Genomic DNA, 72,089 nt, shown 5'->3' on the forward strand with positions numbered 1-72,089 from the left:
CATGCAGTGATTCCCCCAAAGACTTTGGAGAAAAGGTTTTCTTGTCTCCCTCTGCCAGCTGAAGCAAATGGGAGTCTGGATTGTTAAAATAGCAACTTAAAAGGGGTAAGTAAAACTGCAGAATGAAAAAGAAAAGCTATTTGCAGATCCCAAGCCCAAACAACAGTTTCAATTCTGTAAATTTTCAAGCTAGGACCCAAAGCTCCACCTTCCTTTTTAAAGAAGGAAAGGGATACTTACTCTTTCCCTAATTTCCCTTTAACAGCAGCCATCTTCCAGCAAGAATTCTTTTGATTCACTCATTTACTCTATAGCTCACCTCATCCCCAAAGGTATTTTGGTATTTTGAGGCAACAAACAAAAGTACATGCAATGTTGGGGGGCGGGGATGGAAAAAAATCGAAGTCATCAGCAAATGAGTGTCAAATAGGAAGATGAGCCAGGGAACATGAGTAAACGGCAATGAACAGCTGTTATAATGAGCTTCCTTGTAGCCAACTCAAGGAGGAAATCACAATCAACATACCTGCTGTAGAGCACAGGGAGCTCAGCTTGGTGCTCTGTGATAACTTAGATGGGTGGGATGGGGGGGTGGGAGGGAGGTCCAAGAGGGAGGGGATATATGTATACACATAGCTGATTCACTTCATTGTACAGCAGAAACTAACACACCATTGTAAAGCAACTATACTCCAATAAAAAATAAAATAAAGTAAAATAAAATTTTTTTTAAAAACATACCTGCTTGGAAAGAATGGGAAACATACAAGAGTCACAGATCCGGAGCGGTTCTGAAATCCTGCTGGGCAGACTTCAGGAAGCCTCCTGCTCTGGGTAACGGGGAATAAATGTCCTCTCGGAGCAACCAATACTAATCCACTGTTCTCATGACCCCAGCCAGGGTCCCCCTTTTGGGAGCCATGACCTTCCTTAGACACTTATGAAGTATTAGGGATTTACGCCCTCCTGGGTGTTGTATCTTTTTCTTAGTCTACTTTCTGTTCGTGGAAGGTTGGGATCCCAAGGGCTGTTTTAAGCCTCAAAGGTTTTCTAGACTAGGCTCATGGTTTCTTTGGCATTGCATTTCACCCAGTAATATAATAGGGTTCTGATCTATTTCCACTGACCACAACCAAAGTTCTTTTTAAGATATAGTTCTCAAATCTGTCCTTTTCCTTGCTTTCTCATGCCTTGCTTCTCTGTCTCTCTTAAGCCAATGGCAGCTATCTTGAGACTATATGGGAAAATCAATGAGAAGTCTGCTCTTTTCATTTGATCTATGCCCTGCATCATTTTTCCAACTGACAGGTTTTGCTGGGCCTTTGCCACTTAAATCCTTATTGAATCCCATCTCTTATTGTGTGATGTCTAAAGCAGCATGCTATTCCACCCTCAAGGCCTCACATTTCTGGACTCTCTCTCCTTAATTTCTGCTTGCAATCCACCTTAGAATTTTCTGAGCTCATCTCATACTTATAATACCTCGCCAAATGCAGCCACGCTACCATCATTCTATTTTCCTACATCTTCCCTGGAATGACAAGTACACTAAGTGCAAGCTCTGCATTTTCAAGTCACCACAAGCAACAACTTTACAAATACCTTGTCACTGAATACTCTTACCTCCATCTTTCCAGTCTCCAATTCACCTTCCCATTACCTGTCCCCGATCACTAAGATATCATATATTTTATGTTTTTGTTATGGAGCACTCCACTTCTTACCAATTTCTGCATTAAAATAATTAACAGTAGCTGTCAAAACAGATAAATCCTAAAATTTCAGTGGATTAAAACAATAAAGGTTTATTTCTCATTCATTCAAAGCCCAAAGAAGATGCCCTTTTCCATCTTGGAGCTACAGAAGAGCCAATTGCTTCTAGACCCCAAGTGATGAGATTTTTAAAAGGCACTGAATGGTAAAGCCCAGTAGAACTTAGGTAGAACGATCAGATTAAAGGTGCGCTTCCTCTGGCGGTCAGCACACAGCAGCGCCTGGCGTGGGGCCGGGGACGACCCGGAGGGCGTCCGCGTGCTGAGTCACATCGCGGACGGAAGGCAACGCGCATGCTCCGCTGTCCTTTGCACCCAGCCTCCTCTCCTAGGTGTACTCCCCACGCGCTCAGAGAGAGGCTGCTTGAGCAGCCTGGGTCCTGGAATGAATATGACTTGGAGCAGTTGTTCTGGCCCACAGTGAACATAGAGCATGAGCAAATGACAAAGATTCTCTCCTCGGCCAACTCTATTCAGGCTCCTGGGAACTGTCTTCTCAAGTGGACTCTGACTTGAGCTTCAGTGTTCATCTTTGCATTGTCCAGTTTTTGCAAGAATCCTGCCAAGTCAGTTTAGCCAGAATCCTCCATCCTGCATATCTGATGGCTCTCAATATTTATTCAGGTCTTCATCCTCCACCACCACCCCCAGGTGAGGTGTGGTCACCCTGGCCTGCCTTCAGTGAGACTCCTGTTAGGTCCTGTCAGCCAGAATCCCCCTTACTCCTGATATTTCTCCTTAGCAATTTTCCATCCACTGATCCCCACCCTGCTCCTTGGCTATAAATTCCCACTTGCCCATGCTGTATTTGGAGTTGAGTCCAGTCTCTGCAAGGCCTTGTTGTGGTGGTCCCTACACCCATCGAAATACCACCACCCTCCTTGAATAAAGTCTCCTTACTATTCTTTTTTTTTTTTTTTTTTTGCGGTATGCAGGCCTCTCACTGTTGTGGCCTCTCCCGTTGCAGAGCACAGGCTCCGGACGCGCAGGCTCAGCGGCCATGGCTCACGGGCCCAGCTGCTCCACGGCATGTGGGATCTTCCCAGACCAGGGCACGAACCCGTGTCCCCTGCATCGGCAGGCAGACTCTCAGCCACTGCGCCACCAGGGAAGCCCTCCTTACTATTCTTTAACAAGGGTCATGAATAATTTTTTTTTCTTTAACAGTAAGAACAGTATTTTTTCTTTTCTATAAGAAATAACCATTTGTTCCTGAGAACGCCGGAGATCTTGGGATTGTTTATTACTACAGCGTAACTTAGCCTGTCCTGACTGGTAACACCAGTGAAGGAACTGAAGATCATGGTCCTGAAGAAGAGAGACCATATGGGAACACCGTCATTGTCATCAACAACCTGAAGAGCCAAGTGGAAAAGCAGCACCAGATTTGCTCATGTGATGCTCCCAAACTGAAAGTCGCGGGGAGGTGGCTCAGCCTAAAGAATAACATTCTGAGAGTTAGTACCAAGTGGTTGGTCTTTGCAGTTCACTGGAGGGTTGTAAGCAGAGGTGTGAGACGGGAGGATAGGAGACAGCACTGAGGCCTCTTCCGGGACTGAGGTGCTGTGGTTACAGGGAAAGTCTATATTGTAGGTGGCCTTATACCCCAGCATTTCCACCTGTCAGTGAGCAAAGCACAGAGACTTAGGACTATCCAGCACCTCAGGTAAGCCAAAGAACCCCTCCTCCCGGGAAGCCCAAAGAGCCAGGATGCAGTCCTTCTCAGGAAGTTTATATGGTTTTTTTTTCCATTAAACTATCCATTGGGTGTTTGTGTCACTCTTCCCCTTTCTCTCTTTGTCTCTGTCCCTATCTCTCTGCTTCTCTGATTCTCTCTCTCACTGCCCTGGTTTCTATGTGCATCTGGATCTCCAGGGTGTGTTGTCTCTGTGTCTCTGTGTTTTTCTTTTACCTTTGTATGTTCCTGCCTCCACCTCAGTCTCCCTCTCGATTCCTGTGAATCTTTTCTCCTCTCTCCCAATCTTCACCCTATCTCTCCCCCACATACACTGTCTCCATCAATATACCACTCAGACGTTTTCTGATGACCCCTTGAAGTTAGTCCTTGGGCTTCTCTCCCAGCAGAACTGGGACTAAAACCATTTACTTGTTCAGACACATCTTCTGCCTTTGCTTCTCTTTTTATCACTTCCTTTTCATCCCTAGGTTGTAGCTCCTCCCCCAACCAGACATTACTCATCTCCAGCCCCAAAGGCTGAAAACTTGTGCTCAACCTGTCCCTTCTAAATTCCAAAATCATCTCTGGCCCTGGTTCCAGGGCAGTGCCTTGCCCTCCTTCCCTGCCCGAGCTCTCTGTCCAGTTCCAGAAACATTCCCCAGAAAGCCCATGACGAGGGTGTGGCCACTGCGGACTTTCTTGGGGATGAAGGGTGGAGGTTTACAGACTCTGCAGAGAACGTCCCTGACCACGGACACCCACCCCGGCCTCAGGAGCGGCCCAGCCCTCTGCTGTGGCCGCATTCCTGCCCCTCCTCCACACAGTCCTCTGGATGTGTCTCATGGCTCCTGCTTCATGCCTTGGGGCTCACCCTGACCTCCACTGGCCACACCCTCCACACGTGGCAGTGTGACAGGATGGCAGAGGGAGCAGGGCACGTGCTAGGACCTTGGGGGTCTGGGTTCAACGTCAGCTCCAGCTTTACTGCTCACTTCTTGGGTTAATTCTGAGCAAGCTGCATCACCCCTCCACTGCCTCTTTCCTACTTTTAAACATTGGAGTCCTAGTGCCTACCTGCCAGAGTTGTGTGAGAATCAAGTAAGATCATGTATAGGAAGTTCCTGATGCAGAGCTGGAATAAAGAAGGTGATGGGGAAAGATTTACTCCTGTTCTGCCTCGTCACCACCCAAGCCCAGGTCCCTCCTCGTCCCCCTGGCTGACCTGCCGCTGGTAGACCCCGGGACAGCAGTACTATTGATATCTGCCACCGGTATCTACTCTGATGGATCAGCAGGCACGCAGTTCCAGCTGTTATTTACTTTGCATGTCCCCCCCCCACGATCACCACCACTCCTCCCCATTTTCCCCTTCCATCTCCACCCATGAAATCCACTTCAAAGGCCAAACCAAACCACTCCCCACTTATCTCTGAGCTTCCCTGGACTCCTCCAAACAGTGATAATCTGTCCCCACTTGGAGGTCCCAGTCACTGGGCGCTGATGGCAAGGTGAAATGCATGATGCTCCCTCAACATTCATGTAGCATCTACACTCTGTCCTGAATTTGGGAGACTTGGCAAGGAAAAACACATAGTCTCTACCCTTAAGACATTCACAGGCTAGTGGGCGGGAGAGCTGTGTAGATGAACCATGACAATGCGGTGTAAGACTTCAGTAACTGAGGTGTGGGCTAGACATACTGAGAGGAGGGAGCTCTAACTTTGCCTGGGGCTACCACTGTGAATGCAGCTGCATGGCTGAGCCCGCTGCTCCTCTACTGCAAGATCCACGTGACGCAGTGCTGCACGAAGAGCCAGTGCTGTCCGTGTTGAGAGAGAGTAAGCCAAGGACAAAATAGTAATGGTGGTCAACCTCAGCTCTGGGTCACATCTGTGTATCCAGTTTCTGGTTGAGTTTGGGCCACAGAGTAGGTATCCGAGGAATCAGAGAATGCCCACAGCCACAGCCAGGCCTCACAACTTAGCAACATTCTTGATTGAATACTATAAAAGCCAGAGAAGGAAGAAAGAGTTCAAGGAAATAGTCTAGTTGTTTGGTCAAGACAACTCAGTTTCCATCTTGCCCGCTCCAAATTTGCTCCAACCCTCTCTTCACCCAAGCACTCTCCTCCCAACCAGAACATGTCATCTGTCCAGAGACAGCTCTCCACCATTTTCTTACCATAATCAAATGGTCAGCAAATACACAGTCATAACTCCAGGCCCTTTTAAAGGAATGCTGATTTAAGGAAAGACTTAACAATGGGACCAGGTTCAACAAGACTTCATTTATCTAGCAACACCAGCTGCTGGACCAGAATCAAGAACTAAGAAGAAATAAAAACATTCCTCTGTGACGCCAAAACAGATACCCTGAAATCTATGTACTAACACCCATCCACATGATTCGTTGGAAAGTCTATTAGGACCACACGCAGCACCCACTGATTCTTATTTCTTGTCTATTTTTGCATCTCAAAAAGACAGAATTGGAATTGTCATAATCCCTGGATCATGTCACACACATCATGGTCCATGCTTGGACTGCCTTTTAATTAGTTAATTAATTAGTTATAACGTTGTAAATACCAATTAACCAATGATGTAAAATGAAAGCCAGGACCTTGAGGGGTATCATATGACACTATATGAAACCTCTTGCAGCCACCCATTAACTGCCCCAGCTCAGGTATCCATCATCCTGGGTCCTGTGTTCATCATTGCTTTATTCTCCTTTTTAATTAGTCGTATTGTATGTATTTCTGTGTGTGTACAGGCACATGCATGGTTTTTAACTTTATATAATCTTGCTGAATATAACCTCTTTATATAACCTTGCTGTATATAACCTTTCACTTTATATCATTTTGCTAAGATTCATCCATTTTGAGGCATGTTGCATTGTTCCTCCATTTGGAAGGCTGTATAATGCCCCACTGGGTGGCTTTGCCATACTTTATTCACCACCTTTCCTGGGGACATCCAGGTTTTTTCTACCGTGGTGACTGTTACGACAAAGGTCATTGTACGCACCTCCTGCTGAATGTGTGCAAGAGTTTCTCTTGAGCAGGTGCCTAGGAGTGGACCAGTTGGCTCTAACCTGCTTGAGAATTTTGATAAGTCTAAAGGGCATAAAGATGTAAATGTAAGACTGGAAACCATACAATTCCTAGAGGAAAACATAGGCAGAACACTCTTTGACATAAAATAGTATCAATATTTTTTTGGATCTGTCTCCTAAAGCAAAGGAAATAAAAGCAAAAATAAACAAATGGGACCTAATTAGACTTAAATCTTTTGCACAGCAAAGGAAACCACTGACTAAATGAAAGACAGTCTACTGAATGGGAGAAAATATTTGCAAATGATATGACCAATAAAGGGTTAATATTCAAAATATATAAGTAGCTCATACAACTCAACATCAAAAAAAACAAACAACCCAATTTAAAAATGGGCGGAAGGGACCTCCCTGGTGGTCCAGTGGTAAAGAATCTGCCTTCCAATGCAGGGGACGCGGGTTCGATCCCTGATCGTGGAACTAAGATCCCACATGCTGTGGGGCAACTAAGCCCGTGAGCCATGACTACTGAGCTCATGCGCCCTCAGTGAGAGAGAGAAAACCCGCACGCCACAACTAGAGAGAAGCCCGTGTGCCGCAACGAAAGATCCCACGTGCTGCAACTAAGACCCAACACAGCCAAGAAAATTAATTAATTAAATAAAATTTTTTTTTTAATGGGCAGAAGACCTGAATAGACATTTCTCCAAAGAGGACATGCAGATGGCCAACAGGCACGTGAAAAGATGCTCAGCATCACTGATCATGAGGAAAATGCAAATCAAAACCACAATGAGATAGCACCTCTTACCTGTCACAAAGGCTGTCATCAAAAAGAACACAAATAACAAACGTTGGCGAGGAGTTAGAGAAAAGGGAACCTCGTACAGGGTTGGTGGAATGTAAACTGGTACAGCCACTGTGGAAAACAGTATGGAGGGCTTGCAAAAACCTAAAAATAGAACGACCATATGACCCATATGATATATACTCCTGGGTATATATCTGAAAAAACCAAAAACACTAATTTGAAAAGATACATGCACCCCAATGTTCAGAGCAGCATTATTTACAATTGCCAAGATATGAAAGCAACCCAAGAGTACATCAACAGATGAATGGATAAAGAAGATGTGGTATATATATATATACACACACACATACATACACGCACACACACAGTGGAATAGTACTCAGCCAAAACAAACTAAAAAGAATGAAATTTTGCCACTTGTAACAACATGGATAGGCTTGGAGGGTATTACACTAAGTGAAATAAGTAAGACAGAAAGACAAGTACTGCATGATATCACTTATATGTGGATCTTAAAAATACAACAAACTAGTGAACATAACAGAAAAGAAACAGACTCACAGATATAGAGAACAAACTCATGGCTACCAGTGAGGAGAGGGAAAGGGGGAGGGGCAATATAGGGATGGGAAATTAAAAGCTACAAACTTATGTATAAAATAAACTACAAGGATATATTGTACAACACAGGGAAGATAGCCAATATTTTGTAATGACTATAAACTTTTAAAAACTGTGAATCACTATATTGTACATCAACTCTACTTCAATATAACTAACTAACTAAATAAATAATTTTTTTAAAAGAAGAAAAATTATTTCATCAAATGACTCATTTCCCAACAGAACTGGAAAGGGGAGGCCCTGCAACCAGGAACACCATTCCAGGAAGGTGGAGCTGTGCTCTGGATTAGCAATCTCCCAGGAAGACTGTGGATGTTGCACAAGTCAAAACACACTTAGAGGTCAAGAAGTAATTCCTGAAAAATGACTTTTTCCCAATTTAGGAAGCAACAGGGGAACCTCGGCCTCCCTTTCCCAGCTGCCCATGCTGATCCCTCATTGCACATCGTGGGGAAATTGCCATGGTACAGTATGGACAAGGGTTACTTAGCAGACAAGGATGTGTAGAGATAGATGGGTGGGGGGAACAACCAGTGAGAAGATACAGAGAATCAGAGAGACCCTGAAAACGTTAATGCCAAAAGCACCTCAGCAATCACGAAGTTCAACTCCCTGTCCCCATTTTACAGCTGCAGAGAACGAGGCCTGAAGAGTAGAAATGATTTAGTCATCCTGTCTCAATGAGATCAAGAACTGTAAAAGACATCAACTCCAATCATCTCTCTAATGATTGAATTTCTCCTAAAATATCCCCCAATAAGTGGTTATTCAGGTCTTGTATTTACTCATAAGACAGAGAGCTCCCACCTTTGGAAGCACCATGATTTATCATTGAAGAGTATTGACATAGGCTTAAAATTGAGCTGAAATATGCCTCTCAGTACCTTCCACTCATTCAACTCTGTGGATGCCACATAGAATGGTAAAATAAAAATAACAACAATGATAATAATACAAGTTCACAATCCAAAATCTAAAACTGTGAGACACAAATGTAAAACACTGTTATGATGCCTTTGGCAGCAAAGCTGACCTGAAAGGGTGAGTGTGTGTGTGTAGATAAATCCCACTCAGTATGAGTATGTTGGACTTACAGAAATACCTCCATGTTTGATTATAGAGTACTTTTCCAGACCTCACTGGGAGTGTTACATAATATAAGGCATTTGGAATGTACTATTACAGTGAACCATATAAAATTATTATTATTGTAGGTCAAGAATAGTCAGATAACGGCAATTTCATATTCAACTTAATGCTTTTCTAAAACCTGGTCCTGAGGATTTTGCATTAAGGACTTGAGGACCTGTGATTTAAAAAGGAGCCTCGGGCTTCCCTGGTGGCACAGTGGTTGAGAGTCCGCCTGCTGATGCAGGGGACACGGGTTCATGCCCGGTCCGGGAAGATCCCACATGCCGCGGAGTGGCTGGGCCCGTGAGCCACGGCTGCTGGGCCTGTGCGTTCGGAGCCTGTGCTCTGCAACGGAAGAGGCCGCAACAGTGAGAGGCCCGCGTACAGTCAATCAATCAATCAATCAATCAATAGGAGCCTCCATTTTAAAGCACTAACTATGTGATAGGTACTGCCTCAGAAGTGACTCCAAATTTAGTATCTCCACCCAAGCCTCTCCCCAGGACCCCAGGCATCCAACTGCCTCCTCATCATGTCCTCTCCACTTGGTGTCTAAGTCACCTTCAAGGATGCACATCTTGATCCGAGATCTTGAACTCCCTCCCCCAGTCTTCCTTGTCTCCATGAAAGGCATCTCCCTCCTTCCCATGTTCCAGCCAAGAACTTGGACTCAGACTTTTCTCTTCTCTTTCCCGCTCATTCACATTTAGCTCGATAAGAAATTACATCTGCTCTACTCGAAAATATATCCTGAATCTGCCATTTCTTGCGATCCTCCCTGCCACCACCCTATCCAATCCACCATCACTCCTCACCTAGGAAACTACAGTAGTTTCCAACATGGTCTCCCTGATGCCACCCTCCTGTCTTCAGGCCACTCTCAACAGAGCAACCAGGATCATCCTTCTGAATCTGAAATCGGAACCCGCCACCCTTCTGCACCACACCTTCCAAAGACTCCCCAACTCACTGAAGGAGAAGCCAAGTCCTACCCAACTCTCACCCCAGAAGCCCTGTGTGGTCACCCTCCTCCAACACTGCTCCAGCCATCCTGGCCACCTTGATGCTCCTTGAACACGCCTGCTTCAAGGCCAGGAGAAATCTTCTACCAGACACCCACAGGGCTTCCCCTCACTCCAGGTCTTCACTCAAATGTCCACTCTCAGGAAAGGTTGCCTCTTCTGACCACCCTATTTTAAATTGCAACTAAGGTAACTCCCTGGCTCTCTTTTCTGTTTTTTAATTTTTTTCTAAAGCACTAAGGCCATCTACCATACTATAAATGTAACTTATTTTTGCTGTCTACTGGCCATCTCTGCCCACTAGAATACGAGCTTCATGAAACCAGGGATTTTTATCTGTTTTCATCACTGCTTTATCCCATCACCTAGAACACTATCTTGTACCCAATAGTAAGCACTCAAGTACAAGAGCTCATTATTTATCTGTAAGCTATTTACCTCTGCCTTAGAATCCACTGAGAATCAAGAAGGAAGGGAGAAGTACCTTGTAGCAGCCAAAACAGATGTCTGTATCACAAAAAAGGTTATACAGATGGCAAATCAGTGCATGAAAAGACGTTCAATGTTGTTAGCCACTAGGGAAATGCAAATTAAAACCACAGTGAGATATCACTATACACTTAACAAAATAGCTAAAATAAAAAATAGTAGTGGGCCTCCCTGGTGGCGCAGTGGTTGAGAGTCCGCCTGCCGATGCAGGGGATACGGGTTCGTGCCCCGGTCTGGGAGGATCCCATATGCCGCGGAGCGGCTGGGCCCGTGAGCCATGGCCGCTGGGCCTGCACATCCGGAGCCTGTGCTCCGCAACGGGAGAGGCCACAGCAGTGAGAGGCCCGCATACCGCAAAAAAAAAAAAAAAAAAAAATAGTAGTAACCCCAAATTCTGGAGAGAGGATGCAGAGAGGATGTTGGTCCTTTCCCACATTGCTGCTGGGAAATAAAATGAGACAACCACACTGGAAAAGAGTCTGGCAGTTACCTACAAACTAAATATGTGCCAACTGTATGACCCAGCAATTTCACTCTTGGGCATTTACACTAGAGAAATAAAAACATGTTCACACAAGAACCTGTACACCAGTATTCATAGCAGCTTTATTCATAGTAACTCTAAACTGGGAATAACCCAAATGTTTATCAGTGGGTAACTAGTTAAACAAACTGTGGTCCATCCATACCATGGAACACCATTCAGCAATTAAAAGATACGAAGTATTAATCATACAATAATTTGGATAGACCTCAAGGAAATGATGCTGAGCAGGGAAAAAAAGCCAGTCCCCAAAAGACACAGACCACATGATTCTTTTATATTACACTGGCAAATAACGTAATTCCAAGTTGGAAAGCAGATTTGTGGTTGCCAGGAATTAAGGAAGGAAGAGGGGGAGGATAGCAGCTGCAACCATAAAATGCAGCACGAGGGATCTTTCTGATGTGGGAGATTTTCCGTATCTTGACTGTAGTGATGGTCACAGGATTCTACACATGTGATAAACATCACAGGACTAAATACATATACACCAAAAAGTGCATATAAAGCTGGTAGAATCTGAATATCAGTGTCAACTTCCTGGTTGTGGTATTATATCAATATTATAATTATGCAAGATGTTGTCTTTGGGGAAAGCAGAGTCAAGGGTATATAGAATCTCTCTGTATTTTTTCTTACAACTATATGTAAACCTACCTCTACAGTTATCTGAAATAAATGTCTGTAGGTCCATGCCCTAAAACTCTTACCGTCTTCCCATAGGAAGTTCCCCAGGCACAAACTCAGAATCCATTGACCCTTACTTTAAACAGAATTATAACAAGCTTAGTTACCACATTTTGCAGATAGCTAGATACATTATAATGAGGAGAGTCTGCTAGAGTTCTCAAGGTCACACAATAAAGGGACTAAAGCCCAGGTCTCCAAATCCCCAGTCTGGTGTTTTTAGTATTCACCATCTTTTAAGGCCTTCTTATATTATGGATGATAATACATACCTCTTCATTTGAACCCATACATTTACCACTTTTAAGACCCTGGTTTGATCAAGCACACCAACTTTCTCAAAAAGAAATACAAGGGTAAGAACACATTTGTAAATCCCTTCAAGATGATTTGATGTTAAGTGTGATTTTGTGTTTAAAAGATACAACAGCAAAGAGTTAGGTTAGTTTCAAGGAAAAGTTTCTTATTTGATTTGTTAAACCAAGAAAGGGTAACCACGGAACACACAAAAAAATCATCCTTTGCTGGAATTCTTTGAAAATATGTTAGATGCTTATTTCAACAGATGTTGGTTAAGAGTCTTCTGTGTGACAGTTACTATGTTAGAAGCTACAGGGAAGGGTTGTGACTGCCCTCTTAGATTTGCTACCTTAATAAGGGTGATGAAAAACAACCAATCGCAGTCTAGTATGAAGTAGCCAATCACAGAGGAAGAATGGGAAGCTATAAGAACACAGATGAGCATCTCATCCCATCTTGGAGGCAGGGAGATGCAGGAAAGTTTTCTACATGAAGTTGAAAAAAATATGGGAGCTTGGTGATATGAAAGGAAAGGAATGGAAGATTTCCCAGTGAAGGGAACAGCAGATATAACAGTGCAGCTAGCCCACAGTGCATCTGGAGAAACTGCAGCTTGGAACATAGTAAGAGAAGAGCTGGTTGCTGAGGAGGGATGATGGTGGGCAGGTCATGAAAGGCTTTTCCAAGTAGCCTGAAGGGTTTAGGCTATGATATAAGCAGAAATAGCCACTGAATGGAGGCACTAGTCAGACTGGTTTCCACCACATGCCGCAGGACATCCTTAAGCTTTCCTCTTTCTGTAACCCATCTTTTTGCAGGGCCCTCTATTCTTGTCCACTATCACCCTCCCTAAGTTTCAAGACCTTGTTCCAATACCACCTCTTTCTCCAGGAAGCCTCCCAACCCCTAACTGGAAGGGATGACCTATTCCGGGTAGACTGGGTATGGGTATCTGTGTAGGTGCACTGTATAGCATCACATACAGTAGAGCATAATAATCAGGATGCTCTGGAACCAGCTTGCCCCAGTTCCAAGCCTGGCTTTACTGCATACTCTCTACGCTCCAGTTTCCTGCTCCATTTTCCTTATCTGTCAGGTGGAAATAATAACATTCCTATGTCAAAAGATTATCTCAGGGTGGAATAATTTCATGGATACATTTAACTCACTCAGAAGAGTGACTGGCCCAAAGCCAGCGTTTAATCAGTCTTAGCCTTTGTTACATGTTGTAGCCCCCATACACACCCAACTGTAGGCTCAGTCAACTTTGGACTCATCGGAGAGTAGAAGTCAATGTCCTCCCCTTATGGACAGTCACCTCTATGACCTCATACTCCTTCCTCAGGCAATTGGTCAACACAGGCTAGAAATACGCTTTCCTTTCACAGGCAACCGTGTAGTAGAAGCAAGAACCTTAAACCATGATTTGGAAAAACTAGATCCTCTTCCTGGCTCCTCTGTCTTAATCCCTGGCTGACCTAGGGCAAGTGCCTTCTCCTTTCCAGAACATCCGTAGTCCCATCTGTGCAATGGGAACGAGCTCCTAGGAGACTCAAAAAGACAGAGGGCTTGGCAGCACTTAGCAAACTGGTGATGCAAACGTGGTTTCCATCTCCCAGTCTGCAAGCCACACCACCCATACTCACTTTCACTTCCAGAAGAAGCACACTCCCCAGACTGGCACACTGGCAGGCCTCCAGCTCAGGGAGCAGGTATATTTTCACTGGCCCCTCCCACTGACTTGATGAATTCATTTTCTCCTCCTCCAGGGACTTTCCTAACTTCCTTCTGTAAAGGAAGGCCGGTGCACATGAGCACACTGTATATATAAATATGCTTGGGAAAGCTTTCCTCTTCTTCTCTCCTTCTCTTTTTTTTTTTTTCTTAAACCAAACTTGGTTTCTGTTGTAGGCGGTGCATTCCCTAGCAGGGTAGGGCGGGGCACAGTGCGCTGTGGAAAGTGGAGGGGGGAGGGCAGGGGGAGGAGTAGGCAGTGATTAATTCACCCACTGTGAGAGCTGGGCTTCTATTTAATGGCGGGTCTCTCTGTCCTGAAGGAGTTAGAGGCAACTCTAAGACCATCAGGGGCATGGCAGTGGATCTAGGGCCGGGCTTTGGGGACACAGCCAGCGTTGAAATGCTGCCCGAGGACGGCGGCTGCGGGCCCAAGGCCAGAGCTGGGCTCGCATCCAGGAGCAACAGTGCACGCTGGGCTCTGACCTGCTGCCTTGTGTTGCTCCCCATCCTGGCAGGACTCACCGCCTACCTGCTCATTGGCCAGCTCCGGGCCCAAGGAGAGGACTGTGTGTTCCAGGTAAGCAAGACTCCGCAGTGTCCTGGGGGATCAGCAGACCCCCCTGGGGCCACCTGGCCGCTATCGCAGCTCTGGACAGAGCTTCTTGGCCCATCATGGTCCCTGCTTCCATATGCAAAGGAAAGGTACAATGTGAAAAGTGGAGAACTCCAATTTGGTTTTTATTCTCAGTATTTCTGGGGGATGAATTGTGCCTTTTTAGATTTATAGGAAAACAACCACAAGCCACTTATTTTAATTAATTATTATCATAGTGCACTGATAATTTGGGAACATTTTCTTTTAAAAAAATGAAAAACTAGGGCCTCCCTGGTGGCGCAAGTGGTTGAGAGTCCGCCTGCCGATGCAGGGGATACGGGTTCGTGCCCCGGTCTGGGAGGATCCCATATGCCGCGGAGCGGCTGGGCCCTTGAGCCATGGCCGCTGAGCCTGCGCGTCCGGAGCCTGCGCGTCCGGAGCCTGTGCTCCACAACGGGGGAGGCCACAACAGTGAGAGGCCCGCATACCGCAAAAAAAAAAAAAAAAAAAAAAAAATGAAAAACTAAAAAAAAACACTAAATTACAAAACTAATACATAGTCATTGAAAAAAAGGTAGAAAACACAGATAAGGAAAAGAAGATAATTATCATTACCCATAACAGCATAGAGTGACCATTATTAACATTTGGCAATATATAATTCCATATTTTTTAATAAGATAGGATTATTTTGAGTCTCCTGTTATGATTTTGTTTATTGTTAGTAAATTCATAGCAGCATGATGATATAGATGGTTGTACTGTGTTCCTATGTACGTATGTGCTATAATTTAATCAACTCCCCTTTCTTGGGTTTAGAAATATTCTTTTTCGAAGCTCAAGAAAGAATCTCCTACCTGATCATTTATCTCTCTCGTCTTGGTAGGGGTGGGGTGTCAGGGAGCTTAGTCAAAAAAGAATACAGAGTCTAGGGAAAACAATGGTGCAATGGTGGGCAGGTGCTGACAGGTGATGGGGAAAACATAGTTCTAGACTAGGAACTTCAAAAACCTTAAAACCTGAAGAATATGTCATTCAAGGGATACCCTTTAAAAACAAAAACAAAAACAAAAACAACTCTCCTACGTAATCTCTGGTAGCCAATTTAACCTCGGTCCAAAGTATTAAATTCCAGAGGGGCAAACAGGTTTTTCAGCTGGTTTAATTGGAAACCTGTTTTCTAAGCACTGCTGGCAACTTCAAAGCAGAGACCACAAGCAAGCCATGGTTAATGTGTAACTTTCACCACCCATGAGGGTCAGCAAACAGACTGAGATTCAGACAGCAACATCCATGGCCACATGCCATCATTCAGGAAATGTAGAAATATGCAGACGACCGGAAATGCTGTTCATGTTACAGGAGAATGGGAGGGCATGGGGATTCAGGCTGTGACGCCTAGACCGCCATGGGGCTGGTTCCAACAAAGTCAAACTGCAGCGTGCAGTCAGCATTCTGGACTCAGTCCCTCTTTAGCCAGAAAGAGATGGCTGTTCTTGAATGAGGCATTAAGTGGCTTCCAGTAACCTGAGCTCTCCTGCGTTCTGATGAAAAACACTCCCTCTGCCCCAAACGATGTCTGAGATTGCCCATGTTGTGTTGATCTAAAAGTCCATCAGGTGGGATGTCACGGTACAGCAGAGGCCAGTGATGTGCTTAGGAAGAGAGTGTGAAGCACAAGCTGGCACTGCCCAGGAAGCCCCTTGAGGGAAGGAGCTGCACACCTGCCCTGTTGCAGGCACTCAAGAGATGCAAAGGCTGGGCTTCCCTGGTGGCGCAGTGGTTGAGAGTCCGCCTGCCGATGCAGGGGACACGGGTTTGTGCCCCGGTCCGGGAAGATCCCACATGCCGCGGAGCAGCGCGTCCAGAGCCTGTGCTCCGCAATGGGAGAGGCCACAACAGTGAGAGGCCCGCATACCGCAAAAAAAAAAAAAAAAAAAAAAAAAAAAGAGAGAGAGAGATGCAAAGGCCAATACCCCATTCTGTCATGGGGACCTTTGGAGCTGTGGTTTGGCCAGGCTATATAACTTACGTCAGAAGAAAAAGAAAGGGAAATGCGGCTAAGGCTGGGGCACATACAGCAATCCGAGTACTGAAAAGAAATACCTGGCCCATTCAAAGAAGAGATTTAAGTAAGAATGCTTAAAGAGTTCAAAGAAAGGTCAATTTACTGAGTTGCAGACAGATGAGAACAGCAGGGCCGGAAGCATCCTGGGGTTACCAACAGTATGAAGCTGGTCACCACCCCTTGGCCTGAAGAGGCAAATAGAGGGAAAAGTTTTAGAGGAACCCAAGGAGACCTAAAACGTAGGAGAGGGCCTGCCTGGAGGAGCTGAGAGCTGAGTTGAGGAAGGCCATCTGCCAAAGCAGCAGGGAGGGAACAGAAAGCAGGGAGGGAAAACTCTGACCAGTCTGCCCCCAGCCACTCATCCCCTTGGCCAGACTCAACTGGAAGCCGGGCTCAAAAGAGCCAAGGAGCAAGTGTGCCAGGAGGTCAGTGAGGGCTCAGGGCATAGAGTGGATCCGGAGGGGCTAAGAGACAATAACCAGCTCAAAAGAGATGCAAGAAGATGGGATTCAAGTAGGAAAACCAGGTCACCGGGACAGCTTGAGGACATAACAATGAAATGTCAGGACTCTTAGTCACAGGAGTTTGACTCCCAGCTCCGTAACCTCCAGCTGTGTAAATAAGCACATGGTTTCTTTTCTTTTTTTTTCTTTTTTTTTGGAGTCTGTTTCTCTTTCTACCAAAAAAAGATACTAATATCAGTACTCTGGCAGCACTAATAAGGTACGTGCAGGAGCAGTTTATATGTTGGGAATGTGGAGAGAGCTACAAGTACGCGGTAACAGGACCCTACGGCACCATTTGTCATGCAGAGTTCATCCAAACTTCTCCTTGTAATTGAAGTGGCCATCTGTGTTAGGTAATTGGCTTTCTCCAGGGGAAAAACCAACTTCTAATTTCCTTATGGTAGTTTGGCAAATTGGAGCAAGGTGCCCACCTAAATTAGGCACCTGTCTTCCTACAGAAACTAGGAGATGGGGGCATTACCTCTCCTGATGTTCACATTTCAGAGAGATGTTCCCAGGTCACGGGGGCGGGGGCGGGGGGGAAGAAAAGGCCTATCTGTTCTTCAAAAGGATTTATATACATTTCAAAGCAAGAAGAAAGTACTTACAAGTTTTCTAACCAAAATGCTCTAGGAAAAAGGAAGGGAAAGAAATCTCATCCCTTATTTTCAACAGGGGGAACTAAGCCTCTTATTTTTCATTTGCACTTGTCCTTATGATCTAGATCCCACCGTTAGTAAGACCTAGATCCAGAACTCAAACTCAGATCTGTCTCCCTCAAAGCCTGGAACATTCCACAAGCCCTGCAAATACAAAGCCCCACTGTGATCTGCCCGAGTGGACCCCCCCAGACTCACCCAGGGGCCAATAACCACCTTCGCCGCCGCCTACACCCGCTTCCCCTGTGTCCCAGCCTCGCTCCCTCCTCCTCTTCCCCTCCCGCATGCAGCCCCACAGTCCTCCTCCTCTGCCCACAGCCTTCAGGAGATCCATGGAATCTGAGATTGTTTATGGGATGAGTTTTCCACTCCCGCAGTGGCCAGGCAAAAGGCAATTCAATCCTAACACAAGTGAAATTGAGAGAGGAGGGTCACACAGACCTTCAGATACATTCACAGGCCTGGAGAGCAGGCTCGGCAGCAGCAGAGGATAAGCTGCGGATAATAATGACAATAAAAACGACATGATATGAGCTCGCACCTCAGACCTGTAGGGAGCTCTCACAAGCAGGATCCTGCTGGATACTCACACCAACCCAGAGATGCAGCAAGAGGGTGAGCAGTGGCATGTGGCAGACGAGGAATTTGGAGAGAGGGTGTCTGCGTGAGCACCCAAGGTCCCAGCCGGGGAGGGATGGGGCCAAGCCTCAGAGCTGGCAAATCCAGTTTCTCTTGGTTTCCCTGTTGCCTCCCTTCCACCTCCTCCCCAACCACAGTCAAGCTCTTGATCAACGAAAGTACGTTCCATCTGCCCTTTCTGTGGATGAACGAGGGGATCACCCTCACGTGTTGAGGAGGATAGGGAACAGGAGTATTCTGTAAAACAAGAAATTCTGTAAAGATGGGCCTGGCCTTGATTCTCCACATAGGAGCCCAAATTATTCTCTGGAAGCTTTCGCTGCATTGTGTCACCTCTGTGGCTTCATCTTCTACCCCTTTGCCTTCTCTCCTGCCTCTGGCCTCTCAGCCACCCCGGCTTCCCTCAGTTCCCTCAGGACTCCAGTGCTCTCCTGTTCCCGGTCCTCACCGGGGCTGTTCCCTCTGCCGGGGCTGCCCTAAGGGACTTCCTCATTCCATCCTTGTAGCAACCAGAGGAGGCCAGCATCCCTGAGAATCTTTTCTACTCTAATTTAGAAGGGAGTTGAGGCTTGAGAAGAGAAGGCTCAAAAGGACTTGAAAGGAAGAGAGTGAGCAAAGTACAGAAGCTCCCCGAGTTTCAGTCTTCCCATAATACCCACCCTACTGAAGTGCAGTGAGGATTCTAAGGAATCTCTATAAAGCCCCTCACAAGTGCTTGCAATATGGGCACCAGCTGGGTATTTGTCCCTTTCTTTCCCCTAAGTGGAAAAGCTCTTCACAGATTTATAGAAATTAAGAGATGGAAGTGCCCTTAGTCCCAGGGTCAGCAACTATGACCCACAGGCCAAATCTCACTCACTGCATGTTTTATAAATAAAGCTTTATTGAAACACAGCCACACCCATTTGCTTACGTACTGCCTTGGCTGTTTTCACACTGAACAGTGGAGTTAAGTATTTGTGACAGAGGCCATATGACTTGTAAAGTTAATATTTACTAGGTGGCCCTTTACAGGAAAAGTTTGCTGACCCTTGATCTAGTCTAATCTCCTCGTTTTATAGTTGAAGAAACCAAGGATCAGAGACGGGAAGGAAAAGTTCAGGGTCACAGAGCAGCTTGGGGGCAGACCTAGAACTAGATACTACTTCTATGTTGCCTGGCCTCGTTCTACCAGAAAACAGGACCAACTCCTTTCTTGCTGGGTCCCTAGACCAGACTGTGGAAAAGCAACAGCAACTTGTGAGTAATGTTCCAGGTTTTTATTAGCAGCAACAAAAACGGTCACCAGGACTGTTAAAAAATATTTTAAACTGGACTCTTCCTTCAGGGGGTGTGTAAGGAAAAAAGATTCAACACGACAAACTTATTATCCAGTAAGTTGCAGAGCAGAAATCAAAATTAGATTTGAGAAGGTTGGGTTAACTGCCTTTAGGTGAAGTGACCATAAATATAGCATCAATTAAATATATCATGGTCCTTTCATGCAATGGAAAATTAAAATGAAGCATCTCTATGTGTAAGGATGGGGAATTTCTTGAAGATGTATATTAAGTGAAAAAATCAAAGTACATAACAGCATATAGAATGTGAAACACTTCATTTTCTGAAAAAATAATGCACATTAATATGTATGAATGTATTTATAAATGCATAGACTATCTCAGGAAGATGAACAAAGAGTCTGGTAACTCTGTTAGCATCCAGATGGGGAAACTGGGTGGCTGGGTAACAAGGGAAGTGGGGACACATTTTCAAACCTATATCCTTTTGTACAAAATGTATATGTTACCTATACAAAAAAATACATATATATATATATAATATAGAGAGAGAGAGACACAGTAAAATGTTTTAGGATCTTTAGACTCCTGGAGAATGTTAGATAGATTTGCAATGTGGAAAAACCATGGGTCAAAAGTTCAAACCCAGTTTGATTTCTGGCTTAGCCACTTCTTAGCCATGTTACCTAACCTTCCTGGCCTCAGCTTTTTAATGTATGAAATAGAGATAATTAGAAATAAAACCCTTAAAGTATCTGGCAGGGGGTGGAGGATTAGCAATTGTAACAGTTAAGTCCTCGGAACTTCCCTGCTCATGGAAATTACATCAAAGAGAACAAATTCTGCAGCTGCCCTGGAATCTGCCATCACCAGTCCAGAGAGCAGGTTCTGGCACTGGAGGGCTTTTCTTGGCCTCTGATATTTGTGAGCTATCTTCGTGCCTCCTCCTCCACCCTGGTCTTGTACCCTCAACCCACGCTTCAATCCATCCCTTACCGGCTGCACCTGACATGGCCTGGGCCTTCTTTTGGTCCTTAGTGGCATCCATTGCCTTCAGGACAGGCCCACCGCCCCTGCTCTGGCCCACAGGTCCCCAGAGGCCAGGCCTTTGTCTTCCCCGAGCACTACTCCAGAACACAGGACTCTATGCTCCAGGCATAACTGAATGCACCACACTGGCTCAGCCCACAGAACGGGCACTCAGCACTGTGCAATGAAGAGTCAGGGATGCCAAGGGAGGCACTGCTTCCCAGGGCTGTACCACTGTCAGTCTGTCCTTCCCTCCAGGTCCTATTTCTAGAATCATCTGCACACATTTTCCTCACCTCTCTTTGGTCCCCTCCAATCTCACTTTCGACCCTTCCTGAAAATCCACGCAAGGCTCCTAGCCCTTGTTCCCTGCACTTCCTTTCTCCTACACATTCCCCTGAGACGCCCTGGTTTCCATCCAGACCAGCAGGACCCTATAGTGATGCCGGCTCAGGCTTCAGAGGTACACAGATTAGAAGGAAAGCCATGGCCCCACCACATCACAACTGTGACCTTATAATAATTTATTATATAATCAGACTCCATTCTAAGTTTTTTCATATTTAGCCCTTTGAGAAGAGTACATGAGATCATGCTATACAGTTCTTAATGTGAGGTCTGGCATATAACACGCGTACTACATGTTTACCGTGGGTACCTCATGCATCATCTCAGTTAATCCTTGAAACTGCACAAGGAAGAAAGTGCTACTGTTATCTCCACTTTAAAGAAGATGAATCTGAGGCTTAGAAAATCGAAACCACATGTCCAAAGTCACACGGAGTGTGACACTGGGATTCAAACCCACGTGTATGTTCCTCCTAACCACTAGGCTAGTGTGCCTCTGAGTATAAACCCAGCAAACTATTCACTTTCTGGCGGTGGCCAGGTGGATTTAAAAATGATACCCTAGAAAATGCCTTTCACATAGTAAGTGCTCATAAATGCTAGTTCCCTTCCTCCCCTGGCGACGCCTAGCTATCCCTGGCATACAGAGGGCACTCACTAAGCATTCCCCCCTTGGAGAGAAGGCTGGAGAGATGCACGAGGTCCCTGACCTCCCTAAGTCTTACACTCCCTGTCTACAAAATGGGGAGTGTAACACACTTTCTTCATAGCATTTTGCTGAGGATTCTGCAAGAAGTCCGGAAAGCTACTGCCACAAGGTAGATGCTCCACAGACATTACTTCTCTACTGACTCCACATCTGAGCCTTTCATTTCACTCGAGCTATTCCCTCTGTTGGACGAGGACAGGAACGATAAGCCCCTTTGCAAAACACTGAGCACGCAGTGGCCGCCTCCGCTGTAGCCTCAGGGAGCCCTGGCACAACTGGAGGAGAAGCCCAGCTCACTCCCAAGGTCAGGCCAGGGGCAAAGGGCAGAGAATCCAGAGAAGGTGAGGGTGCGCTGTCGAAATGAAAGGAAGGGAGGGCAAGCGAGCAGGGAGTGTGAATCCCACACCTCCGCTGCAGCTCCCGGCTGGTGATTCCACGATCCATTCATTCCCCCTTTAAAATCAACACGCACATTGCTCAACCCCAGCTTCCTCATCTAACAGACCACAGGCAGCCCAGCAGCCGCAGCACCGTGGCTGTAAGAGGTCAGCTCCCAGCCTGGTGTCCTTAATGAGGCCCAGGAGCTGACAGCAGCAACAAGCGTGGAGCATGAACGGGGGCAGGGATATCCCATTCCCTAAACTCCTGTAGATGCTGAAACGGCAGGAGTCCAGAAGCAAACTGTGGACTGAGGAAGCCCCTCCTGTTGGGAGAAGGGGGAAGCCGTCCAGAGCTCCGAAATGATCTCTGTGCCGCTGGTCATAAAGAGACACACAGGTGGCGTGGTGGGACCAAGGGGAAGGTAAATGGAACCAAAAACACATACCACAGGATGGATTGAGCACAAACACAGAAGGAAAATGAACTGGCTATCCACTCTATGTGTCTGGTCTTTCTTAGCCATCACAACAGTCCTGGGAGGAAAGAATCATTGTTTACTTTTATTGATGAGGAAACCTGAGTCTTACTGAGGTTAAGTGACAACTAGGAAATAATAGAGCTGGGATTTCCACATGTGCTGGGCTGCAAACACCACATTCTTTGCTCTGTACCGCTCTAAGTGTTGCATGTAAAGCCCCGTCCAGTTAAAGACCTAAACGTAAGGCCAGACACTATAAAACTCTTCGATGAAAACGTAGGCAAAACACTCTATGACATAAATCACAGCAAGTTCCTTTTTGACCCACCTCCTAGAGTAATGGAAATAAAAAGAAAAATAAACAAATGGGACCTTATAAAACAAAAGCTTTTGCTCAGCAAAGGAAACCATAAGCAAGACGAAAAGACAACCCTCAGAATGGGAGAAAATATTTGCAAACGAAGCAACTGACAAAGAATTAATCCCCAAAATATACAAGCAGCTCATGCAGCTCAATATCAAAAAACAAACAACCCAATCCAAAATGGGCAGAAGACCTAAATAGACATTTCTCCAAAGAAGATATACAGATTGCCAACAAACACATGAAAGGATGCTCAACATCACTAATCATTAGAGAAATGCAAACCAAAACCACAATGAGGTATCACCTCACACCAGTCAGAATGGACATAAAGGAAAAATCTACAAACAGTAAATGCTGGAGACGGTGTGGAGAAAAGGGAACCCTCTTGCACTGTTGGTGGGAATGTAAATTGATACAGCCACTGTGGAGAACAGTATGGAGGTTCCTTAGAAAACTAAAAATAGAACTACCACACGACCCAGAAATCCCACTACTGGGCATATACCCTGAGAAAACCATAATTCAAAAACAGTCATGTACCACAATGTTCATTGCAGCACTATTTACAATAGCCAAGACATGGAAGCAACCTAAGTGTCCATCGACAGATGAATGGATAAAGAAGATGTGGCACATATATATAATGGAATATTACTCAGCCATAAAAAGAAACGAAATTGAGCTATTTGTAGTGAGGTGGATGGGCCTAGAGTCTGTCATACAGAGTCAAGTCAGAAAGAAAAACAAATACCGTATGCTAATGCATATATGTGGAATCTATAAAAACGGTACTGATGAACCTAGTGGCAGGGCAGGAATAAAGACAGATGTAGAGAATGGACTTGAGGACATGGTGGGGAAGGGGAAGCTGGGATGAAGTGAGAGAGTAGCATTGACATGAATACACTACCAAATGTAAAATGGACGGCTAGTGGAAGCTGCTGCATAGCACAGGGAGATCAACTAGATACTTTTTGGTTTTTGTTTTTTTGCGGTACGTGGGCCTTTCACCATTGTGGCCTCTCCCGTTGTGGAGCATAGGCTCCGGACGCGCAGGCTCAGCGGCCATGGCTCACGGGCCCAGCCGCTCCACAGCATGTGGGATCCTCCCGGACCGGGGCACGAACCCACGTCCCCTGCATCGGCAGGCAGACTCTCAACCACTGCGCCACCAGGGAAGCCCCTCAACTAGATACTTTGTGATGACCTAGAGGGGTGGGAGGGAGGCTCAAGAGGGAGGGGATATGGGGATATATGTAGACGTATAGCTGATTCACTTTGTTGTACAGCAGAAACTAATACAACATTGTAAAGCAATTATACTCCAATAAAGATGTGGAGGGAAAAAAACAACACCGTCCAGTGTACCTTAGAGGAGGATGAAATGAAACAACCTTGGAATCAAACATGTCCAGGCTGGATTTATCCTTGTGCAAGCACAAACAGGAAATTGCAAGAGGAAAAGGCAAAGGCACATGTCTGCGTATTTCTCCTAGAAGTGCTGGGAGGATGTTATGGATCATAAAACATTTATGCCTTTGCAATTGTGGCATTTATGATGGCAAGAAATAGATATCTCTTCCTGTTTATGAATATACTAGAGAGTGAGTACAGAATATGGGAGAAAGGCTAAATGGGTCATTAGTTAAAATACACTCAGGGGATTTTTCTGGGGAAATGCCAATAAGAGAATCTCAAAGACCACATCGTTTCAGGCTCATCCATTATGTAGTCAGCTAATGTTTATGGGGCTCCTCATATGTGCCAGTCTGTACTTGGTCTAAAGGTTTAGCTCCCAGGCCTTTCATGTACTCTTTGCCTTTGGCTTACAAAGACTATAATCAGGTGATAACCCCTTCTGAGAGCAGCTGGAGTACTTACTAGATGAGGAGCACACATAAACATCAGTAGGGCCTGGCACAGGGAAACCCTCAGCTAGACAGTAGTCTCCTCCTTCCCTCCTTCCTTCTTTGTTCCCTGTTGGAAGTATTAGAGAATTCTGAAAATGCTTAAAGTAATAGGTCATGGTTAGTTTGAGTTGGGGTTTACCAATCTATATGCAGCCCCCCTGCCCAAAAAAGAAGCAAGAAGAAAAAAGGAAATAAAATCAAGTGAGAGTGAAAATTCCCTGACCTATAAGAACTAAGGGGTGAAAAGCACCAGCTTACTTTGCTCAGGCTAATAAATACCAGGGTGGCAGGCAACCCACTCTCCCACTAATATGTATGCCCATCGGCAGACACATTTGCCTTTTCTGGCTCTGGTCCCGGCCAACTGTCACAACTCTCAACAAACATTTCTAGAGCCATGGCTATGCTCCAAGCAGAGCCTGATGAAAAACTTTGGAGGCCCCAGTACTAAAAGATTATGGCTACCCACCTCTACATAATCAAGTTTTTTAATTTAAACAAAAACTCAAAACTCTGCATGTATTCTAAAATTAAAGGGGCTCTTTCCTAGTTTTTTTAATTGTAAAACTCTGGATAAAGTCACTGAAGCTGAATCTTACTCCATCTTCTGCTCTGTTTTCTGCCTGCCTTACTGGTGCCTGAGCATCAGTGTATTTTACCAAATGGATAATCCAGTGGGAGTGCCAGGCACTGTCTGAGGTGCTACAAATACAGTGGTGAGCAAGACAGGCATAATTCTACAGGCAGCTGGAATTCTGCTAGAGAGAGAAAATCAATAGCATACAAATAAGTCATATCACTTGAGGGAGTAATAAATGCTCCGAAGGGGAAATAAAATTGGACCGTGGTTCTCAGCCAGTGATTTGAGAAGGTATTTAAGGGGAAATAAATCACATTCTTCAGGGGTGTTCTTGGACTCCATGTCTATTCAGATTTGGACGCTAATGTTGCAGTGACCAGCATCTCTCGGGAGACGTCATCTCCTTGGTATCCCAGAATAATCAGAAGTGATGGAGATGAGTCAGAGTTGGAAGACAGTAAGCCATTTATTGACTTTTTTTTATAAGCAACCATCTTGAGAGCAGGCATTGAGCCAGCTCACATGCATAAACCTTTCCTCAAAGACCTACTAGTTCATCCTCTCAAATCTCCTCTTCATTCATTCCTGCTTCTTATCACAATAATCTTCCTCCCATAATAAACAGAGTGATTATTAAGAGAAACAGCAATGGAAGGCTTTAGACGTTGTTCTTGGAGAGAGAGTCCCAGCTGATGTTCTTCTTGGAGACTCTTGGAATGTTGCGTTCTTCAAACCTACCAACAGGCACTATCGTAGCCTCCAGGTGTTTAGTAGTATTCTGGGTGGGCCACTCAAAACCCACACACATCCATCCATATATGAAAATAAAATGTGTGTCCAAGTTACAGAAATCCAGCAGAGCAAATAAGGAAATGTGTTCACTCCCGAATTCTTGCTAATGACAATGGGACGCTGAGCCAAAAGAAATGCTCCGGACTCTTAGCTGAGGGTCTGCTTAGACAAAAATAAGTAGGATGTTCAAGAAGGTTTCTCAGCAGAGAACTAAATGAAGTAGAAGGTGGCCAACCAAGGCAGCCATTTCCTACACAAGGGGATGCAACCAGGCTCTCCCAAATTCTTTCTGAGAGTTCACCTTCAGTTTTCTGCCTTGCCAAAGGATCGAGTCCTTTGTCAGTTCTGTCAATAGCAAGTAAGGAAACAGCCTACAGAATAAGGCCATTTCTAGGCTGCTTCTCCACCTCCCAAGCTCATCAAAGTTATTGATGCTGGATAAGTAGTCATGTCAATTGGGTTTACGTTTTCAAAGACTATGGTACTCATGACCCTGTGCTAAAAGCGTATAATATATTCACTTGGCAGCAGAAATGCTTGCAGTTTCCCAACTGCTCCTGTGCTCTGTTGGGCCTCCTCACTCTTGCACAAGCTTTTAGCCTTGTCTGAAATGGTCATTATCTTTATTACCTGGTTAATACCTGTGAGTATTATATACCTGAGAGTATATATAAGACGCAGTTCAGGTGTAATTCCCCGATTCTCCCACTTCTGGGCCAGGTTCCTGTTTTCTGGTTTCTGTGTTTCCCCCACTGTCACGGTGCATGGAACCCCTAGTACTTATCCATTCACCTCAGCAGATGAGGGGCTTGCCTGGAAGTTATAAGGAGCAATGGCTGAGGGCTTGGGATTCTGGAGTCAGTTGACCTGGGCTAAAATCCTGCTCCTCCACTTTCCAGGTATAAGACACTGGGCCAGTTTCTTAATGTCCTAAGCCTAATTTTCAGTATGAGGATATAAATACCACCCACCGTAGAGAGTCACTGCCAGGCTGAAGGAAATAATGCATGTGAAGGGCTTATCACAGCCCAGTGCCACTACTCAGCGAATAAACGGTAGCTACATTTACTGCCTTTTTCATGTCCCTTAAATCATTCACTGCGGTTGCCTCTTATGGCTGGAGTACAGAGAATTTGGAGAAGGATAAATAGTAGGTAACAAGACTGGGATGGCAGTTGGCACTTTGAATGCCAACATAAGTATTTGGGACTGTGTTAAAGGTTATGGGGAGCCATTGAAGGTTTATGAACAGAGACGTGTCTCCAAGTGATGCTTTAGAAAAAGCCCTCTGAAGGCAGGCTAAGAGATGGGTTCAAGAAAAGGAGGAACCAGGTGGAGGAAGCTCTGTTAGGAGCCTATGGGAAGAATCCAGGAGAGCAGCGTGCTGAGGCCTGGAGTAGAGACATGAATGAGAAAAACTCCAAAATATAAATGACAGCTTGGGTTTGTGGAAGAAGAAAGAAAGAAATTTCAGGCTTGGTAACTGAGGAGAGGCAATAGTGTTGCCATCAACAGAATTGGGAAGTGGAAAAAAGAGCACTGGAAAGGGGAGAAAGTCAGTTAGTCATTCAAAGACAAGATCTCTGCCTTCAAGAGGGCTTCCAATAGAGGTTGGGTAACATGTCTTGGAGTAAAAAGAGCCTGGTGGTCTGGGCTCTAATAAGATCCCTGTTATCACAGGACTGCTCGCAGACCTAGACTCACCAATGACACAGCTGCAGCCACACAAGCACACATGCATGTAGAGAATCCATGCACACACCAGACCATAGAGACACGTAAACACACAGATGCAAAAACACATTGACTCATACCCTCTTCCACTGATGAAGCTGTCTTCTCTCATACTCACATGGACGTACAATTTCTCATTCACAAGTACACACACACACACACACACTCACACAAACACACATGAATTTTAAGTTGTAAAATTGACAAGTGTTCATGGTGACATGAGGATCAGTGGTCTTGGGGACTGTGTAGTTATGAGGATCAAATCAGAGGACTCTGGGCTGAGTCAAAATTGTATCAGAGAAGAGAACATTGGAAAATGTAAGAGAGTGATGTCATTCCTAAACTAAGAGCTTAGTTTTGCTCCTGAGTTTATATGCAGGTCTTGTGAATGGTGGTTCTTCATTTTCCATGCATTCTTTTTATTGACTCATACATTTTCTTCATCTCAAATCTGGGAGTTATCTATCGCTGGGGTTGTTATTATTCCCATTCTTCAAATGAAGACACCAAAACTCAGAGTAGAAGTGTCTTGTTCAAGATTATATTGTTAATAAATGCTGGAACCAGGATTCAAATTCAGGTCTGTCTACCCCCAAAGCAGTTACTCTTTAACTACCACGTGGTATCTGAAATGGCTCACAAACTAGGGTTGCAAGAATAAAAACGTCTTCATATATTGCACAGAAACAAGGCAGAATTGTGGAGGTTGATGAGAAAGAGAGCATAGTCATTTCTTTTTTGGGATCACTTTTTGCAACAGTTCCAATTTTTAAATTGTGCTGAAGAAAAGAAAATAAAGCAAGTGAAGCTATTTGTTCAAATAATAGAAGCAATGATAAGATGACAGAGTGCCCTAGAATGGAACAGGAAAAGCTCTCAGGACAAAACTTTAAAGTTGAGCTTCAGAGACAAGCATAGGAGAGAGAAAGGCACCCCAATGGGGGTGCTGGAAGATGAAAGAAGAGAGCTTGGGTGCAAGATTCCCATCAACCCAATATTCTCATTCCCATTTCCCTTATCTCTGAGTACCGAGGCTGGGTAGCAGCAGCATCTTAAACACGCCCATAACATGGGCAGCTGCATGGGTATGGGGTCAAAAGGACCACAAGATAATATGAACCATATCTTTCTTTCCCAATAGACTCCAAAAGGACCGGAGCTTGGACCTTCACATCAGCGATCTTGTAAGTGTGTTCATATTTTATGCCTTTTCTTGTGGGGAACAAGAACATTTCTCATAGTCTGATACATGGGAAGTTAAGATGCAGACCCAGAGGAAAAGAGAGGCTCCTCCCCACTCACTAAGAAGGCAAAATGGTGCCATGGCCAAGTGCACGGCCTGTGGAGTTGACAGCCTTTAGGCAAATAATTTCACCTTTCTCTGTCTCAGTTTACTCACCAATAAAAGTGGTTATAATAGTACTTACCTCCCAGGGTTAGTGTGGATTAAATTAGTTAATTCCTTTAAAGATATTAGAACAATACCTAGCACATCAAAAGTATGCCATAATTTTTCCTTTTATCGTCAATAACATCATCTTTATCACTGTAGTCAGAACACACTTGTCCAGTATAGTCATCTCTGAGAACCAAAAGGAAATGCTGAGGCCTTCTGGAGAACTGATAGGGAAACAGGTCCAAAGAGGGAAAGGGATTTGCCAAGGTCATAGAGCTACAGAGTAGTCCCCACCTAGCTCTGTTAGGACATCCAGATGGCTCAGTGGATATGGTTAAAGGGACTATGAAGAAGGCAAAAGGCCAACCAGCTCCCATAGAACCAACAGAAGCAAAGAAGAGGCAAGGTGAGCTCTGCTGAACACCAAGCATGTGCCAGGAATCATTCTGAACACCCATCATCCATGGTAGGAATTGATGTACCCATGTTAGATATGAGAAAACAGAGTCTCAGACAGGATGGATAACTTGTCCAAAGTCATGGGGCCAAGGTTCATTTGTGTTCAAGATTATTTCTCCTGAGGCTGCCTTGTCCCTGCCCCTCCCAAAAAAAGACCTGGACCAAACTGGAGGAGAGGAATGTTTCTCTCCAGCTGCAGGCACCACGCAGCTCACCAAAGGCTGTCTTCACTCCAGTCACCCTCTGACTCATAGAAAGCATTTTTCTCCTTTCCTTACAGACGCACCTCCTGGAGCCGGTGGGGATAAGCCAAGGGCACACCTGACAGGTAATTCTTCCGGGTGTGTTTTCCAGGAGACTATGGGTCCTGGGCCTGAGGTTTCTTTCAGTGTTTGCCAAAACTCATTCCTGTAGCTTTAAACTAGAAACCACACCCTTTGGTAACAGACTCCTCCTCTCAGTCAGGGTCTTCAGATGTCTTCCTCCCTCGAAGTGTCCAAAGCCCCATGTTTCTTGGGCATTTTCTTCCAGATTCTATCAGCTCTCTTCCGTATCTACTGTTTCTCTCTTTTATTCTCACACTCAGTCATTCAGAAATGGCTTTCCTCAGATTCAGAGATTGATGTAATTTTGAATCTAGTCAAAGATGAAAGCTCCCCTAAGCCAATTTATTGAGTCCATTCAAAAAGTTATTGGACACTTACGTTCACGTAGGTATTTCTAAAGAATTTTCATTGATGTAAAGAGATTAAGAGCAATCTCTTAACATCACCAGTTGGCCAGATTCCCAAGTCTAGTGTCAAAATTCCTGACACCTCATATCTGGAGTCACATATACCTCTACGACTCCAGAGAACAGAGCAAGACAGTGCAGAAATACGTGTTAAAAATCCACTGAAAAAAAAATCCATTGATACTACATATAAAATAGATAACTAATGAGAACCTACTATATAGCTCAGGGAACTCTACTCAGTGTTCTGTGGTGACCTAAATGGGAAGGAATCCAACAAAGAGGGGATATATGTATACATATAGCTGATTCACTTTGCTGTACAGTAGAAACTAACACAATATTGTAAAGCAACTATACTCCAATACAAATTTTAAAATAAATCAATAAACTTTGCTGATTTTTCAAAAAAAAATCCATTGAAAAACTAGAAAGTTAAAAAACAAGCATATTCTTCTGATCTGTAAGAAAACTTGCAACCCACAAGGGGATATCCTTGTAGCCCACAACATCTGTCTTAACGTTTGACCAAGAGGGAACTGTGGTGAGTCCTGAGTGAGGATTAGGACCAGGGAGATGCCAGTCATTATCACTTACCACTTGCCTATAAGAATGGGAGTTATTGAACAGGCTGGGCAGGAAAATCCTAGAAACTGAGTATGGAGATGCCAATCCTCTTCCTATTGAATGGGGGGAGTGGAAATTGGGAAAGGAATCTAGGTTCTACTGAGCTTTTAATATGTACCAAGCACTGTGGTAGGCAGTTTACATCCAGGATCTCTTTTATTCTGCATATCAGCCCAACAGGATGGGGAAACTGAGGCTCAGACAACTAAATTCACTTGTCCCAAGTCACAGGACTAGGAAGGTTGAGATTTGAGACTGACTCCAACTGTTTCCATTACAAATACTTCCTACCCAAACTCCTACTTGCTGCTGTGTTGGCCTAATTGCATACCAAGTTAATAGAACTTGCTTTGTCTAGAAAATACATGATTTTTGCTTTTAATCATCTGAGATGAATTTTTTAAATCTATTGCATCACCCACAAAGAAGGAGTAGAGACTATAAGAGGCGACTAATAAAAATGCCCTTTTACAGATTTTGCAAAGAAGCAACAGAGCTCTCCAGGGGCCACTTAGTGCAGGGGCCAGGGGAGACACACACATTCTGAACATGTGTCATAATTGCAAAAGAAGCCATAGTCTAGTCAGCAATGGGAAAGACACTTTAGAAAATCCAGGAACCAGGTTTTTGGTCAATTACCAGGTGAGAAGTTTGCTTAACACTTACTTAAATATGACCTATCTCAAAACTATGGCCAGCAGTGCATAATGGTAATTGCTATGGATTTCAAAAGCGGCTGTAGGAAATTAAAATGTGTTTTAATTTTTTCTGAAAAGTATTAGTTTTATTGCAGGTTATCTTATTTGAAATCAATGGTTTGAATCAATGGTGTGATTCTGTTCATTTTTTTCTGCTATAGATACAACCTCATAAAAGGCATTCATTCATATGTTCTATATAACATATACTTGTAAATAATGCAAACACAGAAACATATAAAAATATATAAAATGAAACAGGCTTATTTTTTAATCTGTCAAAATGAAAGATGTTAGTTTATTTGAGGAAAGAAAATAAATATGTATTGAGTAACACTGTATCCAGCCATTATGATAAATATGTCCATGTCTCTTTCACTCATTTGCTCTTCAGAACAAGACTATAAGGGAGCTTTGTCTCCAGTTCACAGACAGGAAAATGAGACTCAGAGAGAAGAACCTACATGATACAGAGTCGGGACTGGAACTGGGCCTACGTGGCCCGCCCCAGTCCCTTTCACTCCACAACTCAATTATATTTTGTCTTACATTTTGGCCCTGTTGATGTGGGAGAAGCATTTGCAAAATCTTCTGGATCTCTGGTGTTCTGCATGCTAATTTTTTATTAATTACTGCCTGTGTTTCATGTGGCTTTGGACCATGCATTGGAAGGGAGTAACAAGGAACATGACTCTCTCTCTCTGCAATGCCCTCTTTCTGTAGCAGAGCATTTCTGAAACCAGAAGGCTAATAAAAGTAAATGTAGTTTAGAGGATATTCCTAATTCCACATTTAAAAAAAAATTAACCATCTCTTAATCCTTTCCACAGGCATTATTATCTCCTTTTCCTTTCCTTTTTTTTTTTTTTCTTATTTGTTTGTTTTTTAAGGAAAGGTACGTCAAAAAAGCAAATCTTCCACTTAGTAAAGAAATACTTTAAGCAAAAGGATTATCACAAGGTGGAGAGGGAGGGGAGGGAGGGGCTCCTGCAGTCAGGAGAACCTCTGACCATAAAGTCCGCAAGTGTCTCAAGAGTTAGGCTAAAAGGGTTTTTCTTTTATAGAGAGGAGGACACAAAGCTGAAAAGAACCAGATGTGGGGAAGTGGGAGGAAAGGTTGGCTTGATAGGCTCAGAGAATGTTTTACCCTGAGGCCAGCCTATTGTCAGGAGGCTGGTTCAGGTTGAGGGTCAGGTTGAGGGTGGGCCGAAGTTCAGGGGCCTGGAGGAAGGAGAGAAACTTAACTAACGTTTGGTTAAAAAAACATTTTCGGGCTTCCCTGGTGGCGCAGTGGTTGAGAGTCCGCCTGCCGATGCAGGGGACACAGGTTCGTGCCCCGGTCCGGGAAGATCCCACATGCCACGGAGCGGCTGGGCCCGTGAGCCATGGCTGCTGGGCCTGCGCATCGGGAGCCTGTGCTCCGCAACGGGAGAGGCCACAGCAGTAAGAACAAAACAAAAACAAAAACATTTTGTTCTGATGAATCAGTGAGGATAAAACAGTCCAGCTAATCACTTATGAAGCAAAGAATGGGAATTGGGAGGGTCTGGTGTCTGGCCTTGGCACAGGTTAACAAGGGAAGTCATCCATCAGTTTTATCTAAGTCACTGGGGAAGAGTAGTTCTTTGTTGTAAGCTGTTTTCCAAAGCACAAAGGAGTAAGGAGATTTTTTAACCTTAACTCTTTTCCAGGATCACAGGGCTCAGGAAAAATTCAAAATTTTCAAATAAGAAAACTCAGGCTCAGAGAGGCAAAGCGATTTGCTTGAGGTCACCTACCTAAGATGCTACTCTCTGAACAGATGTGTACGTCCACTCACACAGCCTCTACTCATTCCTCCTCAAGGAACTTGTTAGCTGTTGGTTTTATCCAATCTCTTTACTCTTTGAAAATGATTTAAGACTCTTTTTAGCAAATTCCACAGGTCCTGACACAAGCGAATGAAACCTCCCTCTTGTCTTTGCAGTTGTGAGACAAACTCCCACGCAGTCCTTGAAAAATCAGTTCCCAGCTCTGCACTGGGAACATGAACTTGGTTTGGCCTTCACCAAGAACCGGATGAACTACACCAACAAATTCCTGGTGATCCCAGAGTCGGGAGACTACTTTGTTTACTCCCAGGTCACATTCCGAGGGACCACGTCCGAGTGTGGGGAAATCAGCCAAGGGAGCCGACTAAACAAGCCAGACTCCATCATCGTGGTCATCACCAAGGTAACCGACAGCTACCCTGAGCCGACCCAGCTCCTAATGGGGACCAAGTCAGTGTGTGAAATAGGCAGCAACTGGTTCCAACCCATCTACCTAGGGGCCATGTTCTTCTTGAATGAAGGGGACAAGCTGATGGTGAACGTCAGTGACATCTCTTTGGTGGATTACACAAAAGAAGATAAAACCTTCTTCGGAGCCTTCTTGCTATAGTAGCAAGGCAGATGTCATTGTGTGAAGGTCCTCTGCCTCTTAGCTCCTAATTTTCCTCATTCATATGTAATTATAACTAGAAGGTTTTTTTGGAACATCCATAGAGACAGTGGTTAAGCCATGAAATTTAGGGGCCCAAAGTTCACACTTTATGTGCCTTACTGATGAGAATCCTAATTGGAAAAAGGCATAAGAGAACAGACCTATTATCATGGTTGCTTGGAAGAGTGGTGAGTTTCTAAACATTAAAACACTGATCATCAGATGAATGGAACATTTCCACGCCTTCCTACTACACATTTGTCACCAGAGGGCCCAGATACTGTTCAATTTTATTATGAAGCATTTGCTTCAGTTCAGGAGCCTTAAAAACAAAATCTAACGCCCTAGAAAACAGTATAAACCCTTCAGAGGCAAAATCCTAGGTCAGTTCCTCTAAACACATACTTTAATGCCTTGCCTAAAAAAATGAAAAGAGAGCTGATATTTCACACAAATGTTCTCAAAAAAAGAAACTGATTTTCACGCCATCTATAGCAAGTGAGAAAAACTACCTTTCTCTTTACTATGTACACATGCATCAAAACAAGCAAGTGTGAGTTCCACATGTATATGTCAAAATACATACAACAATAGCATCTATTCAGAACAGTGTTCTTGAGCGCCTTTTATGTGTGTGCTACCTTAACCCAAAAGACGCTATGAAGACTGAGACAGACTCTACCCAAATGTATATGAATACCACTAGATGGCTTCTGGTCAAATATTGCTCAACATATTCCAAGGACTAATTCTAAGTCCTAACAGGTCAGACACTGTTACAGAAGATTTCTGAAGCTCTCCTGACTACGTAATGTAACCAGCTGATTAGGTCACTCAAAAAACTTGAAGACAGAGTTCTAGCTAACAGACCAATTATATAACAAACTTGACTGATGCCAAGAGACAATGGACTTATTCCCTGGGGGGGAAATATCAGTCACCAAATCTGGAGATGTTAACCAAGATCTGCTTTGAGGTTTGATTCACAACTTTATTCGCAGAGTGTTATATGGGTATTTTTCTCTTAAAATATTCAAAGGGATTTAAATGTGAAATTGGCTAATCAGCCCAGCCAAGGCATCTTTCCTGAAGAAGAGGCTGAACATTGAGAAGGTCCTTGCATTGCTTCAATGAGTTCATATCCTCTAATCTGTATGAGTTTCCTGCACTCATATGTCAAGGGTTGGAGAGGCATTTCTGCTCTCTTAGCCTCTGTTGACTTGTCTGTAAAGGAGGAATCCACCAATCTGTTTCCCAGGATCAAATGAGCTCATGGGGATGAAACATGCTAACTTCGAGCATTCTGGGAAGTCTGAGAGCATGTCAGTGTGACATGCGGAGTGACCTCCAGCACCTTGGCCTCTATAATAAATGTTCTCTATAATTATATTTTTATATATTTTATATTATAATTAAATAAAAATTAATTTCTGATTTCTGAGTTGGGGGGTTAAGGTTCTAAAGCCCTCAGCTTCTCAAAACAGTCAGCACAGGCCCAGCATGAGCACACAGCAGGGTACGGTCACCTCCACCTGGTTCAGAAGTGACTTCACAACGGAAGTGAAGCCTGAGTGACTCCTGAAAGGAGGTAGGCAGGCAGCGGATGGCCTCAGGGAAAGGGCATCTCAGACAGACTAATTACCCTTTACTTAAAGCAGAAAGGAAAGGTTTCTCAGTAACTACAAACCCAGCTTGATGAGAGAACGTTTCCTCAACCGACTCCTAGAACAATATTTACTGTTAAATCAGGAATGCTTTATCAATGACTCTAGTCTGGCTCCAAGATCAGAACACACACCCTATTAGGGAAATAAAATGTTCTGCATGAGCGCACCCAGCAACTTGGGATATGGCAAAGGATCTGCAGGCGTAGAAGAGTCCAGAGGGGCCTGCTCACCTTCCCCTCCACTGAAAGGAACCCCTATACCAAGGGCCCTCAAACCTTCCCTCTGGTCCACAGGGAATCTGGTGAATTTGGAAGTTTATCCAACAAATAGGAATTTCCTACTATCCTAGAGGACTTGAGGCTTTGGAAAAATCCCTGCCACATATTTGTTTTGCTCCTGTCATAAGCTTGTTTATTGAAGGTTGTATTGTGTTCAAGTCTTCACTGCTGAATTTGTTAAATTCTCTCTGATATTTCTTTTACTGTTCAGATAGGCCCAGCCAGACGTTCCTAGTGGAGCTCAAGTCAGAACTTCTGTTTCCTAGGCATTATGTCCATAGCAAAAATTAGCATACTAGTTGGGAGAATGAGGTGGGAGAATGCTTTTTAAGAATGTGATGGTCCCCTAAAAGGAGTAAATGGGGTACATCCAAAGATTTGGAAGGGAAAAAGGAGCATATTCACGTGCTTTAGAAAATAATTTAGGGAGAAAATGTTTTACCGATTCAATGTCTCTGAAAAGGCTGAATTCAAATCAATTCCACAAACACTTACTGAGTACCTACTTGCCCTGGGGATACAAAGATAAATTATTTTAGTATCAGACGTATTCATTCTAACTGCTTAGCACCTCCATTGTCTGCAGATCCTTTAATTTATTTTGGTTGTATTAGCTAATTAATTAGCTAACTTTAGACACATGGCTATTTTCTCATTACAAAAATGGGTGCCATTTGATGAAGGATGATCATTAACAAAATGACTTGTGTTTACTCTAAGTGGTTTTTTAAATAGCTATTCAAGGATAGTTCTCCATAAATAAAAGGGGAGAAAATAAAGATACTTTCTATGCTAAAATCCATTATTTAAGCTACATGTAGAGAAAGGTTTATTATCTCCTGGACTAGAGTTTGGCCATCAACACCCATGTAAATATTAGAACTTTATGGATAACCCAGATGTTTTGAAAAGCCTGTGTTTCTCAGCCAATACAGGAGCCATGATCAAAATGCATGGGGTCACTAGTATTTTGACCCTGGTTTAGATCTGTTTGGAACAAAATTGCTTAAGCTACTAAAATTCCTAGATTTTTTTGACTAACATACTGTGGAATGTGAAAAAGTACACTTTCACATCCTGAAAGGTGTCTGGTTCAGTTCAATAACTAGGCATGCCAGAGCCCTTGGCTCTATTTCAGTCTAGGCTATGTCACCGCAGAGGAAATTCCACCTCTGTGATCGTCAATAACCCCTCTGGATTATAAAAGTTCAACTAGCTCACTGTGCACACGGCAGGTGTGTTGCCAAGTTTCTCTCGCAAGGTATTTTCCCAAGTCCTCTCCCTGTCGTGTTTCCATGATTGTGACATTGGGAATTAATTCTTCAGCACAGGACTCTCTACACGCTACACCTTGCAAAACACATGCAGAAGCCACTCGCCTCAAGACTTCTTACTCTCCCAGGACCCAGAGTCCTGGAAGTATTCTGCCATTTTTAGAAGAAATTTTTTAAACGATGTACCGCTGTCCTGGATATTGAGAGCTATTGCATCACACTGGCAGCTGGGCCTGGGAAGAATTCAGTGGACTATTAACCCCTGAACGCTTTTGCTCCAGCAGTGAGAGAGTGAGGTTCAGAGTAGTCACATCTATGCCCTGCTCCACTCTGTCAACCATATTTACAACTTTCCAAGCTCTGAGACACATTTGCCCCCTGCCATCCCTTCCATCACCCATTTTAAGAAGAAAATACCATACCAGCTCAGACAGAACTTACTTGTTCAGTATCACACAATGAGTTAATGGTGATCTAGAGCTAGGATACTATTCCCCTGAATCATAGTCTTAGGCTCACCCAATTACCTTCTGCTCTTATTAAATAGTAATAAATAATAACTGGAGGAGAAATTGGAGGAAGACATGAGAAATATTATCAAATAGCTATGGGGTGATGTAGAAAGGGGGAAGAAATTTCTTCCATGTCTCCCTAGAGGAAAAAGCTAGGGCTAATAAGTTGAAGTTACAGGGTTACCATTTCTGGCTTGATATCCAAAGGAACTTTCCACCCCAAAATAGAATGTCCCCAGATAGTGATTGCTCAGTCCCAGGAGACATTCAAGCAAAGGGCTCATCTCAAGGCTTTTGTGGAAACCATTCCTTCACTGAGGTGAGAGACAGGATTGAGCCAAAGGATTTCTGAGGTCTTTTCCAAATCTTTGATTACATGGTCATTTTTCAATTGACTTCTGTGTGTTCTATTTGATCATTAAGAAGCTGGCCGGTCTTGTCAAGAGTTCAGGACTTCTAGCCTAGAAGTGGTTGCCATTTCCCACTTGTTCAGAGATTGTCCAACACAAGTGACTCTGAGATGTTGACCGATAGAGCACGTCATGGAATTTTAGAGCTGACGGGATCTGCAGAGCTTATCTGCTCCAAGTTACATCATTTTAAGGATGAAGGAAGCAAGGCTCAGAAAGGTGATGTAAATGGCCCAATGCCAGACAGTAGCTAGTAGCAGTGTGAGGCTAGAATGCATATCTCCTGACACCCAGCCCAGCAATCTTTCCATGTCATCCATGACTCAGTTCTTTTCTTGAGCATATGTCACATGGCAGCATTTACCTAGATGCTGGAGAGCCAAGGCAAGAGGGGGTATGACAGGCAAGTCCCACTATCATGTTGCATATGCGTTCAGGAGGAAGGAGACACAAAATGTTGAGTAAATAAAGTAGCTGAACTTAATCAGATGACTTTATTTGTAAAGTCATTAAAATATGTAACTTCCCCCCTTTTGTTTCAGGGGTGAAAAGATTAAATAAGTATAGGTGTTTATATGGTTTTAATGATAAGCCCCATGTGCTTTTATTGATTTTATGTTTTATGTTAAAACATCACAAACCCAAGGTAAATTGCATATTGTATGTTGTTGAATATGTATTTAACTGATATGTGTGCCCTGTCTTCCAGCACTACTGTATGAATTCCAATCACTGTGAATGAAATGTTGTACGTGTTTAAAGTATTTAATAGATGTAACTTAATAAATTGGCGTTGAAAGCTGCAGAATTTTAATAATTAGATCCATTCTTTTGTCCATCTGTTCATTTATTTTTCTTTCTAGATTAAGGTCTAAGGATAACCTCTTGGGGTTTTAAAATGCCTCTAGTTCTCCATGTATTTGAATTCAAAATGGCAACTGATTTTCACAGGTTATAATAAATCCTATGACAAACTGACTATGAAACCCCACAGATTGTGCCACTCTGGTCAGATGAGGGAAAGGAAGAGAAGGAGGGAATATACTTAGTTCTTTTTATGAATTAGGAGACTCTGTGGGTAAGTGGCTTAAACTCATACCAAACAACCCTAAGAAAAGAGAAAGAAAGGCCAGAGAGAGTCATATTAGGGCCTGATGGAGCCAGAATTGGGACCCAGGTCTCTCTGAAACTATACATGCTGCCACTCATGAAATGGCAGTCAGCAAGAATTAAAAGGGTTCAACTCATCCATCTCTTTCCATTTCCCAGAGCAGTAGTTGGAGTCACCATTGATGCTCAGCCAGTAATAGGGTGGGACCATATTAAATTGCCATTTCTGTGGGTCAAAAAGGGTCACATTGAAATTTCATTTGTTTCCAGCTAATAGCTGTAGGTAAAATGAGACATGGATTAAGGCAGAAGAGGATAACACTCTCCTCCAAAAACTCAGTCTCAAAATTTCCCCTCCCAGTGGGAAATCTAAGCATGTAATAGTGTCCTTCTGAAATTCAGTTCTCACATTTAGCTTGTACCCAACTCCTGGGAGTGATAAGAACAAAACATTTTTTTACCCTTATGTAAAGAAATGAATTATTTGCCCTGAATTTATTAAAAGTCAAATGTCTACAAAAGTCATAATGCCCGTTCTCCAGATGAAAAAGATTGTCCTAATCCAGCTCACCAAACACAATTTTTGCACTCAGTTCTCAAAGAGACTCTACATCCCTAGGAACTTCAGATCAAGGAGACAAAACTGACCAATTGTTAGATCATTTGACTATCTTTATTTACCATCCCTGTTCACATTGCTTCCACTCACCCACATGTACACACCAAAATAATAGTAATAATAATAATAATAATGCTCCAGGGTGGAACTGTAGAAAACACAGTGGATTGGAGTCAACAGATCTTTGTTCCAGGCCCAGGTCTGCCAGCTGGCAAATTCTGAGGCCTTGGGCCAACCACTTCATTCCTACGAATCTCAATGTCCCCCTGTGAGAATCATGAGTAGCAGTGGATCAAGTGAGCTAAAGCCCCTTCCGTTTGTAGTTTAGAAACTGGTCTCGATATTCTATGCTTATAATGCTTGACTTTCAAACGAGCTTCCCTTTTTCAGTGTGTGAGGGGAGAGGAGAGGGTTTCTGCAAAAGAAAGCAAAATTCCCCATGTGCTGTACACTTCGTGTACCTTACACTTGGCACACAGGGACTTTCTATCCCTTCGGATCATGAAATGGAAAGGTAGCTGGAATTGAGACCTCAACTCCAGGGTCGGTGAACGCTGTTCCATGCTGACAACACTCTCCATGCCCCTCTGCCCCGCCCCACCCCGATTCTCCACCGGACACGGCAGCCCACTCACCATTCCACATAACAGGGATGGCCCCTCACGGGCTGAGATTGGACTTTAACACTAGTGCTTAGAGCAGGCATTTTTTGTGTTCTTACCTTATGGCACACATTGAACTCAACTCATTAGACAGTTCATCTTATTTCCCAGTGTGATGAGATTGCACTATTATCCCATTTTACATATGAGGGAAATGGAGCCTAAAAGATTAAGTTTACCTGCCCAGAATTACTCAGCTAAGTCAACATTTGAACCCAGGCAGGATAAAAGTGCCCAACTCTCAGGGTTTATTGTTAGCAGTAAATAACAAGCACTAACATTTAGTGGGCACTTAGATAAGCACTGCATCATCTTATTTAATCCTCAGTCAGAGGCTGATTTCCTAGTCTCAAATCAGTAAAACACATCTGCCCCCACAGAGATTGGCATTCCCAGGAACGGACCTCCAAATCCTCCAAAGGTGACTTGGTCTTCCGTTCAGTGTAATACCACCGACTGAACAACCACTCTAAGCTGAGAAGGGATCCAAGGATGCCCTCCCTTCCTGAATACCACGTCCCCCTTGATGTCCTAATCCTGGTACCTGGAATAGGAACACTGGCAGCACCACTGTCCTGTCAGCCCAAACTCACCCCGGCTGGGACGCCCTAAATCTGGCCACACTCATCCCTCACACCAGCTCCAGCTCACTTGATTTCCTTCTCTACTGGCCCCAGGGTCTTGGCAATATCATCACCTACCACTAGAGCCCCATTTTGCCTTTGTCTTGATTCTCCATTCTGCTTTTGTCAACCCCAGAAAGATCTGAGCACCTACCCAGGGCCAAGCACGATGCTAAGCATGTTGCAAACACAATTTCCTTTTAGCATCACAAAACACTAGAGGGTAGATACGATTACCAGTATGGCTAGTTTGTAAATGAGGAATCTGAGGCTCAGGGAAGCACAGTGACTTTCTCAAAGGCACACAGCCAGAGTGATAAATCTGGATTTGGATCCATCAGTCAGTCTACTCCCAACCTCTTATCCACTGTCATGTTCTGCTTCTCTGTTTTGCCCACGTCTCTACCTCTTACCCACTGCGGGGCCTTGGGCAAGCCATCTAACGTCTCTGGGCCACAACGTGAATTTCTAAGTTCGCTTCCAGACTAAGATTCTCAGTATCCCTGAGCAATGCCAGAAATGTCATCATCCCCACATTACAGATGAGTAAGATCAGGTCTTGCTTTTTAAGGGGACATCCTACCCAGAGCCCTCTCCTCTCCAGGTTGTGCGTTCATCCCAGGGGACCATGATGAACCGTCATCAAAGCCTTTCCCCAGGGGCTCTGCCCCCAAGCAAAGCGGCTTGTCTGGCTGTATGTTTATCTCATGCTTTTCAGGGCAATAGTTCTCAATTTTGACTACTACACTTTGGCCAGAGCTGGGGTGGGGCACGGGGCTAGATTAACAAAACCTGATGTCCAGGCACTACCCCAGACTGATTAAATCAGGATCTCCAACAATGCAAGACAAGCGACTGTATTTTTTTAACCCCTAGGTAATTCCAAGGTGCAGCCAGAGTTGAACCAGAATTTTTGAAGCACTGGCGTATGAAGCGAAAAGCAAGGCCCTGTAGCTAGACAGATGTGCCTTATGTTCTCAACTCCACCCTACTCCAGCTGTGAGACCTCAGACAGATTAGTCTACTCCAGCTGTGAGACCTCAGACAGATTAGTCTAGCTGAGCCTGACTTTCCTCATCTGCAAAATGAGAATGATGATAGTGCATGCCTCAGGTGCCCTTGTGAAGATAAAATGAGATACTGCCCATGAGGATGCATGGCCCCTGGTCAGAGCTCAATAAATGGCAGCTGTCATTCTGTCAGAAAATGACCTGGAGATTCTGCTCCCTGTATTTCTTTTCTTCCGCATTTTAGGAAGCAAAACCAAATTACGGGAATTATAAGATTATAATGAAATGGGGTAGGGTAGATGATGAGCTGCAGATTTGGTTATTCATTCATTCAACTGATGTTTAATAAGCACCCTCCATGTGTTAGGCTCCTGCAGGGAGTTGTGAGTGAAATCGACATGGCTATTGAGCTCACCAAGCTTCTAAGCTATTGAGTTGAAATTGTGAGAGGGGTACAATAAAGGAATTAAAAAATAATAATACATTCTGATAAGCCATCATCTAAAGGAAACAAACAGGATGCGAAGACAGAGAACAAGAGGGACCCACATAGGTGATTCAGTGTGTCTGATTTAGTAACATTTGGACTGATGACTCCACAACACAATTACTGACTGATAGCAAGCATGACTCACCCAGCGGGCATTGCTAATTACTAGGACTTTCAGGGGCAAAGAACAAGATGACTGAGCACTGGCCAGCTGCCAGCTGTCCCTGAGCCAAAAGCAAATGAGCTACACCTTGGACTCTTCTGGCACGGCTGGTAACAACCACCCCAGCAATCCCTGGAGCTCCATTCCATGCTCTCAGATGGGTAACATGTCTCCTGTACCACTGCGTGGGGATCGAGAACGCTTCTTGGCACTCTCTGTGGTTTTTTAGAAGTGACACCCAACTGGACTTTGCTTCCTGTGCTAGGGAACTCTCCCAGTTATTGCCCTGGCACTAAGAAACACAGTCTGACACCATAAAAAAGAATTAGTGGCATGTATCCCTTCTCCCAAGAGTTCCATGCAGAGGAGAATAGGGTCTGGATGACAGTAACCATTTTATAGAGAAGTAAACTGAGGCCTAGAGAGGAAACCATCAGGCCCAAGGATTCATAGGAATAAAGGGAGCCATGTCTGATCAACACCAATACAGTGTTCCCAGCCCCTATAGTGCCTCCCTAGAGGGTGTGGTCCCTGAGCAAAAGGGCCAGACATGTCCCATTCTGGAAGTCTGCACAGCAAAATTAAATCCCTGTAAGTGCTTGCAGACATGATGCAGGCAGGAACAGAGGAGTAAGGACCAACACACTGGGACCTTCTCACGTCTCCACGACCTTGTCCAGTATTTTCACTGTGAGCATTTTTGCCATAGACATCTTTGCTGCAAGCATTTTTGCCACACAGCCAATTGGTTGTAAGGCAATTTTGCCATAAAAGATAAAATAATAAAAAATGAGGGACATTTAAAAGGACATGGCATGTATACACTGATGTGTATAAAATGTATGACTAATAAGAACCTGCTGTATAAAAAAATAAAATAAAATTCAGAAATTAAAAAAAAAACAAAAAAAAAAAACCTAAAAAGAAAAAAAAAGGACATAATGACTTATTTACAAAACAGAAACAAACTCACAGACTTAGAGCGTACTTACGGTTACCAGGGAGGAAGGGTCGGGGGCAGGGAGGTAGACTGGGAGTTTGGGATTGACATGTACACACTGCTATATTTAAAAAGGATAACCAACAAGGACCTACTGTATAGCACACGGAACTCTGCTCAATATTCTGTAATAACCTAAATGGGTAAAGAATTTTAAAAAGAACAGATACATGTATATGTATAACTGAACCACTCTGATGCACACCTGAAACTAACAGAGCATTGTTAATCAACTATCCTTCAATATAAAATAAAAATTTCAAAAAAACTCAAATCTTAAAGAAAGGACATAATGAAACATGAAAAATGAATAATAAAGTTAAAGACTTTATTGCAAAATACAAAATATTTGAATACATTTAAAATGTGCATAGATTCATGGCAATACTGCACAAAGAACTGATTTTATTTTGTGGGTTGTACCTAAGCACTTGTCTTCCAAGTCTTTCTTTCACAGTAATATACATTTTTTGGCTTACTGATTCGTCTCCTCGTTCAGCACATCATACATTTTCCTTTTTGCTAAAATTTCTGTCATTAGAGAGATTTCCAAATACTAGGATGCATATTTGTAACCGAGCTCTGTATTGCATGGTGAAAGCCTGTTGCTTATTCTTGACATACTGGCATATGTCTGTTGATAGACACCTCATGGGAAAGGTGGGTTCAACTCCATGCCTTCAAAGCCCTTGGCCCATTTCACCTCCAATGTAGTGGGTTTCAAAATAAGAAACCAACTCTTGGGGCAAACCATCATGCTCTGCCAACTTGATAAAGCCATCAATAACATCGCTAACTGGGAAGAACGCTATTCATTCCAACCATGTGAAACCAAACTGTCAAAACAAACTGTCAACCAGTTATCTTTCACAGCAAAATTGCCTTACCGTCCATTTGTTATGCGGCAAAAATATTTTTGGCAAAAAGGCTCATGGCAAAGATGTTTATGGCAAAGAAGCTCACAGCAAAAATACCTAGAACCCCCTAGGATATTCTCCCCGTCCATATATGCATGAGCCCTAGCACTTCAGAGGCACGGCCATCCTCCACCAAGTGTCCAAAAGAAGAAAGAAGGAAGGACAGGGGAGGGGGAAGGGGAGGGGAGGGGAAGGGAGGGATATCTGCCATTACTGAGCACCTCCCCTGAAGCAGGCGTGACACAAGGTGCTTTACACTTGTTAACTCGTTTAACCTTACCTAGAACATAGGTATTAATATTCCCAGTTTACACATGAAGGAACGGAGGCTTAGAAGGCTGTAAGAAAACTGACCACTGCTGTTCACTTCTTAAGCAACAGAACTCAGCTTTCAGAGGCCTTCTTCCTTCCAGGGTTTACATTTCTGACCTGACGCAATCTTCTAACCGGACTTCCCCCACAGTCACTCTGAGGAAATGGCTTAAATAGAAACTGATGGCTCAGCGTTAACTCGAAAGAGTGTGAGCCCGTCAATAGTTGCTCCAGATGGACCAGGCTAATCCTTAGGATTATTCAAGAAGACAGAAAAGTAGCCCCTGATTGAATCAGACAGATGCTCTAAGCAATGTTCCATGGCTTTGGTAAATGAAGAAGGAAGCTATGAAGAGAGTACTGAAAAACACTGGACATTTGCCTGTGCTTCCCCCATAGTCCCCCAAAGTGAATCCTGAAAGGTTAAAAGTGGTTTCATCACCAGTGTGGTTGTCAATTTCATAAAACGGGGAAGAAGAAGTCATTCGAGGGGAACTTAAGCCTTCTTTCTGCAAAGGTGAACACTGGGCCCCAATTCATAACCATAGAGAGAAGAAAATGAAGTCCCTTACAATACAGCATAGAAAAGCAAGAGCGAGAGGCTAGAGACATGGGGTCCCTGTAATGCTCCACCGCATGCCGTGATCCAGGTCACTTAACAAAATTATTGTGCACTCATTCAACCAACATTAGCACCTAGTTCTAAGCACTACCCTGAGAGAACAAAGATAAAGGAGACATTGGGACTTCCAGTTCTAGCCATGCAGAGTAATGACTAAAAGACTTCCTGTCATAACAGCTGTAAAACTGGACTAAGTATACGAAGCAACTGCTTTTGGGCATTGGATAACAGACAACATATGGCTGTGATCTTGAGAGAAAGGAAATATGTGAGATACGCTCCACATTCATCTCAGCTTCCTGCCTGTGCAGTTTACAAACAGTGACCCAGGGAAGTGGTGCCCAAAGAGAAAGCAGCAGTCTTACAAGGTAGAGGAGACAGCAGGTTTGGGGACAACTAGAATTTGTGTGGAAGGATACAGGAAAGAAGGATGTTGTGTAGAGAAGCTGCAGAAATCTTCATGCAGGTCCCTTTGGTTGAGTATTAAGCTGTGCAAATGCAGAAGCATCACAGCAAACAGCTACAGGGAGCTTAAGAGCTGAACGGAGATTACAGAAGTCACACACTATTGTGATATGATGGAATTCTGACCAACCAGAGTAGAGACAGATGACTATAAGCCCAGGCATTCAGCGGAGACCCTATAAAGACCACATTTAGGAATAGAATAAATGTTAGTAGACATTACTCTCATCCTAACAAGCCCTTTGAACATACCTTGACAGGATCAAGACTTCCAGAAACAAAACAAAACAAAACAAACAAAAGAAAACACAAAAAAGCTCAACATTTTTCAAAGTAAGATAACAAAAATCCAGGCTCTCAACAACCTAGCATCCATAATATCCAGCATACAATAAAAATTACCAGACATGGGCAAAAGTCAGGAAAAATGTGACTTGCAGCCAGAAAGAAAAAAAAAATCACTGAAACATACCCAGAGATGGCAGAGCTGTTGGGAATAGGGGACAATATCTATTTGATATTATATATATGGTCATTGTTTTAAATCAAAAGATGGACATGACAAGTAAACATCTGGACTCTCAGTAAATAACTGGAAACTATAAAAACAATCAAAAGAAGATTCTAGCACTGAAAAATACCACATCATAAATTTCAAAATTTGCTGGATGGCTTTTAACAGCTTAATGGACATTGCAGAAAAAAAAATATTGGTGAACTCAAAGACAGGTTAATAGAAATTAACCAAATTAAGACAGAAGAAAAACTACTGAAAATATTAACAGAAACCCAGTGACCTGAGGGACAAAATCAGGTCCAATATATGTTTAATGAGAGTCCCCAAAAGAGAGAAGAAAATTCATTGAAGCAGAAAATATACATGGAATAATAGCAAAATTTTTCCAAATTTAATGGAAAAAAAACAACACATGAACCAAAGAAACTTAAAGCCACCAACAGGATATGTTTTTTAAAAAGAAAGAAAGAACACCAAACGAAGGTTATCATATTCAAATGAATGGAGAAGAGAAAAATCTTAAAGCAGTCAGAGAAAAATACACGTTACATTCAGGGAAACAATGATAGGAATGACATCCGATTTCTCAACAGAAACAAGACAGTGGAATAACATCTTTAAATTGCTGAAGGAAAAAATATATCAACACACAATTCTGTATTCAGTGAAACTCTGCTTCAGAAATGAAGGCAAAATAGAGATTAGATTGCAGCATGGGAGACCCAAGAGAATTGCAGTAGTCTAGGTTTGTCTGTGGATGAAATGAATCATGACCCTCAAGCTCTTAGGTTAAAATCTCAGGGAATGAAAGAGATGATGATAACTTTACTGACCCACGATCAGAAGGGCAATTTCTTCTAGTTGTTCACCCAGAAATAGCTTTTGACTACCAAAATTTTTTGAAAACTTTTTCTATGGAAAAAGATTCTTTGGGAACCTTAACAAAAGCAACAAAAAGACACATTGCTTGGGGGACAATGAATGAAGAGCGACTGCATGGGAAACTTCTCATCATTCAGTGTTCCAGTTTATGGTACAGAGAAAATCTGGACAGAGTTTTTTTCATGGAAACAATGCAGTAAATGTGATACTGTGCCTCTGTGATCAGAAAGCATTGTGTGAACTGAGTAACTAGGATTCCCTTTTTAAAATACCCCAGAGAATTTCACTAGGTAATTTTCCTGTGATTGACAACATATCAACAGAAAGCACCTATGGGCTGGATATCATTTTAGGAGGCCAATGCATTCAGCTCATTCACCCAGTATTTGTTGAGTGCTTACCTTGTACCAGACAGTGTTCTATGTGTCATGACTATAACCATTAACAACATAGGCATGGTCTCCGCTCTCAAGAAGCTAACATTCTAGTAGGGTGGGAGTGGAGAATCTTTTAAAAACACAATTTGGATAGTACACATGTTCTGTATGGGCAATAGGAGCCATGGAGAGAGTGATGGAGTTGGGGACAGAGATCATAAAAAAGGAGATGATGATGATAATTCCGGGGGTCGGGGAGAGGGACAGATTGGGAGTTTGGGACTGACATGAACACACTGCTATATTTAGAATAGATAACCAACAAGGACCTACTGTAAAAAAAAATAAATTAAAAATTTTAAACAAAACCAAAAAATAAATAAAATAAATTTTAAAAATCTATCAAATGGGGCCTCCCTGGTGGCGCAAGTGGTTAAGAGTCCGCCTGCCGATGCAGGGGATACGGGTTCGTGCCCCGGTCTGGGAGGATCCCGTGTGCCGCGGAGCGGCTGGGCCCGTGAGCCATGGCCGCTGGGCCTGCGCATCCGGAGCCTGTGCTCCGCAGCGGGAGAGGCCACAACAGTGAGAGGCCCACATACCGCAAAAAGAAAAAAAAAAAAAAAAAAAAAAAAAAAAATCTATCAAATGGAATGGAGGTTAATTGCAAAGATTTAAGTGTACTCCTAGAAGTCATCAAGTCTCTCAACTGAAGTAGTTGAGCATCTGGGCCCCAGTACTAATCCCCCAGATGAACTGTGGCCTCTTCCTAATTCTATAGGTAATAAAGCCCTAGTTGAAGGATTTTCAAATGCTGAAACACAGAATCTGGACACCTGGAACAAGTTGATCTGGACTTTTTATAGTTGACAGTCTTGGTATTCAGGTATCAGTGGACTCTTCAGAAGCTACCCTAGGTCTTTTGGACCACAGTTCCCAGCAGCAGCTCTTTCAGGGCACTGATGAACTAACATTTCAGCAGGTAATACAGCTCAGCTGTAGCAATAGGCAATAGCTCCAGTTCAGCAGCAACACATAGGAACGCTTCGAAGACTGAACGAAAGGAAACTAGATTCCATATGGCTACAAGTAACTTGAAATGAATCTACTGTTCTCTCAGATGGCCCACAGAGACCATCCCTCTCACCCATGTTTTTATCAGTCATTATTCAAAGTCATCCAATTCATTGATTACCTCCTTAGTGAAGAGTTCCCTGAAACTCTACATGTAGCCCTGCATCTCTTTTGTTTCCTTCATGTCACCTCACATAGTTTATTTCTAAGTGCTTATAAGGCAGAATATCTGCCGTTTCACTGAAGAATCCAGGCAGTTAACACAGCGCCCTAACTATAGTGACTACGTAACAAAAGTGCTGAATGAATACTCAACTGGAAAATAGCTTACTGAAAGGCAGAAATGCAGATATCATACATCTTTAAATATTTACACTAAGTAGTTTTATAGTTTTTAATTACAGCCAGTCTGTAAGATAAAATTTTAAGTTGAAATTCAAGTATAAAGGTATAAACATACTACAAAGAATGTTAATTCTATTCCTGAGGTATATGAAAACTATGAAACATATAAAAATATTTCAGCTTAAACTTGATCACCAAAAAAAGTCTTGAAAGCCACAATATATCTGCACTTTCTTCTCCTTAATGGAGAGTTCCATATGCTGAATTTTAAGCACACATGAATTTTATTTTGGTAACCTTAAGAATTTGAATTTTCATCTAACTGAATAACTTCAATTGGTTGATAGTTTAAAAAAGAGTCAAATTGAGAGCAGAGGAATATAATATTTTGGAATTAAAGCAGACCTTAGCTTTCACGAAGCCTTGATGGAGACAACTGAGAGGGTGTAAAACAGAAGATCCAGAAAAGAGGAACTCCAGATTTTCTTGACATTTGTAAACTTGTGGGTAGAGGACCAAAACATGCATGCACATACCACACACATACACCTATTTACACACACCTCTTGAGATGTGCATTATCACATAAACAAATGTACCAGCATCATGTTGGAACTAAAGAAAGGAGAAAAATGTATCTAATAAGCAGTGTGAATGCTAATTGGAAATTAATAGTATTGGATATTTTGACGGCCAAGACGGAATATAAATGAGTGATTACATAATAGAACTACAAATTGCTTCTAATTTCCTTAAAATGTTATTAATATTGTCATTATTTGGTGTACTGCTTTTTTCTTTTGTCTTTGTGAAAATAAAAATACTTAAAAGGGCATAATGGGGACTTCCCTGGCAGTCCAGTGGTTGAGACTTCACCTTCCAGTGTGGGGACAAGGCAGGAAGGTCGATCCCAGGTCAGGGAGCTGGGATTCCACCTGCCTCACACCCAAGGAACCAAGGCATGGAACAGGAGCGGTATTGTAACAAATTCAGTAGAGACTGTAAAAATGGTCCACATCAAAAAAAAAGGGGAGGGGATAATGAAGGCAAAATAAACCATTTAAAATATACAGAAACTGAGAATTTATCAGTAGTAGATCTGCACTGAAAGAAATATTAAAGGAATTTCTTCAGGTTTGTGGGAGATGAAACCACAGGAAACAAAGATCTATGCAAAGAAATGAAAACACCAGAAATGGCAAATATAAGAGAGAATATAAAAGAAATTTTCCCTTATTTGTTAATTTTTTAAAAGACCGTTGACAGCTCCGTGTTCTGTGATGGTCTAGTTGGGTGGGATGGGGAGGGGAGGGAGGTCTAAGAGGGAGGGGATGTGTGTATGCATATGGCTGATTCACTTCCCTGTGGGGCAGAAACTAACACAACATTGTAAAGCAATTATACGCCAATAAAAAAAAAAAGACAGTTGACTTTAAAGCAGAGCTTGTCAAGCTACAACAAGCAGGTCATATCTGGCTTGCTGTCTAATTTTGTACAGCCCACAAGGTACAACGGCTTGTTAAAGATAAAAAATTTTTAATGTTGAATGGCTGAAAATAAATCAACAGAGAAATAACATTTCACAACATGTGGGAAATTAAATGAAATTCAAATTTCACTGTCCATAAAAACACTCACTGCATAAAACACAGCTATGCTCATTTGCTTAGGCAGCATCTATGGCTGCTTTTGCACAATAATGGCACAGTAGACCAACAGAACCAGTATTTGCCACTCCCATCACCTCTCATTGCTATGTAGTAAACTGTAAATCACAGTAATGCAGTCATAACTTAAGAGCATTTTGAGTTTCATACTTATACCTATTATGCAACTTTTCTTAATATTACCAATGCAAATCTGTCACGTTAAAAAAAAAAAAAGTGCACTTCCGAGGTCTCGCTTTAAGGTACAGTGGAGTGTGAATTATTTTTTTGCCAAATAGATGGCAATATAGTACGTTTATTATGCAATGGCACTATAACTGTATGAAAAGAATACAATATATGTCAACATTACCAGACTAAGCATTTGTTACAATATTCCCCATTCGTGAGCTAGCAATGGTCAGAAGAACTAGAAAATTTAGAAATAACAAATGTCCTCACAGCACAATCTCTGCACAAAAAAGAGAAACGGAAATGAAGCCACAATAAAAGTAAGTTCCAAGTGGCTCATATGTTAGCCAAGCAAGGACAAATCACTCACCAATGGTGAGTTAATTTTTTTCTATTACTTAGAAAGCAATTTTATTTATTTTTAATATCTTTACTTTAGTATAATTGCTTTACAATGGTGTGTTACTTTCTGCTTTATAAAAAAGTGAATCAGCTATACAAATACATATATCCCCATATCTCCTCCCTCTTGCGTCTCCCTCTCACACTCCCTATCGCACCCCGCTAGGTGGTCACAAAGCACCCAGCTGATCTCCCTGTGCTATGCCGCTGCTTCCCACTAGCTATCGATTTTACATTTGGTCGTGTATATATGTCCATGCCACTCTCTCACTTTGTCCCAGCTTACCCTTCCCCCACCCCGTATCCTCAAGGCCATTCTCTACGACTGCGTCTTTATTCCTGTGCTGCCCCTAGGTTCTTCAGGACTTTTTTTTTTTTTAGATTCCATATATATGTGTTAGCAGACAGTATTTGTTTTTCTCCTTCTGACTTACTTCACTCTGTATGACAGACTCTAGATCCATCCACCTCACTGCAAATAACTCAATTTCGTTTCTTTTTATGGCGGAGTAATATTCCATTGTACACATGTACCACACCTCCTTTATCCATTCATCTGTCGATGGACACCTAGGTTGCTTCCATGTCCTGGCTATTGTAAATAGAGCTGCAATGAACATTGTGGTACAAGACTCTTTTTGAATTATGGTTTTCTCAGGGTATTTGCCCAGTAGTGGGATTGCTGGGTTGTATGATAGTTCTATTTTTAGTTCTTTAAGGAAACTCCATACTCTTCTCCATAGTGGCTGTATCAATTTACATTCCCACCAACAGTGCAAGAGGGTTCCCTTTTCTCCACACCCACTCCAGCATTTATTGTTTGTAGATTTTTTGATGATGGCCATTCTGACTGGTGTGAGGTGATACCTCACTGTAGATGTGATTTGCATTTCTCTAATGATTAGTAATGTTGAGCATCCTTTCATGTGTTTGTCAGCAATCTATATATCTTCTTTGGAGAAATGTCTATTTAGGTCGTCTGCCCATTGTTGGATTGGGTTATTTGTTTTTTTGATACTGAGCTGCATAAGCTGCTTGTATATTTTGGAGATGAATCCTTTGTCAGTTGCTTCATTTGCAAATATTTTCTCCCATTTCTGAGGGTTGTCTTTTCGTCTTGTTTATGGTTTCCTTTGCTGTGTAAAAGCTTTTAAGTTTCATTAGGTCCCATTTATTTATTCTTGTTTTTATTTCCATTTCTCTAGGAGGTGGGTCAAATAGGATCTTGCTGTGATTTATGTCATAGAGTGTTCTGTCTACGTTTTCCTCTAAGAGTTTTATAGTGTCTGGCCTTACATTTAGGTCTTTAATCCATTTTGAGTGGATTTTTGTGTATGGTGTTAGGGAGTGTTCTAATTTCATTCTTTTACATGTAGCTGTCCAGTTTGTGCAGCACCACTTATTGAAGAGGCTGTCTTTTCTCCATTGTATATTCTTGCCTCCTCTGTCATAGATTAGTTGACCATATGTGCATGGGTTTATCTCTGGGCTTTCTATCCTGTTCCATTGATCTATATTTCTGTTTTTGTGCCAGTACCATACTGTCTTGATTACTGTAGCTTTGTAGTATAGTCTAAAGTCAGGGAGCCTGATTCCTCCAGCTGTTTTTCTTTCTCAAGATTCCTTTGACTATTCAGGCTCTTTTGTGTTTTCACACAAATTGTGAAATTTTTTGCTCTAGTTCTGCCAAAAATGCCATTGGTAGTTTGATAGGGATAGCACTGAATCTGTAGATTGCTTTAGGTAGTATAGTCATTTTCACAATATTGATTCTTCCAATTCAAGAACAAGGTATATCTCTCCACCTGCTTGTGTCATCTTTAATTTCTTTCATCAGTGTCTAATAGTTTTCTGCATACAGGTCTTTTGTCTCCTCAGGTAGGTTTTTTCCTAGGTATTTTATTCTTTTTGTTGCAATGGTAAATGAGAGTGTTTCCTTAATTTCCCTTTCAGATTTTTCATCATTACTGTATAGGAATGCAAGAAATTTCTGTGCATTAATTTTGTATCCTGCTACTTTACCAGATTCATTGATTAGCACTGGTAGTTTTCTAGTAGCATCTTTAGGATTCTCTATGTATAGTATCATGTCATCTGCAAACAGTGACAGCTTTACTTCTTCTTTTCTGATTTGGTTTCCCTTTATTTCTTTTTCTTCTTTGATTGCTGTGGCTACACCTTCCAAAACTATGGTGAATAATAGTGGTGAGAGGGGACATCCTTGTCTTGTTCCTGATCTTAGAGGAAATGGTTTCAGTTTTTCACCACTGAGAACGATGTTGCTGTGGGTTTGTCAAATATGGCCTTTAATATGGTGAGGTAAGTTCCCTCTATACCTACTTTCTGGACGGCTTTTATCATAAATGGGTGTTGAATTTTGTCAAAAGCTTTTTCTGCATCTATTGAGATAATCATATGGTTTTTCTCCTTCAATTTGTTAATATGGTTTATCACATTGATTGATTTGCGTATACTGAAGAATCCCTGCATTCCTGGGATAAATCCCACTTGACCATGCTGTATGATCCTTTTAATGTGCTGTTGGATTCTGCTTGCTGTTTTGTTGAGGATTTTTGCATTTATGTTCATCAGTGATATTGGCCTGTAGTTTTCTTTCTTTGTGACATCTTTGTCTGGTTTTGGTATCAGGGTGATGGTGGCCTTGTAGAATGAGTTTGGGAGTGTTCCCCCCTCTGCTATGTTTGGAAGAGTTTGAGAAGGATAGGTGTTAGCTCTTCTCTAAATGTTTGATAGAATTCGCCTGTGAAGCCATCTGGTCCTGGGATTTTGTTTGTTGGAAGATTTTGAATCACAGTCTCAATATCAGTGCTTGTGATTGGTCTGTTTATATTTTCTGTTTCTTCCTGGTTCAGTCTCAGAAGGTTGTGCTTTTCTAAGAATTTCTCCATTTTTTCCAGGTTGTCCATTTTATTGGCATATAGTCACTTGTAGTAATCTCTCATGATCCTTTGTATTTCTGCAGTGTCAGTTGTTTCTTTTTTTTTTTTTTTTTTTGTGGTACGTGGGCCTCTCACTGTTTTGGCCTCTCCCGTTGCGGAGCACAGGCTCCAGACGCACAGGCTCGGCGGCCATGGCTCACGGGCCCAGCCGCTCCACGGCATGTGGGATCTTCCCGGCCCGGGACACGAACCCGTGTCCCCTGCATCGGCAGGCGGACTCTCAACCACTGCACCACCAGGGAAGCCCTTCTCCCTATGTTTTCTTGATGAGTCTGGCTAATGGTTTATGAATTTTGTTTATCTTCTCAAAGCACCAGCTTTTAGTTTTATTAATCCTTGCTATTGTTTCCTTCATTCCTTTTTCATTTATTTCTGATCTCATCTTTATGATATCTTTCCTTCCGATAACTTTGGGTTTTTTGTTCTTCTTTCTCTAATTGCTTTAGGTGTAAAGTTAGGTTGTTTATTTGAGATGTTTCTTGTTCCTTGAGGTAGGATTGTATTGCTATAAACTTCCCTCTTAGAACTGCTTTTGCTGCATCTCACAGGTTTTGCGTCGTCATGTTTTCATTGTCATTTGTTTCTAGGTATTTTTTGATTTCCTCTTTGATTTCTTCAGTGATCTCTTGGTTATTTAGTAGTGTATTGTTTAGCCTCCATGTGTTTGTATTTTTTAGAGATTTTTTTCCTGTAATTGATATCTAGTCTCATAGTGTTGTGGTCGGAAAAGATACTTGATATGATTTCAATTTTCTTAAATTTAGCAAGGCTTGATTTGTGACCCAAGATATGATCTATCCTGGAGAATGTTCCATGAGCACTTGAGAAAAATGTGTATTCTGTGGTTTTTGGATGGAATATCCTATAAATATCAATTAAGTCCATCTTGTTTAATGTATCATTTAAAGCTTGTGTTTCCTTGTTTATTTTCCTTTTGGATGATCTGTCCATTGGTGAAAGTGGGGTGTTAAAGTCCCCTACTATGATTGTGTTACTGTTGATTTCCCCGATTATGGCTGTTAGCGTTTGTCTTATGTATTGAAGTACTCCTAGGTTGGGTCCAAAATATTTACAATTGTTATATCTTCTTCTTGGATTGATCCCTTGATCATTATGTAGGGTCCTTCTTTGTCTCTTGTAATAGTCTTTATTTTAAAGTCTATTTTGACCAATATGAGAATTGCTACTCCATCTTTCTTTTGATTTCCATTTGCATGGAATATCTTTTTCCATCCCCTCACTTTCGGTCTGTATGTGCCCCTAGGTCTGAAGTGGGTCTCTTGTAGACAGCATATATATGAGTCTTGTTTTTGTATCCATTCAGCCAGTCTATGTCTTTTGGTTGGAGCACTTAATCCATTTACATTTAAGGTAGTTTTCAATATGTATGTTCTTATTACCATTTTCTTAATTGTTTTGGGTTTGTTATTGTACGTCTTTTTCTTCTCTTGTGTTTCCTGCCTAGCAAAGTTCCTTTAGCATTTGTTGTAAAGCTGGTTTGCTGGTGCTGAATTCTCTTAGCTTTTGCTTGTCTGTAAAGGTTTAAATTTCTCCACTGAATCTGCATGAGATCCTTGCTGGGTAGAGTAATCTTGGTTGTACGTTTTTCCCTTTCATCACTTTAAATATGTCCTGCCACTCCCTTCTGGCTAGCAGAGTTTCTGCTGAAAGATCAGCTGTTAACCTTACGGGGATTCCCTTGTATGTTATTTGTTGTTTTTCCCTTGCTGCTTTTCATATTTTTTTGTGTATTGAATTTTTGATACTTTGATTAATATGTGTCTTGGTGTGTTTCTCCTTGGATTTATCCTGTATGGGACTCTCTGTGCTTCCTGGACTTGATTGACTATTTCCTTTCCCATATTAGGGAAGTTTCCAACTATAATCTCTTCAAATATTTTTTCAGTCTCTTTCTTTTTGCTCTTCTTCTTCTGAGACCCATATAATTCGAATGTTGGTGCATTTAATGTTGTCCCAGAGGTCTCTGAGACTGTCTGTGACTCTGAGACTCTGTGGTAGTTATTTCGGCTATTTTACCTTCTAGGTCACTTATCCGTTCTTCTGCCTCAGTTATTCTGCTATTGGTTCCTTCTAGAGAATTTTTAATTTCATGTATTGTGTTGTTCATCATTGTTTGTTTGCTCTTTAGTTCTTCTAGGTCTTTGTTGAACGTTTCTTGTATTTTCCTCATTCTATGTCCAAGATTTTGGATCATCTTTACTCTCATTACTCTGAATTCTTTTTCAGGTAGACTGCCTATTTCCTCTTCATTTGTTTGGTTTGGTGGGTTTTGACCTTGCTCCTTCATCTCCTGTGTGTTTCTCTGTCTTCTCATTTTGCTTAACTTACTGTGTTTTGGGGTCTCCTTTTTGCAGGCTGCAGGTTCGTAGTTCCTGTTGTTTTTGGTGTCTGTCCCCAGTGGCTAAGGTTGGTTCAGTGGGTTGTGTAGGCTTCCCGGTGGAGGGGTCTGGTGCCTGTGTTCTGGTGGATGAGGATGGATCTTGTCTTTCTGGTGGGCAGAACCACATCTGGTGGTGTGTTTTGGGGTGTCTGTGACCTTATTATGATTTTAGGCAGCCCCTCTGGTAATGGGTGGGGTTGTGTTCCTGTCTTGCTAGTTGTTTGGCATAGGGTGTCCAGCACTGTAGCTTGCTGGTCATTGCGTGGAGCTGGTCTTAGTGTTGAGATGGAGATCTCTGGGAGAGCTTTTGCTGTTTGATATTACTTGGAGCCGGGAGGTCTCTGGTGGCCCAATGTCCTGAACTCGGCTCTCCGACCTCAGAGACACAGGGCTGACACCTGGCCGGAGCACCAAGACCCTGTCAGTCACACGGCTTCCATTCCAAGTGCTTGGCTCACGGATGAGAGCCTCCAAAACTCTGGGGGTTCACTGATCCCTATAGATAGTGTCAAGAAATCAATTTCAGGAAGTGTCTGCAGGCTCCAATGACTGTTCCACCAGGCAGACAAGTTCCCATAGGACCTGGAGGTCTTGGAGGGTCTCCTGGGGAGGTGGGGGTGGCTGTGACTCACTGTGGGGACAAAGACACTAGTGGCAGAAGCTCCAGAGAATATTCCTCCACATGAGGTCTCCTGGAGGCTGCCATTTTCTTCCTTGTAGCTTACTTTATACCTAATAGTTTGTTCCTCTTAACCCCTGACCTCTATATCGCCCCTTCCCCCTTCCTTCTCCCCACCGGTAACCACTAGTTTGTTCTCTATATCTGTGAATCTGCTTCTTTTTCATTATGCTCACTAGTTTGTTGTGTTTTTTAGATTCCACATATAAGTGATATCATACCATGTCTGTCTTTTCTGTCTGACTTATTTCACTTAGCATAACATCCTCCAAGTCCATCCATGTCAGGGCAAATAGCAAAATTTTATTACTTTTATGGCTAAATAGTGTTCTACTGTGCATGTATATACATATACATACATACACACACACACACCACATCTTCTTTATCCATTCATCTGTCAATGGTCACTTAGGTTACTTCCTCATCTTAGCAATTATAAATAACGCTGCTATAACATTGGGGTGCATGTATCTTTTTGAATTAGCGTTTGTTTTTTTTTTTAATATATACTCAGGAGTGCAATTGCTGGGTCATATGTTCTATTTTTAGTTTTTTTGAGAAACATCCATACTGTTTTCCCCAGTGGCTACACTAATTTACATTCCCAGCAACAATGTACAAGGGTTCCTTTTTCTCCACATCTTCACCAATGTTTATTATTTGTGTTCTTTTTGATGATAGCCATTCTGACAGGTGTGAGCTGATATCTCATTGTGGTTTTATCTTGCATCTCTGATTAACGACGACGTTGAGCATCTTTTCATGTGCCTGTTGGCCATCTGCACGTCCTCTTTGGAAAAATGTCTATTCAGTTCTCCTGCCCATTTCTTAATTGGGTTTAAAAACAAACAAACATGATTTTGGATAGTGGCACATGCTCTGTATGGACAACAGGAACAACGGAGAGAGTGATGGGAGCAGGGGTAGGGTTCAGGCTTGCTACAGTTGGGGGAAGCCTCTCCAAGAAGGTGACATTTGAGCTGAGACTGATAGGAAGGAGTGAGGCACAAAAAATTCTGGGAAGAACATTATGAGCACAAGGACAGCCAGTGCAAAGTCCCTGAGAATCCCTGGAGGAGAGTGGTTAAAGGCAGGTGGGGTCCTGTTATGCAGGGCCTTGTAGATCACAGTCAGCAAATCGCCACAGTGGACATTTAATTCTAATTGCAATGGGAAGCCATTGGAAGGTTTTAAGCAAGGGAATGGGATCATTCATTATTTGCTTGCTGCATCAGCTTATTCCCCTGCAGAAGGAAGGATCAGATCAGAGATTCTGAATCACCTCACCTAGAAATATTTAAAGTAATACTTATCCAGGCCCAATCTCAGAGATTCTGATTTATAAGGCTTTTGAAAATTGGAATCTTGAGCCTTTCCTTGTGTTTCTGCTGTGCAACTTCTCCATATGATCCCCTTTTGCCTCAAGTGTTTACAAGTAGGGAAATTAAGATCATAGGTTATTAATGATATATTTTCCTGCTTGGATGGGAATGAAGCTTACAATTAAATAAATGCAAAAGAGTGATTAAATTTAGAAAAGGTAGCAGAAACTTAAAACCACTACCATGTGTTGTTGAGTAACTGCTATATTTCAGGTACTGGGCTAGTGCTTCATGCACCTTATCACACGTATACCTTGTAAGAAGCACATGAGACAGCAGATAAAGTCCCAGGTCCTATGGCCAGAATACGTTTGGCTGAGCCTCCAGGTGAGAATAGAATGTTTGCAAAGAGGGGCCATCAGACAGGACTAGATGGTTCCTTACTCTTGCACACAGAGGGACCCATCATTTCCCCAATGGATTTAAGACTTATCTCATACATTCCTTAGCACTTATCAAATAGAAAAAAGTCTCTACTTTTAGATGATCTGAATTGATATTGGTGTATGGTTTTAGAATTTCCAAGCCCTAATCCTTGCAGATTTCATTTCCAAGGCTGAGCTGTCTTCATTAGTGGTAAGGGGGATTAGTATGTTCACCCAAAAATCCTTTAAAATTTTTAGTTTTTGTAATGCTCTTGGCCACTTCTTTAACATTTTTAATGGGGGAAGTATAGTGACTGAGCTCCCAAAGGCACAGAAGTCCCTGAAATACAGCTTCACTCTTCTTCCTGAATTGGCCCCAGGTAAAGAGCATCTTCTCCTTGGTTCTTAAAGATATCATTGCTAGGGCTTCCCTGGTGGCGCAGTGGTTGAGAGTCTGCCTGCCGATGCAGGGGACACGGGTTCGTGTCCCGGTCTGGGAAGATCCCACATGCCGCAGAGCGGCTGGGCCCGTGAGCCATGGCCGCTGAGCCTGCGCGTCCGGAGCCTGTGCTCCACAATGGGAGAGGCCACAGCAGTAAGAGGCCCGCGTACCGCAAAAAAAAAAAAAAAAAAAAAAAAAGATATCGTTGCTAACTGTGAGACTCTGCTCTTGTGAGCTAAGTAAATGAAGGTTTCCAAATCACTTGCCAAAGAATTATTTCCTTGATTTTTCATTGTCGTCCCTTTTAGAGCCTCGATTTCAGTCCATTTTACATGGAAATTCTACCCCTGTTCCACCAGGCAGAACTTCTTGCTCCTCTTAGGTTACTTCCGGAGCTCTGCCCTTCATGCGCATCTACCCCTCCCCAGTCCCCTCCAGGTCCAGGTCCAGCCACACTGTCCTCCTTGCTGTTCCTGGAAGATGTTAAGCTTCTTCCCTCCTTGGGACATTTGTACCTGTTGTTGCCTCTGCTTGGCATGCTCTTCCCTCTGATCTTTACCTGGCTGGCTCCTTCCCTTCATTCAGATCTCAGTTCCAACATCATCTTCTCAAAAAGACCTCTGCCCACATGAGCCAAACAACATCCTCACTGAAGGTGAGCAAACAATGATAAACTATTACTCTTTATCATATTATTTTAATTTTTTTCCTCCATGGACATATCATTATGTAAAAATTATTCTGATTATTTCTTATTTGCCTGTGTTCCTGCCCAAGAATGTAAGCTCCATGAGGGATGGAATTTTGCCATTTTTGTGCCCTGCTAATTTCCCCAGTGCCTAGAACAGTGCTGGGTTCAATAAACGTTTATTCAGAGAAAGAATCTAATGTAACTGTTTTCAAACTATTTCCCCCCCTCCACCCCCCACCATGTTCTGTATCAAATGTTAGACAGAATGTCAAAATATAAAGCAAGTCAAAGTGAAGTGTCCCAACAGAGACGGTGGCAGGGCACCCCACATCCAGTTAGTGCAGTGTGCCCTCCTGCTCCATAGGGGCCAAGAAAGTGCTCTGTGGCCACTGAGGGATCCATGGAACTCAGTGTGAGAACCAGTGCTTAGTCCAACCCTTTGATTGTGCAGAAAGGAAAGCTAAGACTCAGGCAGGAGATGGGACTTGCCGAGGTTCGAACAGTAAATTCACGACCTAGAGAAAACTGGAACCCTGGATTTTTTATTCCTATAGACCAGGACTTTCTATAGTGTTCTTCATTTCCTGACAGTGCTATTCACTTCATTCATCCATTTACTCATTTACTAAATGCATTTTAGGTCCTAGGCATCAAAAAGGGATTTAATTATTTAAGATTTAAGCCAAAGGGATGTCTTCAGATGATGCCACTTAGAGTTTCCGAGTCTCAAGCCCGGAGATCCTCATGTTTTTTGATCCAAACATATCAGAACAAAGTTTGCCAGAAAGTGGTCATGCACCATGCTCCGCGTTTCTTGTTAACCTCTGTGAATAACAAGATGCACATTCCATAAATGTGCAGTGGGTCCCTGCCATGTGAAAGACACGGGGACACAGAGGTGAAACAAGCAGAGTCCCTGCCCTCACAGGGCTCACCATCCAGGGAAAGAGGCCAAATCAATGCAAATGACACAGCAGAGTGGGCAAGTGTTATGGGTGACCTAAGCCCTGCTAGGAAGAAAAGAGGGAAAAGCTGACCCAGTGGCACATGTGGAGTCAACAAAGGCTTCCTGGAAGAGGAGACATTTCATCTGGGTCCCAAACAATGAGTAAGAGTGAGCCAGAGGAGACTGAGGGAGGGGAGAGGGCTGAAGATGGGAAAAGGCTTTCCAGACCTTTGCAATATCCCGTGCAAAGCATTCAGTTACCAAGGAGCTTTTCAGGGAGCTTATAGTGGCTCAGAGTGGCCAAATGTTCTGGGAACAGAGTACAATGGGCACTTTGGGAAGAAAGACTGTGCACTTTCATTCTAACCCTTAGTTCTATCAATATTATATCAGAATTGATATGGCCGAGGACAATGATCCTTAGATCCAACTTTCAAATTAATTTTACTCCTTCACATGATTGGCACCACCCAATAGCATCCTTTGAACCCCCAAAGCAAGGGCAAAAGCAACAAGGCTGATAAGGTGGGGCTTTCCTGCTCCCTCTCTAAATGTAGAGGACGGTTGAGGCCACTGGTGTGGAGGACTGGTCCTCTATGAGGAAGAGCAAAGGGATCCTCAGTCTGTGTGTGTGTGTGTGTGTATGTGTGTGTGTGTGTACACATGCAAGTGTAAATGTGTGTGAGAATATATGTGTATGTGTGTGTGCAAGCATAGGGGACCAATGCGTGTGTGTGTGTTGTGTGTCTGCAACTGGAATGAGACTGAGGGAGGGCTGGGAGCTAACACAATGAAACAGTGATGAATATCTTTTCTGAGGTGTCACTTTGTTTCAGAAGCTAAGGGGTTAATACTGATTTCACAGAACAGTAGCTTTGTCTGGAGAAGCACCTGGCAGCTTATCTCACTCTCTGGAGGATTCCTGCTTCACTCTTGTAGGAACATTCTGAAGTCCAATTTATTATTTTTTCTTTATGGTTAGTGTTTCCTGTGCCCTGTCTAAAAAATCTTGCCTGCCCCAAGGTAGGGAAGATATGTTCCTTTACTTTCAGGTTTTATATTTAGGCCTATGACTTATTTCCAGTAATTCTCTGGTGCATGGTGTGCGTTACTATCTTTCATATACACATCTAGTTGTTACTGCATCATTTGTAGAAAAGACTTTCCTTTCCCCTTTAAGTTATTTGGCCCTTCATAAAAAATCAATAGAAGGTATAAATATAGGAGTATTTTGGACTCTATTCTATTCCATTGATCTATCTTTGTATCCTTGTCTTTATTACCATAGCTTTATCATAAGTCAAAATCAGAAAGGATAAATCCTCCAACTATTTTCTTTCAGAGGATTGCATTCAATATTCTAAGTCGTTTGCAATTCCTTATGCATTAGAATCAATCTATCAATTTCTATTTAAAAAAAACCCATGGGATTTTAATTGGGATTATATTGGATTTATCAATCAATTATAGGGAGAAATGACATCTTTTTAAATTAATTTATTTTATTTTATTTATTTTTGGTTGTGTTGGGTCTTTGTTGCTGCATGTGGGCTTTCTTTAGTTGCGGCAAGCAGGGGCTACTCTTCCTTGCAGTACGCAGGCTTCTCATTGCGGTGGCTTCTCTCGTCGCGAAGCACGGGCTCTAGGCACACGGGCTTCAGTAGTTGTGGCACATGGGCTCAGTAGTTGTGGCTCATGGGCTCAAGAACGCAGGCTCAGTAGTTGTGGCGCACGGGCTTAGTTGCTCCGCGGCATGTGGGATCTTCCCGGACCAGGGCTTGAACCCGTGTCCCCTGCATTGGCAGGCGGATTCTTAACCACTGCGCCACCAGGGAAGTCCCTGACATCTTAATAATATTGAGTTTTATGATCCAAGAAGTGGTAATTCTCTCTACTTTTTAAGGTCTTCTAAACATTGTTTACTAGTTTTCAGTGTAGAGCAGAAGTTGGCAAACTTTTTTGGTAAAGGGCAAGATACTAAATATTTTAGACTCTGTGAGCCAACAGGCAAAATCAGATATTATATAAGTTCTCATATAACAAAAAAGAAAAGAAATTTCAACAAATTTTTATTGACAAAATTATAAATATTGAGTACAATTTTTTCTGTAATATAGGTCTACTAATGAGAAGAATGGAATTCTTTTTTTGAGGGATAACATTTCGCCTAACTGGAGTTCAGAGTTAGTATTCTGTATCATCAAATTCAATTGCAAATGTTCATCTGTGAATCCTGATCTGTAATGAGATTTTATGTATTTTATTTCTGAAAAATGTTTTAATCACACAGGTGGCACTGGGAATACCAACACCAAATTGTTAGCATATGACTATAATTGAACATATTCACCACTCACCACCTAGAAGACATTTAAAAATTTTACTCGATTCTTCTCTTGATATTTTCCTTTTAGCATGTCATTACAATGCAGATTAAACACTTTCAATTGAAATTTAGGGGGAATCTCCTCAACTGCCCACTTTAATGGATTTTGAAAATGAACATTTTGTTTGCACTTGCATTAGGGTGAAAAACAATGCTGGAACTGTAGTTTGAGCTCAGAAAATATGTATGTTGTAAACTTGCCTGAGAAGAAAGATTTTTCTTCTTGTTTTAAGTTTTGACAGCATGGGTTGCACCAAGCAGCTTGACATTATTTGTGACTCAAATGATGTTAGCTGTAGTCAAATGACTTTGTTGCAGGACATGATCCACAAATACATGCTATGTTGTCTTGTAATTTTCAGTTGAATTCAGTAAGAAACATGACAGAGTCTGCAGTAAAAGCTAATTTCCTGTCTTTCAAAGGTTGGTTAACAGTAGTTTAGGGAAGTTCTTCTCATTCAGAAAAATTTCAATCTCATCCCTGAGCTTAAAAAGGAAACTGCAATAAATGTTTACCACTACTAAGCCATCAGACTGCTATGTGGTAGGGCAAGTAAAGATACTCACTTTTGGGCTTCCCTGGTGGTGCAGTGGTTGAGAGTCCACCTGCCGATGCAGGGGACACGGGTTCGTGCCCTGGTCTGGGAAGATCCCACATGCCGCGGAGCGGCTGGGCCCGTGAGCCATGGCCGTTGAGCCTGCGCATCTGGAGCCTGTGCTCCGCAACGGGAGAGGCCACAACAGTGAGAGGCCCACATACCGCAAAAAAAAAAAAAAAAAAAAGATACTCACTTTTATTGCTGACAAAAATTCATAGAACTAATATGAACTTCATTCACTCCCATATAAACTCACCATTAACACTATTGGTTTAATAACACATGAAAGATTTAAATATTTTCAGCAAAGTACCTACTGATGAATAACATAATAAATAAACCATTGGTCTCAGACACCTCACATTTTCACAACCTTTGTAAATTTGCACAACTAAGAGTTTTTCTTCACACACATTTTTACCACCATCAGTTGTAACACATCTTTATCAGATCCCGCTTCAAGTTGTACTGAACTCAAGTTTTCTCAACCTCTTTGAAAATGTTCTTACCTGTAGTTTTTCCACAAAGACTATTCATAGAGGCTGATTCTTTAGTCATTTCAAATGGCAGTGACTTCTAGAATAAACAACAACTGAGCAGTATTGGTAACACCTGTCAACTCATCAACAGCCAAGGAAAATAGCTGAAATCATTTGCCTTTTTTTAATTGACTATTGATGTTGCTCCCAATGTCCTCAGCTTTTCAAGCAACTCTTCTTGCCAAAAGGTTAATAGTCTTAATTAAGTTTATTTCCTCTGGACACATTTCTTTAGCTGCTGTAAACATGATTTAATTAACTCACCATGAGAGACCTTAAAGATGGCAGAGGAGTAACACATGGAGATCACCTTCCTCCCCACAAATACACCAGAAATACATCTACACGTGGAACTGCTCTTACAGAACACCCACTGAACGCTGGCAGAAGACCTCAGACTGCCCAAAAGGCAAGAAGCTCCCCACATACCTGGGTAGGGCAAAAGAAAAAAGAATAAACAGAGACAAAAGGATAGGGATGGGACCTGCACCAGTGGGAGGGAGCTGTGAAGGAGGAAAGGTTTCCACACACTAGGAAGACCCTTCACTGTTGGACACAGTGGGTGGCGGGGGAAGCTTTGGATTCACGGAGAAGAGCGCAGCAACAGGGGTGCGGACGGCAAAGCGGAGAGATTCCCCCACAGAGGATCGGTGCCGACCAGCACTCACCAGCCCGAGAGGCTCGTCTGCTCACCCGCCGGGGCGGGCGGGGGCTGGGAGCTGAGGCTTGGGCTTCGGAGGTCAGATCCCAGGGAGAGGACTGGGGTTGGCGGCGTGAACACAGCCTGAAGGGGCCTAGTGCACCACAGCTAGCCCTGAGGGAGTCCGGGAAAAAGTCTGGAGCTGCCAAAGAGGCAAGAGACGATTGTTTCCGGGTGCACAAGGAGAGGGGGTTCAGAGCACCGCCTAAACGAGTTTCAGAGATGGGCGTGAGCCACGGCTATCAGCGCAGACCCCGGAAACGGGCATGAGACGCTAAGGCTGCTGCTGCAGCCACCAAGAAGCCTGTGTGCGAGCACAGGTCACTATCCACACACCCCCTCCCGCGAGAATGTGCAGCCCGTCACTGCCAGGGTCCCGTGATCCAGGGACAACTTCCCAGGGACAACTTCCCCGGGACAACGCACGGCGCGCCTCAGGCTGGTGCAACGTCACGCCGGCCTCTGCCACCGCAGGCTCGCGCCGCATCCATACCCCTCCCTCCCCCACGCCTGAGTGAGCCAGAGCCCCCGGAGCAGCTGCTGCTTTAACCCCGTCCTGTACGAGAGAAGAACAGATGCCCTCAGGGGACCTACACGCAGAGGCGAGGCCAAATCCAAAGCTGAACCCTGGGAGCTGTGCGAACAAAGAAGAGAAAGGGAAATCTCTCCCAGGCCCTCAGGAGCAGCAGATTAAATCTCCACAATCAACTTGATGTACCTGCATCTGCAGAATACCTGAATAGACAACGAATCATCCCAAAATTGAGGTGGTGGACTTTGGGAGCAACTGTACACTTGGGGTTTGCTTCCTGCATCTAATTTGTTTCTGGTTTTATGATTATCCTAGTTTAGTATTTAGAGATTATAATCATTGGTAGATTTGTTTATTGATTTGGTTGCTCTTCCTCTTTTTATATATATATATGTATTTTCTTTTCCTTTTTCTCTTTTTGTGAGTGTGTATGTGTATGCTTCTTTGTGTGCTTTTCTCTGGATATATTTGCTTTTACCATTTGTCCTAGGTTTCTGCCTGTCCGTTTATTTTTTGGGTTTTTTTTTAGTATAGTTTTTAGTGCTTGTTATCATTGGTGGATTTCTTTTTTGGATAGCCTGCTCTCTTCTTTCTTTCTTTTTTATTTATTACCTTTTAATTTTCTTATTTTTAATAATTTTTTTTATTCTAATAACTTCATTTTACTTCATTTTAGTTTCTCTTTCATTCTTTTTTTCTCCCTTTTCTTCTGAGCTGTGTGACTGACAGGGTCTGGGTGCTCAGGCTGGGTGTCAGGCCTGTGTCTCTGAGTTGGGAGAGCCAAGTTCAGAACATTGGTCCACCAGAGACCTCCCAGCTCCAAGTAAAATCAAACAGCAAAAGCTCTCCCAGAGATCTCCATCTCAACACTAAGACCCAGCTCCACTCAATGACTAGCAAGCTACAGTGCTGAACACCCTATGCCAAACAACTAGTAAGACAGGAACACAATGCCACCCATTACCAGAGGGGCTGCCTAAAATCATAATAAGGTCACAGACACCCCAAAACATACCACGGAACGTGGTTCTGCCCACCAGAAAGACAAGATCCATCCTCATCCACCAGAACACAGGCACCAGACCCCTCCACCGGGAAGCCTACACAACCCACTGAACCAACCTTAGCCACTGGGGACAGACACCAAAAACAACAGGAACTACGAACCTGCAGCCTGCAAAAAGAAGACCCCAAAACACAGTAAGTTAAGCAAAATGAGAAGACAGAGAAACACACAGGAGATGAAGGAGCAAGGTCAAAACCCACCAAACCAAACAAATGAAGAGGAAATAGGCAGTCTACCTGAAAAAGAATTCAGAGTAATGAGAGTAAAGATGATCCAAAATCTTGGACATAGAATGAGGAAAATACAAGAAACGTTCAACAAAGACCTAGAAGAACTAAAGAGCAAACAAACAATGATGAACAACACAATACATGAAATTAAAAATTCTCTAGAAGGAACCAATAGCAGAATAACTGAGGCAGAAGAACGGATAAGTGACCTAGAAGATAAAATAGCCGAAATAACTACCACAGAGTCTCAGAGTCACAGACAGTCTCAGAGACCTCTGGGACAACATTAAATGCACCAACATTCGAATTATAGGGGTCCCAGAAGAAGAAGACAAAAATAAAGGGACTGAGAAAATATTTGAAGACATTATAGTTGGAAACTTCCCTAATATGAGAAAGGAAATAGTCAATCAAGTCCAGGAAGCGCAGAGAGTCCATACAGGATAAATCCAAGGAGAAACACACCAAGACACATATTAATCAAAGTATCAAAAATTCAATACACAAAAAAATATGAAAAGCAGCAAGGGAAAAACAACAAATAACATACAAGGGAATCCCCGTAAGGTTAACAGCTGATCTTTCAGCAGAAACTCTGCTAGCCAGAAGGGAGTGGCAGGACATATTTAAAGTGATGAAAGGGAAAAACGTACAACCAAGATTACTCTACCCAGCAAGGATCTCATGCAGATTCAATGGAGAAATTAAAAGCTTTACAGACAAGCAAAAGCTAACTGAATTCAGCACCAGCAAACCAGCTTTACAACAAATGCTAAAAGAGCTTCTCTAGACAGGAAACACAAGAGTAGGAAAAGACGTACAATAACAAACCCAAAACAATTAAGAAAATGGTAATAGGAACATACATATCAAAAACTACCTTAAATGTAAATGGATTAAGTGCTCCAACCAAAAGACATAGACTGGCTGAGTGGATACAAAAACAAGATCCATATATATGCTGTCTACAAGAGACCCACTTCAGACCTAGGGACACAAACAGACCGAAAGTGAGGGGATGGAAAAAGATATTCCATGCAAATGGAAATCAAAAGAAAGATGGAGTAGCAATTCTCATGTCAGACAAAAAAGACTTTAAAATAAAGACTATTACAAGAGACAAAGAAGGACACTACATAATGATCAAGGGATCAATCCAAGAAGAAGACATAACAAGTGCAAACATTTATGCACCCAATGTAGGAGCACCTGAATACATAAGGCAAAAGCTAACAGCCATAAAAGGGGAAATCGACAGTAACACAATCATACTAGGGGACTTTAACACCCCACTTTCACCAATGGACTGATCACCCAAAATGAAAATAAATAAGGAAACACAAGCTTTAAATGATACATTAAACAAGATGGACTTAATTGATATTTATAGGACATTCCATCCAGAAACAACAGAATACACTTTCTTCTCAAGTGCTCATGGAACACTCTCCAGGATAGATGATATCTTGGGTCACAAATTAAGCCTCAGTAAATTTAAGAAAACTGAAATCATATCAAGTATCTTTTCCGACCACAACGCTATGAGACTAGGTATCAATTACAGGAAAAAAATCTGTAAAAAATACAAACACATGGAGGCTAAACAATACACTACTAAATAACCAAGAGATCACTGAAGAAATCAAAGAGGAAATCAAAAAATACCTAGAAACAAAGGACAATGAAAACACGATGATCCAAAACCTATGGGATGCAGCAAAAGCAGTTCTAAGAGGGAAGTTTATAGCAATACAATCCTATCTCCAGAAACATCTCAAATAAACAAGCTAACCTTACACCTAAAGCAATTAGAGAAAGAAGAACAAAAAAAACCTAAAGTTAACAGAGAAAAGAAGTCATAAAGATCAGATCAGAAATAAATGTAAAAGAAATGAGGGAAACAATAGCAAAGATCAATAAAACTAAAAGCTGGTTCTTTGAGAAGGTAAACAAAATTCATAAACCATTAGCCAGACTCATCAAGAAAACAAGGGAAAAGACTCAAATCAATAGAATTAGAAAAAGGAGAAGTAACAACTGACACTGCAGAAATACAAAGGATCATGAGAGATTACTACAAGCAACTATATGCCAATGAAATGGACAACCAGGAAGAAATGGACAAATTCTTAGAAAAGCACAACCTTCTGAGACTGAACCAGGAAGAAATAGAAAAAATAAACAGACCAATGTCAAGCACTGAAATTGAGATTGTGATTAAAAATCTTCCAACAAACAAAATCCCAGGACCAGATGGCTTCACAGGCAATTCTATCAAACATTTAGAGAAGAGCTAACATCTATCCTTCTCAAACTCTTCCAAAACGTATCAGAAGGAGGAATATTCCCAAACTCATTCTACAAGGCCACCATCACCCTGATATCAAAACCAGACAAAGATGTCACAAAGAAAGAAAACTATAGGCCAATATCACTGATAAACATAGATGCAAAAATCCTCAACAGGGCTTCCCTGGTGGCGCAGTGGTTGAGAGTCCGCCTGCCGATGCAGGGGACAGGGGTTCGTGCCCCGGTCTGGGAAGATCCCACATGCCGCAGAGCAGCTAGGCCCGTGAGCCATGGCCGCTGAGCCTGCGCGTCCGGAGCCTGTGCTACGCAAGGGGAGAGGCCACAACAGTGAGAGGCCCGCCTACCGAAAAAAAAAAAAAAAATCCTCAACAAAATACTAGCAAACAGAATCCAACAGCACATTAAAAGGATCATACAACATGGTCAAGTGGGGTTTATCCCAGGAATGCAAGGATTCTTAAATATATGCAAATCAATCAACGTGATAAACCATATTAACAAATTGAAGGAGAAAAACCATATGATTATCTCAGTAGATGCAGAAAAAGCTTTTGACAAAATTCAACACCCATTTATGATAAAAACAATCCAGAAAGTAGGCATACAGGGAACTTACCTCACCATATTAAAGGCCATATTTGACAAACCCACAGCCAACATCGTTCTCAGTGGTGAAAAACTGAAACCATTTCCTCTAAGATCAGGAACAAGACAAGGATGTCCCCTCTCACCACTATTATTCAACATAGTTTTGGAGGTTTTAGCCACAGCAATCAGAGAAGAAAAAGAAATAAATGGAATACAAATCAGAAAAGAAGAAGTAAAGCTGTCACTGTTTGCAGATGACATGATACTATACATAGAGAATCCTAAAGTTGCTACCAGAAAACTACGAGAGCTAATCAATGAATCTGGTAAGGTAGCAGGATACAAAATTAATGCACAGAAATTTCTTGCATTCCTATACACTAATGATGAAAAATCTGAAAGGGAAATTACGGAAACACTCTCATTTACCATTGAAACATAAAAAATAAAATACCTAGGAAAAAACCTACCTAAGGTGGCAAAAGACCTGTACACAGAAAACTATAAAACTCTGATGAAAGAAATCAAAGATGACACAAACATAAGGAGAGATATACCACTTTTGTGGATTCGAAGAATCAATATTGTGAAAATGACTATACTACCTAAAGCAATCTACAGATTCAATGCAATCCTTATCAAACTATCAATGGCATTTTTGGCAGAACTAGAGCAAAAAATTTCACAATTTGTGTGAAAACACAAAAGAGCCTGAATAGCCAAAGCAATCTTGAGAACGAAAAACGGAGCTGGAGGAATCAGGCTTGTGGACTTCAGACTATAGTACAAAGCGACAGTAATCAAGACAGTATGTATGGTACTGGCACAAAAACAGAAATATAGATCAATGGAACAGGATAGAAAGCCCAGAGATAAACCCATGCACATATGGTCACCTTATTTTTGATAAAGGAGGCAAGAATATACAGTGGAGATAAGACAGCCTCTTCAATAAGTGGTGCTGCACAAACTGGACAGCTACATGTAAAAGAATGAAATTAGAACACTCCCTAACACCATACACAAAAATCCACTCAAAATGGATTAAAGACCTAAATGTAAAGCCAGACACTATACAACTTTTAGAGGAAACCATAGGCAGAACACTCTATGACATAAATCACAGTAAGATCCTTTTGGACCCACCTCCTAGAGAAATGGAAATAAAAACAAAAATAAACAAATGGGACCTAATGAAACTTAAGAGCTTTTGCACAGCAAAGGAAACTATAAACAAGACGAAAAGACAACCCTCAGAATGGGAGAAAATATTTGCAAATGAAGCAACTGACAAAGGATTCATCTCCAAAATATACAAGCAGCTCATGCAGCTCAATATCAAAAAAAGAAACAACCCAGTCCAAAAGTGGGCAGAAGACCTAAATAGACATT

The 72,089-nt window shown here is 42.6% G+C and overlaps 1 protein-coding gene across 1 annotated transcript; it reads left to right on the top strand.

Annotated features, from left to right (window-relative positions):
* Positions 1 to 14,143: 14,143 nt before the first annotated feature.
* TNFSF15 (TNF superfamily member 15) lies at positions 14,144 to 39,091 on the top strand. Its single transcript, XM_060100928.1, has 4 exons — positions 14,144 to 14,435; positions 29,078 to 29,120; positions 30,072 to 30,119; positions 33,816 to 39,091. Exons 1-4 carry the CDS (start codon positions 14,211 to 14,213, stop codon positions 34,268 to 34,270), a joined length of 771 nt encoding a protein of 256 aa, XP_059956911.1. The 5' UTR covers positions 14,144 to 14,210; the 3' UTR covers positions 34,271 to 39,091.
* Positions 39,092 to 72,089: the final 32,998 nt, after the last annotated feature.

The sequence above is a fragment of the Mesoplodon densirostris genome, chromosome 6 (assembly GCF_025265405.1).
Source record: "Mesoplodon densirostris isolate mMesDen1 chromosome 6, mMesDen1 primary haplotype, whole genome shotgun sequence".
Lineage (NCBI taxonomy): Eukaryota > Metazoa > Chordata > Mammalia > Artiodactyla > Ziphiidae > Mesoplodon > Mesoplodon densirostris.

Coding starts and splice junctions, on each gene's coding strand:
- TNFSF15 (XM_060100928.1), top strand. CDS start 14,211: ATGGCAGTGGATCTAGGGCCGGGCTTTGGGGACACAGCCAGCGTTGAA. Junction 14,436..29,077: donor GAGAGGACTGTGTGTTCCAG/GTAAGCAAGACT, acceptor CTTTCCCAATAG/ACTCCAAAAGGACCGGAGCT. Junction 29,121..30,071: donor ACCTTCACATCAGCGATCTT/GTAAGTGTGTTC, acceptor CTTTCCTTACAG/ACGCACCTCCTGGAGCCGGT.